Below are 71,602 nucleotides of genomic sequence, written 5' to 3'. Positions count from 1 at the left end.
CGAAATTACATAGAGAAGCCTTGAAAATTAAAATGAGTCCGTTCACCAAAAGTATGACACTTTTGTCATTTTTGGTGTCTATCAAAAATATACTCCTTAAAACTTTTCTTTTTAAAACATGACTCCATATTTTTTCCTTAACTTTTATCCTTATAAATACTTCTTATTAACAAAAAAACTACATCAAATTCAATCTCAACCACACATCTTAGACTATCCCCATCAGTGACTTTCTCTCAACCCAACCTTTAATTAAAATATTCATTTCTCTCTCTTCCACATACACAACTCAACCTTTATCTTAAATCTACTCCCATTAGTGACACTCACATGACCTAAATATCTTTATTATTTTGTTTTATTTTTATTCTTATATTAGTCACAATATTTTTTAAATATATTTTTAAAAATTAAAATAATAGAAAAAAAATATAAATAAAATAAAATCATGCAACAAAAATTACAAGAGTTAAACAAAATTAAAAATACATAAAATAAATTACAAATAGATATAGGAAATTTAAATTACAAGTACAATAGACGCAAATTACATATTCAATTAGTCGTGCCGAATTTTGCCCATATATGCTCAATTAAGTCCTTCTGAAGAGCTTTGTGAGCTTCGCGATTGTGAAGTCGATCCCTGTTGATCATGTAATTAGACAAACTTGCAATTCTGTCAGTTGAGTAGTGAATAGATGCATCTTCATCTGAAGGTAAATCCATCAAAAACTCTGTGGGATCATAATAGTTTTGGTATGTGTCTCGTTCATCTTCCACTATCATATTGTGCATGATGATACAAGCTATCACAATTTTTCCCATCAAAATCCTATCCCAAATGAGACAAGGACATCGAATAAATGCAAATCGAGCTTGTAGAACTCTGAAGGCTCTCTCGACATCTTTTCTTATAGCCTTTTGGTGTTGAGCGAACAACTTGTGGTTTCAGAGCACTGAACTTGAAATTGTCTTGACAAATGCAGCCCAAGAGAGATATATGCCATCAGTGAGATAATAAGTTCTATCAGTTTGACGACCATTGACCACATAACTTATCTTCGGTGCTCTACCTTCTAAAATATCAATAAAAACTGGAGATCGATGAAGTACATTAATATCTTTGCACGAACATGGAGTTCCAAAGAACGCATGTCATATCCATAAATCATATGATGCAACGGCTTCCAAAATGATTGTTGGTTTTCCACTTTTTCCTGCATATTGACCAGCCCAAGCAGTAGGACAGTTCTTCCATTACCAATGCATGCAATCAATACTTCCAGTCATGCCAAGGAAACCATGTTGTTCCCCAACATAGAGTACTCTTTGCAAATTTTGTTGATTAGGCCTTCTAAGGTATGTGTCACCAAAGCAAGAAATGATACCTTCTACGAAATGAATGACAGCATCCCTCGTGTCTGTTGAACTCATTCGTAAGTATAAATCAACGGCATCAGTTGCGGTTCCATAAGCCAACACCCTCATAGCTCCAATGCATTTTTGCAGTGGTGAAAGGCCTTACCTACCCGTGCAATCGGGTCTCTGTTGAAAATATTCGTCATTAGCAGTAACAACATCTACTATACGAAGGAACAATGATTTCTGCATGCGAAATCTATGCCGGAAGAGCTCCGAAGTATACGTTGGATTAGGGATAAATTATTAATCATCATCAAACGTTGCTCACCAACTTCACGTTCCCTATCACAATACCTTTTTTTAGTGGTGGAAGAAGAAGTTTCTAAAATAAGATTGAGATTGTTTATGAGCATATCGTCAATAATGCGATCAATTTGACGATTTTATTGATACCGTCGTTCTTCCCATTCATCTGAAGATGAAGAGGACATTTTGGCTTTAGAATGGGTTAGGTACTGGATATGAGGTATGTTATATAGAAAAACAAATGCAGTGATAAAATTTAATTTTAAGTTATCTGACATGTGCATGTGAACCATTCATTTATCGTTGTTGAGACATTTGGATGCATGTGAAATCTTTGAGAATCTTATGGGTCATAAAGTTTCATGTGAAATGGCAGAGTAAAATAAGTGTGCATGTAAAATGTCAGAAAATGTGTGATAGACATTTGCATGTTAAAAGGAGGAAAAGTGTGATGGACATCGAGATGTGAAATGGCAGGACAATTATGATGGACTACCACGTGAAGAGTGTCAGAGACACTTGCATGTTCAACAGTTATATTGAAAATTCAAACAAATTACATAGAGCAATACAGAATTGAAATAACATAAATTAAAATTACAAAATTGAAACATAAATTAAAATTACATAATTGCAAAACTACTTCAGAAATAAAATTGCAATGAGGTGGCTTTTCATCTCTTCCTCTTCTGCAAATAAATGGTCTTTCGCCAACAATGCGACCAACATTTTCTTTTCCATCTTGAGAGAATTATTTTAAGTTGTTCACATTCCAATTCAATTTTAGCAGTCATTAACTCATTTTCATGATCTAAGTCTTAATGCACGAATTTCTTCATACATTTCATTAGATTCATATGTCATTGTCGTACGTTTTCATTTCCTTTTAGCTTTGTCTCTACCTGTAGGACGAGACATAGTAGATCCGCCAGTAGTTGGAGTTTCTGGATTGGACGTGATAAAGTAATCACCATCTTCAGAAGTCTTAGATCTTTTTGTGATGCCACCACTTTCCTGATCATCACCCACTTCATTGATTGCTAAGTTCCACTTCGAATGTTTACTCATAACATCATTGAAAACAACCAAGTCTTGGAATTTACTGCCACCTGCTTCATAAATTGAGTGATCTTTCATCTCTATATCTTTCTGGCTCATTCCACTCCTTCTTCTAGCATTTGCTTCTTCGCAAGCAGCAATCCACTTGTTTGCATTTTCATTAAGTCGTTTAAAATGACCTTTCATTGATTCGATATTCCTTGAGCTGATCTCATCTGGACTTTCTTTTTGAGCTTCATGATACATATTCTGCACACGTTCCCACATCGTCGCCCCTCTTTGATTTTTTTCTTTTTCCTTATCTTCGCTAACGCAGATCCAAGAAGACATAAGCGCTACATCTTCTTTCACGCACCAAGCTATATTTTTTGCAGCTTTCTGATTTTTCTTTGGGTGTTCGACATCTTTAAATAAATTCCGAGAGATATTTTGTGAAATGAGATGTTCGTGAGAGGTAGAAAGTTGGTTGAGGTGTGGAGAAAATTGAGAATTCTCGTAGTACTGAGAATTTTGAACATCTTCTGGATTTGAAAATTTTTTAGGGTGAAAAAAAGATTCAAAAGTTTAATAATTGGGGTCATTTGGATCCATGGTTTCAAAATGAAGAAGAAATGAAGATAGATCATAAGGCTATTGAAAAGATTGCTGGGAAAATAAGGATATTGAAATGGTGGTGATGAAAAAAAAAATTGAAGTCTATATATAGAATTTTTTTCCTAATTTTTAGTTTTTTTATATTACAAATAACTATTAAAAATTAATATTTAAAATTATATATAAAATTAAGTGGCACTCAATGAAAGGGTGCCACATGGCATTTGACACTCTGCTGCCTCAAGGGCGGTCAGCCGCCCAATGTCATGGGAATTGGCTCAATTTTCATTTATTTTGTAAATTTTGTCTTTTGTCTTCTTATGATGACTTTCACTAAAAGGTCACCGATGACAATGGTCTCATAAAATGGTGGGACATTTTCTTCATTACATAAAAATTATCACCAATTTTATTAATTCTTTCAATAAATATATTAAATTAAAGTATTAGGGTTTACATACATTTTATATGAGTATGTCAGAAAGGGAAATAAGTACCTTTCTTCATCTAATAGTAATACACCTATCTTTCTTTTTCATCATCTTTCAATAGTTTTATCATACAATCATCATAAAATTAAAATTGAGAAGAATCAAGGGAAACAAGTTTTACGTAGTGTTGGAAGAATTACGAATTGGAGTATACTCTAGTTGGGAGATGTGGGTCCACTCGTCCTCGGTTATAGAAAAAGCATGTGCAAGTCTGATATTATAAAATATTTAGGAAGATGAATTCGAAAATCAATTAAAGATAAATGATTACACGAAAAACATTTTAAACCTCGCTTGAGGGTGGAATCTAGAACAATCATAAGGATCATTGGAATTGCCTTCGCCACGCCAGCATCATATCCACAAACAAATCATCAACTTAAGCGGCGGGTTCTGCCCAAATATCAAATCTCTAATGTATTGATTCCCACATGCCAACATTAAACGATAATAGAACTCTTGTATTTGGATCTTCAATTGAATGTTTTCTTCCCGTAAATGATGATCATGATCGCCAAATTCTTTGGTGATGGAGGAACCTTGCGTTTGCTCCGATTCTTAGATTTGTCATGATCCGTCCCATATCGGTTAAGTATGGGCTGATGCGTGTAATTTATAACACTTTAGGCACCCTCTCCTTGATAGCCTGACTTTTAAGGATGAGTTCTATCTAAGGCGTCGTAACAAATATGACACGATTGGTGTCAACTTTTTGTTTCTTGGCCTGAGAACTTTTGGGGCAATGTGAAGCTCTTTGGCTGGCTAGGGCGTTTTTAGAGCTTTTGTTATTCATCATTGGACAAAGATCAAGATGATCATAAACAAAACGGACAAGATGAACGCATAGTTTCCATATAAATAATGAGGTCATGGGTTTCCAATTAATGAATGAGATGATCGTTGAGATTCCTTATATTAATAACCACATTCATTTTGTTTCATCGAAAAATGTATTCTAAATTGGAGTTAATTAGAAAATATATTTTGATTTTAATATACCTTTATATACTGCGAATATACTGGGGAAAAAAATAAAACATTGCTAAAGTTATGCAATTTTTTTTTTGTCAAAATTACTATTGGGTAAGGTGTTCTCCCTTCGTCTACTAAGAGTTTAACACAATTATCAGATTGAGAGTCCACAAAAAGTGTAACACTTTTCTTTTTGAGACATGACCATATTTTCTCATTTCAATTACATCCACATATTTCTTTATGACCTCACATTCAATTCAACTGCAACCACTCATTTTTACTTAACACATACACTATTGATGAACGGAGGGAGTACTTTTTTTATTTTCTATAATTATAGATATTTCTATTTGTTTTATACTTTTTTATTTTGGCTTCATTAATTTAGTCTTGGAGTATATTATTTTCACCATGATGAGGAGTAAATTAAAATACATACCAGCATTGTGCATAAGTGGGTGATATATTTATCTTAATTCTTGTTATTATTATCGGTTAACTCGGGTCTCACTCGTGCATGCAAGCTCAGAAACAGCTATGTCAGTGTACTTGTAAAAATAGTTGATGTTGCTTCGAATAAAACATTTACTTATATTAAAAGGATGGGAATATAGAGACTTATTTCAAAACATCGAGGGTGAAATCATAATTTTGCCCTAAAGTGGAACGTAAGGTGGCACACCATGAAGCTCCAACCACCGTTCATCTCACGCCAACGGCCAACCAACTTCCCATCATCATGCCTAATTCACGAATCACGGTCAGCATCGTAATCGTAAAAAAAATAATTAAATACAATAAAAAGAATGAAAAAAATAAAAAAATAATAAAACAACAAATAAACAATTTTGTATTTAAAAAAAAATCTAAGTAAACTAATTAAGACAAAATTCTATGGGCAAGTGAATTTTAAAATCATAATTTATGGATTTTGTGATTAAAATGTTCAGTTTATATAATTATGTAATAACATGAATAATCATTCAATTTGAGTTTGAATTTTGGAGGGGGACAAAAATTTCATCACATGAACTGAATATGATCATTTGTGCATTATAAGTACCGTATTCGTAATATTTATATTGGGGTAAATATCATATTAAAAATCTCAAACTATTAATTAGGTTTGTATCAAAAATGTTCCGCGTTTATTTTTTGATCCTCAGAATTATGACGTAGCTCGCTGGATGCCATAGTGAAAATTAAAATTTAAAATTATCTCTCCTCTCTCATCTTTTTTTTAATAAATCTATTTTTTAATCCTTTTTCATTTATTTATTTATTTTTATCTTTTTTGCCTTTTCATAATAGCAATTTTTATTATTGTGAATTCTTCTATATTTTTTTTATTTTTTTAATATTCAGTTAAAAAATATTCAATTAAAATCATTTTTTTATAATGTTTATAAATATGATAATTGAGATGTTATCAATTTATATAAATATAACTATAAAAACGTTTCATGTTCATTGCACGTGGTGCAAATGCTAGTATATAAATATAGAGTTAAGTACCAAATTTCCCTCTATCGATGGCGTCTTTATCGCGTACAGGACCCTATAGTCAGGGTCAAAGCTGTTTACTACCTCAACGTGGAAAAATCACACCTAATTAATACCCCCCGACGTTTTAACATCGTTAAAACGCCGTTAGATTTTTTTTTCTTTTTAATTATGCTCTCTCCTTTAACCCAGGCGCCTATCGTCCCCCCTCATTTCCCATGGGTATCTGGAGGCGAGGCAGAGCGGTGGCGGTGGCGGTGGCTTGTCGCTGCGGCTGCCGACTTTTTGACGGTGCGAGGGAGCTTTCGCAGGAGTGGAGCGACGTCGATGTCCAGATCTGAGAGGACAGGGGCCGAGGGAGGTTAGGCTGCAGCGGATGGCATCTGCGCATGTCCTTTCAGGGGTAGAGTCAAGGGAGACGGAGGTAGGGTGACCGACGGCGCCGCCACTTGACCTACGAACGACGACTGGTTGCTAGTGTGTTGCTGGAGTCCAGTGAGAATCGAGAGAGATGGCAGAGGCAGTGGTTCTCGCCACTGCTTCGCTGCCGGATTGGGTGTGATTTTGTTGAGTCGGAGTGAGGGAGATGAAGGCCGGCTGACGGTCCTTCGCCGGAGGAGGTGCTGCGGCGGCAAAGCTTGAGAGACAGCTGGGTGTTGGTGTACGTGGCCGGAAACGACGTGTTGAGGTTCAGGGGGGCGGTACTACGCGGTGGCGGTGGGGGGAGCGGGTGGAAGGGGAGGTCAAAGTGGTGGAGGTTCAAGGAAAGAGCATAATTAAAAAAATAAAAATAAAATTCTAACGGCGTTTTAACGGTACTGTAGTTAAAACGCAGGGGGATATTTGGTGTGATTTTGTCACGTTGAGGTAGTAAACAGTTTTGACCCTGACTATAGGGTCATGTACTCGATAAGGACGTCATCGATAGGGGAAATTTGGTACTTAACCTATAAATATACCCACATAAAATGTGACGCCCGGGAACAAAGTGCGGAGTGATCGCCGGTGCAAAGAGGCACGGACAAGGAGCGGCTTCGATTAAGACTTCCAAGCGGAGGGGCACAGGGATGAACTAGAACACACCCGAACGAGAGGGATTCCGAGAATATGTTGGAATGGGACAACATATTCAAGGAGAGCTTAAAGGATTTGATTGTGCTACTCCTACTCATATCAACAGGATGCATCTTCTTTTCTGGTGCCCATATGAGAAGTTTCTCAGGGAGCGTGCGAGTGAGGACAAAACACGCTAGAAAAGACTCGTGTTGATCTGTGGGGACAGCCGTCAATTTTGGGGCCGGGCTGTTACATAAAAATAGAAAAACTATTCACACGCAAATGAAATTGAATCAAAGACCTCTCACAAAAGAGAGTATTTGAGTGCTTCAATTTTGCCATTTGAGCTGGACCTCATTAACGGTAAAGTCGCTTTCTTAGAAGAATTAATCCATGTCCACTTATCCATAAACGATATTTGAAACATTTAAACGAGTCATCGCTTATAGTAGTTAACAAAGTATCATCCTTGTCATAACTCCGCTAAAGCCTGAAGTAGATCTAGCCCAACATAAAATTAGAACCAAATTACATAATTATAACTTTCACATGGGCTCAAGGAATTGTTTTTAACAGACTTACTCACATATATAATTTATATACGGGGATTATTGTCGAAAAATACTTATAATTTATTAATTTTTTGGTTTATAATATGATCTTATAATTTGACTAAAACATACATCAATTTTTAATTTAATCGCAATTATAACATGACTTTATAACTTGACCAGAAAATACACAAATTTTCAATTTAATCGCAATTATAACATGAGCTTATAATTTAGTATAATAATATCAAAATTTAACATTAAATATTTTTAATTTTCTTTTCATCTCACAATATACTAATTATTTATTGGTCCTAATATTTTATAATTTCATAATTTAAATAGATAAATACTTATCATGTAAGTAATATATTAATAGAATATTAAAATTTAATTATATATATGCATTTGTGTTTTGAAAACGTAGATATATATATATATATATATATTAAAACAATATTAATATAAAATAACTAATTATCTAACTTAATCTTTATAAAAATAAATCAATCAATTAACAATAATTTATACACAACAATTTAATATGAAATTACAATAAATATCAATACATCTATGATGAACAATGATCTAAATAAAGTCTTGTTATAATTGGGATTAAATTGAAATTTGGTGTATTTTTTGGCCAGATTATAAGGTCATGTTATAATTACGATTAAATTGAAAATTGATGTATATTTTGGTCAAATTATAAAGTCGTATTATAAATTAAAAAATTGACAAACTATGAGTATTTTCCAGCAATAACCCATTATATATATATATATGCGCGTTTAAATTTGAAATGCATGAAATGGTTCCACCCTTTGTGTCGAAGTATTACCAAATGCTAGTATCATCTATATATATATACATATTTTAAAATAGATGACGCGATATCACAAGAAAAGGCTGGATGTCTGAAGTTCGAATATCCAACATTTTATTAATCTTTTATACTCCCTTCGTCCCATTATAAACGACTCAAAAATTTTCAGCACGAAAAATAAGGAAGAGATGTAAATTTGTTAAAAGTGGTAGGACTCATTTTTATTTATGAAAGCAAGCCACTTATAGTGAACAACCCAAAATGTAATACATACCACTTTTAGTGAGACAGAAAGAGTATATTTTACAAAAAAAAAAAAAGTTTACTTTTTTGAAACTCTCAATTATTTTACAAAAAAAAAATGATCTTGTAATAAATAAGGTACATGCGATGCTAAATCCTTCTATATTTATAAGAAATTAAAAAGTTGCAAGTTGGCAGAATTTGGAGTAGTGCTGTTTTGGGGCAGCTGTGTAGTGGTCCAAACTACGTCGTTTTCTCCTGTGACAACATAAACTGTTGCAGTAACAAAACCACATACTTTTGGATAAGCAGATATGCTAATCTGTCTCTTCAACCAAACAAACATAATAAAAAAGAAGAAAATATTAAAAGGAGAAAAGGTGACAGTTGTAGTCCCTAATGCAGAAAATAAGTACTTTTTTTTTTTTTATCGGACAAAGTCATGTTAGTAATTAGTTCCCTCATCCACTCCAAGAACCACCTTATCTCTCCATTCACCAAATCCACCTTATATCTCCAATCTCCAATTCGCTACCAAGAGGGATCGAACCCGGGTCACTTCACTTAAGTGAGGACCCGGTGGCCAGTGGGCTAAGCCCCTGGTTAGAAAATAATACCTGTTAGTCATGCACTTTAATTATATTGATATATAGTATATGAGTTGCAAAGTATACCCCCAGTACCTATTTGTTCCTTAAAAAGTGAAACCCCACGAATTCCTAAAATGAAAACCTTAATGAATGAAAGAAAATTAAATTGTAATAACTTCAAGTCGATGCCTCCCTCTCACTAAATTTTAACAGCATTCATCTCAGCCCATGCTCGTGTTTTATTTATACAAAAAAAAAACAAATGAAATGTATATGTGAGTGGATCAGTAGGGCCTCTCTCCGACGTAATTCCCCGGCGGATCATAGTTGCAGATCATGAAAACGCCGCGGCCGCCGTAGCACACGACCCTGGCGCAGCCGACCCGCCGCGTGCCGCGCCACACAATCTGGGTGTAATGCCCGCAGTCCTGGCCGTAGACGCAGGAGTTGGACCAGTAGTTATAACCCCGCCGCTCCGACACCCAGGCCGCCGCCGCCTGGCCCGCCGTCCATCGGTTGCCGCTTCCCCAGAAGATGTTCTCCCCGTACGGTCCGTTCGAGTGAAGCAGCTCACAGTCCGCTCGCCGCTGGGCCGCGTACCCAGCCGCGTACCGTTCGATCCTGGCGTCCCACACCAGCGGTGGCAGCCGCAGCGCCGACCGCGCTGCGTTCTGCACGCCCAGGAACTGCTTCACTTCGCTGTTCCCGGCCACCGCGGCGGTTGGAGTGAGGAAGCTGGAGATGAGAATTAGGATGATTGCATAGTGCAAGGGGAAGGGGTTGAGCATTTGGAGGAGTAGCATTGCATTGAAATTATTATTTTTTGGTCATGGAATTTTTTTCCTTCCAACTATGTACGATAGTTTATGTAGCATTGTAATAATATTTATAAGAATGGAGGCATAAAGTAGTTGAAATTAAGGAGTTTTTTTTTAATAAAAAAAATTAAGGAGTTTAAAGCGTCAAATATGGGGTGGCACCCATGTTCGATAATGATTGCCACATCTGTGAGAGGTCAAAATATTCAGCAGAGGGGAACTATTTAATTTATTTATTTATTTACGTATTATAATGTATGCATTATTAATTCGATACTATTCTATATGTGACATGAGTTTTTAAATTTGAGTGAAATCGGGGCTGCTGAAAATTGGACAAATGAAGTAGTGTGTATCTAGATGAAACATCTACATATTATATATATGCCCTAGAAGTCAAAATATATTATAGTACTAATATTTTAGAGATTATTCCCACGGATGATAATCTTAAACTAGCATTTGCATCCCGTGCAATATACGGGAAATATTTTTATATTTTAATATTTATATAAAATTGATATAATTCAATTATTATATTTATAAATATAATAAAATTTTAATTTTAACATAATATATTTGAGTTGGATATTGAAAAAAATAAAAAGAAATGGAGAAGAACCACTATAAAAATATGGATATTATGAAAAATAAAAAAAAAGTTTAAAAAATGAAAATCAAAATATGAATAAAATAGAATTGATAAATAGATTCATTCAAAAAAAGATGAGAGATGAGAGATAATTTTTTAAAATTTTAGTATTTAATTAAATATAATTTTTACATTTTAAATCAAATATTTATATAACATATATTAAATTAAAGCTTTTTATCGTGATCTTTAATTTGATATGCATTAATCGTGTTATGTATGAACTATAAGAGACTGCTCATAAACTATGGCTCTATGAGTATTTTTTGCAAATATATATTTTCATTAAGTATAAACTATTAATAATAATTTAAAACTTATTAGATACATATTTATCAATCTCAAATATGACATTTGTGTTAAACGCAAATTTATTTATACTAAACTATATTAATATATTTTAATATAACGTAATATATATATATATATATATATTATGTTGAAATTTGAATTCATATATTGAAAATATAAATCTAATAAATTATGTGAATTAAAATGAGTAGCATGATTATTCTTAAGAAAAAAGCACTACACATAATTTGAGTGAAAATATATACCATACTAATTAATTCATTTAATATTAATGGATAAGATAGTGGGGATGTGATTTATTTTTAACCACCATATTATACATATATTTTTAAAATTGCCACTCAAATCAATTTCAAATTAATTTGAAATCAATTTAAAATTGAAAACTGCCCTTTTAATATAGTATAGATGTTTAGGTCGGAATCAATTTATGAAATGAGAAGGCAGGCACCATTAATTAATGATTAATATAGTCATCTAATCGTATTAAATTGACAGAAAGAAATTGGAATTTAAAAGGTTAGCTTAATGAATTTATATCTAATTATTATTATGATTAAAAAGTATGGATGTTTCTTGGAATTTTAATGTGAAGACAAAACTAAACCTTGGACCGATCGACCTTGTTTTTTTTTTTTTTTTTTTGGCAATACCTTGTTTTTTATTTCACATTATAAATAATATAGAATTTTTATTCATAAACTAATTATCAATACAAAGAATAATATAAAAGACAAATTACAATAATTATATTGAATACTATATTTAAAAATATATATATCTAAAATACTATATAGCTAAGTGGAATTATGAATCTGAATTTCTTCATCAAAGACAAATTTATGGGGAGAGGTTCAGGAAAGAACCATAAATAAAAAAAGAACGGAGAACCATTTTCAGCCATTCGATCATCAAGATCTACGGTGGATACATCATCTTGTTGGATGAATGCAGATCCTGGGTTCGAATCCTGAAGGTAGCAATTTTTTTTATTTTTTTGAGTGCATTAATTTTAACAGCAAATGCATTAATTTTTACAGTGAATGCATTAGATTTGATGGTTCTCCCGTTCTCACAAATAATGTAGTTCTCTCTATAACCACACCCTATATATATATATATATATATATATAGAGAGAGAGAGAGAGAGAGAGAGAGAGAGAGAGAGAAAAGTTAAACAGAGAATGCTAAATATTTAGAGAATAAAGAATTCGTGAAATAAAAACGAACAGATCTACAATTTTTACGAACAAATCAATATACCGCATGAACAACAATTTGCCCCGGGTTCGAATCCTGCTTGTGGCGAGTTTTTCTCTTTTTTTACTAAATACTTATGTTCGTTAGTTATGTTGATCTGTTCGTAAAATGTATAGACTTGTTCAAAATGAAATATATAATAATTCTCTATTTAACTTGACCCTATATATATATATTTTTATATATGTGTGTGTGTGTGTGTGAAAAGGTTCAATTGAGAAGCACAAATATGTGAGAGGTGAGAAGCAATCTAAATAGGCGTGAACAAGTAGTACATTTTGATAAATATGTCAATTAATTTTTATGAACGCGCGTTTGGTTTGGGGTTCAATCCCTGGCGATGGAGTGTTTTTTAACAAATTAAATAGATTCGTATGTTCATTAGTTATATTGGTATATTCAAAGAATTTATTGATATGTTTATTAATCTCATTTCTTACGGGACGATGAAGCGCAGTCTGTTGGTAAGACGCTTCCCCTCCAACCAATAGGTCGGGGGTTCGAGTCACCTTAGGAGCTAGAGTGTGAGTGGGTTTTTTCCTTTCTTTGGTTGTAACAATTTTTTAAAAAAAAAAAAAATCTCATTTCTTACGAAAATCAACTTCTCAATAGAACCTATATGTATATATATATATATATATATATATATACAGTAATTTAATCAAGCAGTATAAATAAACAATCGTATAATCTAATTGAGTCATACTATTGAACGATCGATCAAGATGTTACTACTATATTTCATCAATCATAATTATTGTAATGGACAAAATTCGTATAGCCCATTTAAATAAATATTCGCAGTCCAAATACTCAGCTCAGTCCAGAAATCGAATTAATTGGAATTAATTCGGCCCATACGCTAAGTCGTCAAGGCCCAATAGCACCAAACCCTAAAAAGAGCAGCGACTTGAGTAAGAAGGCAGGTCAGAGATACGGATTCCGGGAATATCGGAACAACTAGGGTTGAAAGACGTTCCAGTAGAACCCTAGCCGTCAAGATACCATAGTATATAAGGAAACCAACTAGGTCAATCAGGAATCCAATCATTCACGCTTTAACACATTCTCTCCGCCTTATCTCCTCACGCGCACTACTCCGCCTCCACGCTCTCAATCTAGGAGATCCCAGCAACCAGTTGATCCAGGACGCCCCGGCGACCCCGGCTGATCGCTGAACGACTCTCTGATCCACCAACCCGATCGATCCGATCTAGTCGTTCTTCTTAATATATTTCAATTCTTTTCAATACGATTTCTTGTACTATTACTGACTTGAGCGTCGGAGGCCCTTCCATCGACACCCCCACCGGTGTTGCTAGAAGGGCTCTAACGTGTCTGTGGTTTCAGGTTGCTAGTGCCCGCCGTCCAGGACGACCCCGACGTCCTTATCCGTAGTTGTTGGACGTACCCTCAACAATTATTATAAATAAAAAGGAATAATACAACTTATATAGATAGTTATATACAAAATTAATTGTGAATTATAGTTTCACAATATTTTTATTATTTATTTTAATAGAAAAAAAATACTCATAAGGGGCCCCCTAAAAATTTTTACTTATAAGATGACATCTAAGCAGTAAAGACTATCTTAGTTAATTAAGAGGTTTGTGGTTCAATATCCACCGTTCCCCTTCTTCATCATTATTTTTTTTTTACAAAATTCTCGTGTACTACTGTACAAATATCATTCTACTAAATTCACTCATTTAATATCACTTGCGTGGATTATTTTAGATGAATTTACATATTTTTTTTATATTTCGAGAATAATATTTTATTCTTGTATAAAAAATAAAATAATTCAACATAATGAATATAAAATAAATATTTTATTTTTATACCCAAATTTGTAAAATAACTACCAATTTAATATTACAAGGCTCGTTGCATTGATTATACTAAACATAATAAATATACTTTCTTATAGATATCATAATATAAAACGGAAAAAAAATGAAAAGTAAATATTGCTTGCAATTAGTAACTAAATTTATACAACTTCATCGTTAAAAATATAACTTTGTACCAATGTGTTATACAATATGAATATTTTATAGAAATTCTTATGTGTAATAGAATATTCATATGATATGTCCATCAAATAATTATAGGAACCAAAAATATTTTTTAAATATAAAAATATTGTAAATATAAATTATGACTATTTTATGCTTTTATTTTCTTTCAAATGAACTTTTTTTAGAGAGAAAATCAAGTGAACTTATTATAAATCAACAATAGAGTTCACAAAAGAGGGTAAAGAATTCGTAAAAACTGAATTACATCGAGAAGTAAAAGCAAATTTAACAATCTTATCAGCAATGACATTTCCTTGGAGCCCAGCAATACTCCACATGTTCCAACCCATTTATGAGTCGCCGAGTATCATCCAAAAGACTTCTAAGGTAGGTAAAATTCGGAACACCATTCTTTAATTTTGATGATGGGTCGATGCCCATTTTATTTAACAATTGAACTCATCACTAAATGATAAAGTGATTTTACAAATATTTTTATTTATTTATTAGGAAAGTACGCGATGGATAACAATCATAACATATATATTAACCAATAGTTAAACCTATTATCCATCAAATAAATCAATGATAGTTTTGGAGGAAATTTTTTGCAAGAGCGCTCCAATGAGACCCCCTATTTTTAGTGAGATCTGAGACACGATCTCGTACGTTTATTTTATCAATCATATGGCTGATATTGTATTCAGAGGGAGATTTTTTTTCTCAGGGTTGAAATCTTGGAGGGAGCGAAATATTTTAAATTTCGTTATTCATTAGTATATACTGCCTTGTTCATTAGTTTATATGTCTTATTCATTACCATTTTTTTAAATTTTGTTATTCATCAGTATATATTGTCTTGTGGCCCTTGTTCATCAATATATATGTCTTATTCATTGTCCTCAATGTCTCACAAAAAATAAGGGGTCTCACTGGAGCGCGCCCCCTATATATATATATATATATATATATATATATATATATATATATATATAGGGGAAGGCTAAAATAAGAACGTTTCTTAAAATATAAATTAGGAACCATTTTCAGCCCTTAGATCATCAAGATCTACGGTTGATTCATCACCTTGTTGGATAAATTCATGGTCCTGAGTTCGAATCCCAAAGGTAGCAAAAAATTATTTTTCGCAATTCATGCCTTTATACAGTTTATTCATGCGTGTTATACATAAAATTCATGCATTTTTGCTGAATATATATATATATATTATTTCATCCTCCACATCTTCTTCTTCTTATTCCTCTTTGATGAGGAGCAGATCGCAGAGGTCCTGTGATCGCGACACGTGTATTGTCACAGGGCTGGAGAGCAGAGAAATGTTCCTCGGAGATAATGCCCGTTAGACGATTCTACAAGTAACAGAGTTGTATTTCACTGAAGGAGCTTGGAGCATCCACGGCTGACAACACTGCTCCTTGACGCACATGCACTACATCGTCGCTGTTAGCCAGTATAAGGGGAGCGCATGCCTTGCATAGGAAAAGATTAAAATACCCTCGATTTAGCTCGCTATGTATAGTTCATTCATTTGTATTCACCGGTGACGTGATCTCATTAATACAACAATTACCTCTTTTCATATTGTGCTCCGTGTCTCGATTTCCAGCAAACAGGTGATTATTACAAATATTATGACTCTTTCACTTAATATAATTATTACAAATATTTTAAATTGAAACTATGAACTACATATAGTGTATTCATAATATCCATCTGCCCCAAATAAATATCCTATTTTAAAAATGAATTTTGTTATCGAATAAAAATGTTTCAATTCATAGTTTCATAGTACAATATTGTGAAACTTTTCATTCTACTTATGGCTTTCAATGAAAATTCTTTATCTTTTTCAGTATTTAATGCAATAATTAGAAGTGATAAGAGCAAAATTATATAGTTGACATATTGAGTTTGATAACTGAAAAGACTTATTCTGAAACGAAAGAAATAATTGGCTATCGATAATCGTCAAATTCATATACACGGTAGCCGGTAGGTTGATCATGTAATTCTCGATGTAATAGTACTAATTATTACGATGTACTTCAATTTGTGTTGTAGTTTTAGGTACATGTAGCTAGACGCTACTCCCAAAATATTGTTTCAATTTAATTATATTATTAAAGTTCAATTCTCACTTATGTATCTACTCCCTACGTTCCCAAAATAATTTTTTAGAAAAGAAGGACACGAGTTTAAGATAAAATTATTGATTGTATTGAAATTGATAAAAAAAAATATTATAATAAATATTGAAAGTGGTAAAAAAAATATTATACTCCCTCCATCCCACAAATAAATTCTTATTTATTTTGGGATATTATCCCACCACTAATAATATTTAATTTATTCTTACTTCTCATATTTACACCATTTTTAATATTAATTATAGCACTTTTTCACCATTTTCGATATTAATTATAATATTTTTTCACCACTTTTAATATATATCTTCGATAACTTTGTGCCCCTCTCTCTTAGGAAATTATTTGAGGGACGAATTGAATAATTAGTATTGAAAATTATAAAAATATGAAAAAGTAAGAATAAATGTAGCATTATTAGTGATGAGTAATAATCGAAAATGAATAAGAAGTTATTTAAGAGGTGATTCAAAAAAAAAATTGATAAAAAATTATTTGGGCACGGAGGAAGTATATAGTTATATTAGTAAAGACGTGCATAGGAGTAACGAAAGTTGCCTTTTTAAAATGATACTCGAAGCATTAGTCTATTTATGTGTATGAATGAAGGTCTCATAAGTCATAAGTCATATGTCACAACTGAAAAAAAGTGTCGTGTTCTAATTTACAACTTACAAAAATATATTCTCACATCCCCACCAAAAAAGAGAGTTCACTGTCGCCTAAATTAGCGGAGATGATTATCACCCTCCCCTTTCACACTCACACACATGCCACAATTGTTTACTTGCACAATTATTTTCAAACCCAAAAATCAGTAGCTGTAATAATTTTAAATGTGTTGACGTGCGATTACTCAATTGACAAGAACATATTATACTCGATATATCTCCTACCAAACTCCTTTGTACTTTAAGAATGTACCTAACTTTTTATGACACAAATTTTAATAAATATAAATAAGTATGTTGTGAATACAGAGACTCATTTTATTAAAGTTTTATATAATGAGGTGGTATTTAAAAACAAAAAATATACATTTATGAAGAACATATCGAAATAATAAAAAGTGAGCATTTTTATAGGACGAAATGAGTATATATGAATGAGTATTCCATTTTACTTTCTATATATACATATATATGCCATCTCAAGATATGGGTAAATATCACTTTAAACCCCAAACTATTTTCGCACTATCAATTATATGTTGAATTATCGAAAATAATTTTTTGAACCTTGAACTATCAATTTTGTATCAATTGTACAATTCGTTCATTTTTTTAGCTTGAAATTTTTGACGTGGCTCACCGGATACCATAATGTATTTAGAATTATTCTTTTTTTTTTACCTATATTATATAAAACGACATGATTATATGCATTTCTCATTAAAAATTCAAATGATGAAAAATGGATAAAGGGTACAATTGATATAAAATTGATAGTTTAAGGTTTAAATAATTATTTTCAATAATTCAGGGTATAACTGATAGTGCAAAAATAGTTTGGGGTTTAAAGTGATATTTACCCTAAAGATATTTTATATGAATGATTATTCCATTTTACTTCCGAAACTGCTGCACACGCTTTAGATTAGTACATTATGTTTTAATTAACTTACGATTTTCTGAAATTTTATTAAAAGTCGTGCAATTCCATAAGAAGACAATCATGCAATGTATACTTTTTTTTTTAGACCCAAACCAAGAAATGCATTAGAATGAAGGAACATAGTTCACATCAAAAGGTAACCCCAAAGAAGAAGACAGGGGCGAAAAAGAGCTCAAAGCAACAGAAGCTAGTCTATCAGCAATGGCGTTTCCCTCCCTCGGAGTCCAGCTGAACGCAAGGCTTTGAAAATTCCGTTTCATCTCGGAAATCTCACGCAAAGTATCACCCAAATAGGAGAGGTCAGTTTCTTGACGTTGAAGCAGCCAATATAATTGTTGACAGTCCGTTTCAGCAATGATATTAATCGAGCCACGCTCATGGCAAAGTTTGAGACCTTCAACCATGGCCAACGCTTCACCCTCCACAACAGTAAACATTCCTTGTTTAAAACCGTATCTGCACGCCACCACCAGTCCATCCCCATCAACAAGAACCGCTCCAATTCCAATCCCCTTGTTCTGATCAACAGCAACGTCCGAAGAGATTTTGAACATATCTGTTCCAGTACACTCCAAATGAGTTGCCTGCTGCTGCTGCGTTTGAACACTAACTGAACTCGAACAAAGCGCCCTATTTGCGATGGCTAGACAGTCCATATGAGAGAGCTCCTTTTGTTGAAAAACTAATAAGTTCCGAGCATACCAAGTCGACCAAGCGAGCGTTGCGAATAAGGCATGAACCTCTCATTGAGGAACACTTCTAATTTTCTCAAACCAATCCAAAATCGAGCAAGACTCTCCCTGACTCAAAGGTTGAAGTCGAATAGGAGAGATAGCCCACAGAGTACTAACCCAGCTACAATCCCGCAAAGCATGCTCTAACGATTCTTCTCCAACTCCACATCGCAGAGGCATTGATGCAATGTATACTTTAGTTTGTAGCCATTAAAATTTAAAACGGCTCGTCAACTTGCTCGTTTTTTGTTTAATATTTCGAATGTAATAATTTGAAAATCAAGATTTTCATCCTTGCTTTTTAATATTGCTCTTTCAAATTTAAGTCAATTAAGTTTTTTTTTCCTTCTGAAAAAAACCATCACTTTTTCTCAAGTCAAAACAAAGTTAAAGGTATTGAATGGAATTGCAACAAATACGTAATTATGAGGGCTGTAAGCGAGCCGAGCCAAATACTAGTAGCCTCGAGCTCGACTCATTTAAATATTCGGGTGTTTGAGTCGAGTTCAATTCGAACTTTTATCTTGTTGTTCGAGCTCGACTGGTGTGACACTCGATAATGTTGAATTCGAGCTCAACTCGTTAGATGTTCGTATATATACATGATGTTCGAGTTCAAATTCGTAAAAAATTAAAAAAAAATATATGTTACTCGAGCTCGAGCTCATCTCATTTAAGTCTCGTGTACTAATTTGATTGAAGGTTCGTGAATAGGCTCGCAAATATTTTCATGAATAATCAAATCCGAACATATTAGCAAGCTTAATGAACCGAATGATGTCAAGCTCGACTCGATAAATTATCAAATTTCGAATATCTTGCGAGTAACTCTGTTTATTTACAGTTCTAATAGTTCTCAATGGTACAAAAAAAAAAAAACATATTGCTAAATTATAGAAGTAACTTAAGATTTTAAATTTTCTCATAATTAACCTTGTAGAATGTTATAGGAATTTTATCACATTTATATGCAGCATATCTTTACGCAATTGGGTGTTATTCAAGGGGGCTGGACCACCTGGACCATTAGTTAAGCCTTAGTGCCTTACTAATTCTAGGAGTCATTGTCAGGATGGAAATCAACCATCCCATTTGTGAGCAATAAATTTAATTTATACTTCAATGTTATTGGTGGAAAAATAATGAGTCTAAAAAAGCATTTTACCCGCCAATTAGACTTTTAGCTCAAGTAATAAATTGAGGTACTCAAAGACCCTCTTTCATAAGAGATTTTAAGTTCAATCTCATTTACACGCAGTGTACTATATATATATATATATATATATATATATATGAAGAGGTTCTAATAAAAACCTCTGTTAAAATGAGAACTAGGAACCTAATCTTGACATTTTAAATATTAGATCTAATGGTTAGGATTTAGTCAACAAAAGAAACTGTGCATCTATTATATTTTACTGTGCAATTAAAAAATATGCAATTTATGCAATTGAAACCAACAATGCAAAATACTCAAGCAAATCGAAATTGTGCATCTATGCAATTGAAACTGTGCATCTATGCAATCGAAATTGTGCATCTGTAGTTTAATCTCAGCCCTCTATTTTATTTAAATCAATGGTTTTAAATTGGTTCCTAGTTTTCATCTTAAGAGGGGTTTTTATATTAACCCTACCATATATATATATATATATATATATATATATATATATATATAGGGTGTGGTTCTAGAGAGAACTATATTATTTGTGAGAACGTGAGAGCCATCAAATCTAATGCATTCACTGTAAAAATTAATGCATTCGCTGTTAAAATTAATGCACTAAAAAAATAAAAAAAAAATTGCTCTCTTCAGGATTCGAACCCAGGATCTGCATTCATCCAATAAGATGATACATCCACCGTAGATCTTGATAATCGAATGGCTGAAAATGGTTCTCCGTTCTTTTTTTATTTATGGCTCTTTCTTGAACCTCTCCCTATATATATATATATATATATATATATATAGGGGGCCGCTCCAATGAGACCCCCTAATTTTAGTGAGATCTAGGGCACGATCTGATGCGTTTATTTTATCAATCCTATGGCTGATATTGTATCTGGAGGGTGATTTTTTTTCGCAGGGTTCGAATCCTGGAGGGAGCAGAATATTTTAAATTTTGTTATTCATCAGTATATACTGCATTGTTCATCAGTATATACGGCCCTGTTCATCAGTATATATGTCTTATTCATTACGAATTTTTTAAATTTTATTTTTCATCAGTATATACATCTTGTTCGTTAGATATACGTTTTGTTCATTAGTATTATATGTCTTATTCATTGTCCTAGTGTTTCACGAAAAATATGGGGTCTCACTGGAGCGCGCCCCTATATATATATATATATATATATATATATATATTTGTGTGGTATAGAAGTTCCGCTTGTGTGCAGTGTTATATAGTATTGAATAACGATATTCAAAAAATTGATAAATTTTTTGCTCTTTCTATAATTCGAATCCAGATATTTTTTCATATTTGTGTGGTACAGAAGTTTCACCTCGTGTAACAGTATATAATATTGAATAACAATATTAAAAAAATTGGTAAAATTTTTATTTCCTTCATGATTCGAACCCATGTAAAATATCGCTCTCTCCAGATAAATATCAGTCATAGGATACATCAAATCAACACCAACAAATCAATCTAAGATCTCATCATATATAAGGGATCTCATTGGAACCGTTCCATATATATATATATATATATATATATATATATATATATATATATATATATATATAGAGAGAGAGAGAGAGAGAGAGAGATAAAGAGAAAGGTTTAATTGAAAATGCTAAATGTATTGAGAATTGAGAATTCGTCCAAACTATTGTGAACAAGTCATTTCATTTAGATGAACATATCAATAATTTTTTAAGAATGAGCATTTTGGTCTGTGATTCAAATTCTGTCAATGACAAGATTTTTACCAAATTAAATAAATACGTATGTTCACCAGTTAGAGCATCCACAGTGGAATGACTTGATAGAAGGGGGGACCACAATGAGTAAGGAGGCCATAGTGGGATGACTTGATAGCTTACTTGATTTTTTTAGTTTTGATTTTTGTATTTTTCATTTAAATTTAATTGCACAAATTTAAATAACACAATTTACTTCAAATTTAAATTGCATTAATTTTAAAATCCTAAAAATTACATAAAAAAATTACACAAATCTTAAATTTTTTAAAACATATCCTAAAATAACTATTCCGGCGCTAGAGATCCGAAATGTGCCCAAACGTGCTCGATCAAATAATTTTGGAGCTGAGCTTGTATCTGCATATCTCGGAGAAGTGAATCTCTTTGCACATATTGCTCAAAACAAACCGGGGTTGCTTGAGCACTCTCCGTCGAGTCACTGCTAGACACCCCGTGTCCTGCATCGTCATCTCTCCAATTGGTAGCTCTTTCACCTTCGTCCTCCACAATCATGTTGTGGAGAGTGATGCAACACATCATGATGTCCTTGAGATGCTCGACGTACCAACCCCGCGTCGGACTTGGAATGATTCCCCAGCAAGCTTGAAACACTCCAAAGGCACGTTCGACATCATTCCGTATCGATTCTTGCATCTTCTTAAACCTCGCCTCATTTGGATTGGTCGATGGACTCTTGACGAAGCAACTCCACTTCGAATATATGCCGTCGCACAAGTAGTATCCCATCTGGTAGTAGTGCTGGTTGGCCTCAAAGATCACCGGCGCTGCCGTTCCATCCAACACGTCGGAGAATAGAGGCGACTGGTTCAGAACGTTGATGTTGTTGTTCGAACCGGCGACACCGAAGAAGGCATGTCAAATTCACAAATCGTGGGATGCAATGGCCTCCAAGATCAAGGTGGGCTCCCATTGATCACCGCGTGTATAAGCGCCATGCTACGCCTTTGGGTAATTCTTTCACACCCAATGCATACAATCAAGACTCCCGAGCGTTCCGAGAAATCTGTGTCGTGCCTCGTGCATCTGAAGAAGGAGTTGGACGTCCTCCGGCATTGGACGGCGAAGATAATTGGCTCTGTAAGCCCGAATGTCAGCCTTGCATAATTTCTAGAGGCATAGACATTCCGTCGTGTCGGCGAGCTTGAGAGATACTCATTGAAAGTATCCGCATTGACGCCGATGGCTAATTGGCATATAGTCACCGTGCATTTCTGCAAAGGCATGAAAGAGTTCCAACCTCGTGCACCATGGCTCATCTGGAAGTAACTATCTTCACCTTGCACAACATCGACGATGAGCAAGAACAACGGTAGACATAAATGGGTAGCCTCACGATCACGGTAGACGTAAGACCGGTGATGAACAACACGTTCCAGCTCCGATTGGGAGTACATTTGAGCAATCAATTGTTTCTACAACTGGATCTCATCGATGATCTCTTGCGCTACCCCATCGGACGAAGACGACGAAGTATTCTCTAACCATTCGGCCATTTTTAGATGAAGAGAATATGGAAATGTAGTAGATAAAGAAAGGAAGATTGAAGAAGAAAATTATTTGTGTGTGTGAATGAAGAAATGAGGGAGGTATTTATAGAAAGGGAAAAAAAAGTAGAAAAACGGCTAGAAAGCCGTTGGAACAAAAAAAAGGAAAATTCGGCTATATAGCCGTTAGATTCAAATTTAAAGAATTAACTTTTCTTTTAATAAGCGCGTGTCCACACTCGCCTTGAATAAAGAAGATCAGGCATTACCCGATAAATCGGGTAAGCTTCAAGTCCATGGCTGCTGCAGTGGGGGACACGATCTGTGGGTGACTCTAGTGGCGCCGACCGAGTCACCTACTATGGGTGCTCTTGTATTGGTATGTTCAAAGAATTTATTGATTTGTTCATTATTCTCATTTTTTTACGAAAATCAAATTCTCAATAGAACTTATATATATATATATATATATATATATATATATATATATATATATAGGAATGGGATCATATAGATCTCAATGCTTATAATAGATCCGTAAATCCAAATCTAGACCACACATTTATGACATGTGGCACATCAAGATGCATAAAGGCATTTCAAGGCAAAATCTGGAGAGGGGTAAAATTGGAATGTAATTTTCGAATTTAATAATTAAAAAAAATATACTCCCTCCGTCCACGAAATGAGTACCCATTTGTGGATGGCACGGGTTTTAAGAAATGTATTGAGTGTAGTGTGAATAGAATATGGGTCCCACATTTTTGAGTGTATTGATTAAAGTATTGTGTGGGGTACACTTGCCAAAAAGGGAAATGGGTACTCATTTCGTGGACGGACAAAAAAGAAAATATGGGTACTCATTTCGTGGACGGAGGGAGTATATTTTTTTTAGATTTTCTCAAAATAGATATATTTTAGATGCATATAGTTTCCCACGAAGATGCATAAAGTTTTCACATGAAATGCATAACTTTGAACAGAAAAATGCATTTGATTTTTACAGTTTTGATAATTTTTTTATGCATGTAAAAATCAGTTTTTCAAAAAAAAAATTAAATTGGGGGGTCGGGGGGGTGGGTGGGTGGGGGGGTCAGTGGTCAGAAAATAAGTTTTTGAGAAAATAAAAAAATTTGGTGGGGGGGTGGGGGTGGGGTTATGGGGTGGGGTGGGGTTCGGGGTGGGGGGGTAGGGGGTGGGGTGGGGGTGGGGTGGGGTGGGGGTGGGGTTCTGGGGTGGGGTGGGGTTCAGGGGTGTGGGGGGTGTGGTGAAATCTTATGCATTTTTATATGAAACTTTATGCATTTTTATATGAAAGTTCATGCATTCTCGTATGAAACTTTATGCATCTAAAATATACCTATTTTGAGAAAATCTAATTTTTTTTAAAAATTTCGAAAATTACATTCCAATTTTACCCCTCTCCAGATTTTGTCTTGAAATGCCTTTATGCATCTTGATGCGCCACATGTCATAAATGTGTGGTCTAGATTTGGATCTACGGATCTATTATAAGCATAGGGATCCACATGAACCCAACCCTATATATATATATATATATATATATATATATATATATATATATATATATATATAGGGAGAGGTTCAAAAAAGAACCATAAATAAAAAAAGAACGGAGAACCATTTTCAGCCATTCGATCATCAAGATCTACGGTGGATGCATCATCTTGTTGGATGAATATAGAACCTGGGTTCGAATCCTGAAGGGAGCATTTTTTTAAAAAAAATTTAGTGCATTAATTTTAACAGCGAATGCATTAATTTTTACAGTGAATGCATTAGATTTGATAGTTCTCCCGTTCTCACAAATAATGTAGTTCTCTCTAGAACCACACCATATATATATATATATATATATATATATATATATATTGGAGTGAGTAAGTTAAAATAAAATATATTCTAAAATATAAAATAAAAATACTTTTTAATGTATAAAATAAGAACAAATCTTATCCATTGGATATTCAAGATTTTAATTATGGCCTGAAATTATCCTAAATTAAAGACATGCAACTCACGTCTGTAATAGTGAGCTAGCTAACATAAAAACACATTTTAAAGATAAAATAAAAATCATTTTTAGTCCTTAGATCATCAAGATCTACGATTAATTCATCACTTTATTGCATGAATTCATGATCTTGAGTTCAAATATCATAGGCAACAAAAAATTAATTTTCGTAATTCATACATTTATACTAAGAATTCATACGTGTTTTAAATAGAATTCAGACATATATATACGACTTTTCAAAGATTAAATATTGACCATTAGATTATGAGTAGATGAATGATGTAAATTTATTCCTATTATATACACTACAGGTTGTGTTTCACCATAGCCCTCCGAAGGGCTAAAATAAGAGCATTTGTTAAGATATAAAATAAGAATCATTTTCAGCCCTTAGATCATCAAGATCTACAGTTGATTCGTAATCCTGTTGGATGGATTTATGGTCCTGAGTTCGAATCCCAAAGGTAGCAAAAATTTATTTTCACAATTCATACATTTATACAGCGAATTCATACGTGTTCTACATAAAATTCATACATTAAAAATTGCTCTTATTTCTTATTTTAAGATGTGCTCTCACGGTAGCCCACCCCTATATATATATAATATATATATGCTAAAATAAAAACACCTCTTAAAATATAAAATAGGAATCATTGTCAACCCTTAGATCATCAAGATCTACGGTTGATTCATCACCTTACTGGATGAATTCATGGTTCTGAGTTCGAATCCCATAGGTAGAAAAATTTTTATTTTTCGCAATTCGTATATTTGTACAACAAATTCATACGTGTTCTACATAGAAATCATACAGTTTAGCTTTGTTCATATAGAGACCAAATCAGAGCCATTGATCTCACCAAAATCAATGAATTAGAATAATCTGAATTCTTCAAGTTTAGAAAATCCCGTAAATTCCTCATTTTTCAATTATGGGAACCAACGAACATTATTATGAACTTACGAACATACTAATGTTCGTCGATGTGTTCGTATAAAAAATAAATGAACATATTAATTTTCGTCGATATGTTCATATAAAAACAAATGAACATACAAATAAACATACTTATGTTCGTAAGTTCATAATCATGTTCGTTGGTTCCCACAACAAAATTGGAAAATGAGAATTTACGGGATTTCCTAAACTTGAAAAATTCGGATTAATCTGATTCATTGATTTTGGTGAGATCAATGGCTCTGATTTGGTCTTCATTCTCTATATAGGGGAGTGGTCTCCATTGAACTCTTCCATATATATATATATATATATATATATATATATATATATATATATAAGGCCGCTCCAATGAGACCCCCTAATTTTAGCGAGATCTAGGGCACGATCTGGTGCGTTTATTTTATCAATCCTATGACTGATATTATTTATGGAGGGAGAATTTTTTTCGCAGGGTTCTAATTCTGGAGGGAGCAGAATAATTTAAATTTTGTTATTCATCAGTATATACTGATGATTAGTATATACTGCCATGTTCATCAGTATATATGCTTTATTCATTACCATTTTTTTAAATTTTGTTTTTCATCAATATATACATCTTGTTCGTTAGATATACGTCTTGTTCATTAGTATGTCTTATTCATTATCCTCAGTGTTTCACGAAAAATAGGGGGTCTCACTGGAGCGCGCCCATGTATATAGTGAGATTACTATTTTTCGTGAGACATGAGAATTATGAATAAGTCGGTATATAATGTTGAATAACACAAATAATAAGCCGATTTAGCCCCCTGCTTACTCGAGCCTTACTTATCCGGATGAGTAAGGCTCATCCGCCTTTATTTCAGGCACGTGCAATACACGCACCATATTAAAAAATATTTTGAATTTCAATAGTTATTTTCGGCCAATTTTTTTAATTTTTTATTTATTTCCTTTTCCCTCCTACATAAATCATTTATTTCTTCTTCATTTCATCCATCCCTTTCACTCTTTCTCTTTCATTTACTTCATCTCTATCAAAAAATGGCTTCATGGTTCGATGATACTTCGTCTTCGTCCGAGGGGAAGACGCAAGAAATCATGTATATCATCATCCAGTCGCAAAATACGATTGCTCAATTTTTCACTCCCTAGTGACTTGTTATTTTCAATAGAGGGTTCGTTTATCGTGATCGTGAGGTTGCCCATCAACGACTTCTTCGAGATTACTTCAACGACAATCCGACGTACGGCCCAACATTTTTTCGACGTCGTTTTTTGATGCAGAAGGAGCTATTCTTACGCATCATCGATGGTGTGCAAGGTGTTGATAGTTACTTCCAGATAGGGGTGGATGCTACGGGCCGAGACTCTCTCATGCCGTTGCAGAAATGCACGGTGGCTATCCGACAAGTAGCCATCGGTATTTTTGCGGATACTTTTGACGAGTATCTGAAAATTGCTGACACGACTGGACGATCATGCCTGAAGAAGTTTTGCAAAGCTGTCATCCGGGCATACGGTGCCGAGTATCTTCGGCGTCCTACACTGGTGGACGTCCAACGACTGCTTCAGATGCACGAGGCGCGACTTGAATTTCCCGGGATGCTCAGGAGTTTTGATTGTATGCACCCACCTTGATCTTGGAGGCCGTTGCATCCCACGATTTGTGGAGTTGGCATGCTTTCTTTGGTATCGCCAACTCAAATAACGAAATCAACATTCTGAACCAGTCGCCTCTGTTCGCCGACATCTTGGGAGGAACGTCTTCGCCGGTGATCTTTGAGGTCAACCAGCACTACTACCAGATGGGCTACTACTTGTGCGATGACATTTGTCCTGAGTGGCCAACGTTCGTTAAGAGCCCACCGTTGGCGACCAATCCGAAAGAAGCGAGGTTCAAGAAGATGCAAGAACCGGCACGAAAAGATGTCGAACGTGCCTTTCGAGTGCTTGAAGCTAGATGGGAAATCATTAGAAATCTGGTCCGAAATTGGTGCATTGACCATCTCAAAGACATCATGTTGACTTGTATTATTTCTCACAACATGATTGTGGAGAACAAATGAGAATGAACTACCCACTGGAGAGATGACTACTTGGGACACATGGTGTCTAGTAGTGACTCGTCGGAGATGGCTCGATCGACCCCGTCTAACTTCGAGGAATACGTGCATAGAGATGCAATTCTCATAGATAGGCAGATGCATGCCAAGCTCCAAGCGGATTTTATCGAGCACATTTGGGCACGTTTCGGACCTCTAGGGCCGAAATAGTTATTTAGATGTTTATTTTAAGCTATGTTTTATTTTTTAAATTTTATGTAGTTTCAATTTTATGTAATTTAAATTAATGAAATTTTAATTTCAAGTAATTGTGTTATTTAAGTTGATGCAATGTAAATCAAATGAAAAATACAAAAATCAAATTTAATAAATATAAGTAAGTTGGATGAGTCTCTCCAATACAAACTACTTACTCATAAATAATCTTCTCCTTAATTGAGTAAGCAACTTACTCAACGAATATTGACGCTCTTATAAAGTTTGGTTATTAAACGTTTCAAAAGAGAAAGTTCGGTTACTAATACTCCCTCCGTCCTGCTTCAAATGATCCTAAATTTTTCGACACGGAGATTAAAAAATGTGTGATAAAGGCGTAAAATGGTGGTGAGACCATCTGAAAAATAATGTTAAATATTTTTATAAATTGAATGAGATCATTTGAAATAGGACAACTTAAAAATAGAAATAAGGTCATTTGAATCCGGACGAAGGGAGTAGTAGCTAAAGAAACAAGAGAAAGAATGATTATCACGGGCCGAAAACAAATGAAAATTTTGGTAATGATGAGCATACATAACTGTCATAGTCTTCTATTAGAACAAACCATTGCGCCAAAATACCTCTTCTAAATTCTCTTTTAATCAAAAAAATCTACTGCGCACAACAATTGAGAGTCAAAAATTCCAACATAAAATAGAAATCGAAAACTAAACCATAGAGCAATTCAATTCAAATGATAAAACGTGAAAAACATCACGTGCTAAATTTAAATGTCACCACGTTGGAAATACTTCTCGGAGTTTGGAAGAACTTCTAAATTTGAACAAGAAATCCCAAATCTTTCCAATTTCCCCACCAAAATCTGCCATCAGAGCCCATTATTATCTGGTTTTTACATCATCAGTGTATTGGGTAGAATCTCCGGGAACTTCTGTCACGCACTCGCACACACTCTCTCTCTCACTTCCTTTCTCTCTCTACAGTCTACACTTTTCCCCCCAGATTCTGTCCTTTAAGTCCTTCAACTTTCCATGATCGCCACCGCCAAGTTCCCTCTGCAACCCACTGTTCCAAACCCAAAACCCACTTCAAATTCTCAATTTTCAGCGGTTGTGCTGAACTTCAGCTTCGGATTTGCGAGAAGATCGAGAATTGGAGGGGGCAGTGAATTGTGGTTGGTGGATGAGCGTGGTGAAATGGGATTTCTGCAGAAATTGAGTAGGGGTTGCTTCAAGGGGTGTTGCTCCAAGAAGGAGAGAGAGGTGGAAGTCGAGGCCGCCAACGGCGGCGAGGATCTTTTCGATGCGGCGGTGGCCGACTCTAAAGTGCAGCCTGACCATCTTGTTATCATGGTTAATGGTATCATTGGGAGGTAAATAATTGATCTTGACATAATTTTGTTATTATTGATATTCTGTTTGCATACTCTGTTTTGCTATAATCTTTATTTTTTTTATTATCGTCTACCATTATGCAATAGGATTGTTGCTTTGTTGGAAAATTGAGTAATGGTGTACTGATCTAGCCGTTAGCGTTTACTTCCTTCACTAATTCCATTGCCGATAGGCCAAAAATTTCTTCATAAAGTTTTACTAGATTCTTTTACTTATATTTATTGGTATTGAAATGAAAGCCATAGGGTTGGTCTACTCTTGAAGTAATATTGATAAGGCAGAAATTTAATGGTCCAGAAGCTTATTTATTGGGGACGAACTCATCCAATTCATAGATATCAGTGTTTGTATGGATGATCAATATGTAAAACAAGATTTAGGTTTGTTCATAATGGAGCTTCCTTCCTATAGATCTGGCAGTTTATGTACAAAATGGCTGAGCTAATGATAATAAGTTCCAGATAGAGCAATTGAGTGGTTTTGAACCTTCCTCATGATTAGCTGTTGTTCAATTAATGATTGTACGATGGAGTAATTCTTGGCACATTCTAATATAGTTGAACTTATACATCTTTTGCATAAGATGAGCAAAGCCAAAACAAATCACCCTGAAGCCTTTGCCTAAAAATATACACCCCCCCCCCCCACCTCCCACCCTGCCCCCCAAAATGTCATGCTTCTTTCTTCTTGTGGAGCCAACATTTGATATGGTCAACTTTACATATTGTAGAAAGTATTGCCTTTTCACTGTGTCGTAGAACTGGCATATAGAAAAATTAATGTCAGGTTGTCTTTAAAATATAAGTTGCAGAGTGAAAATGAGATCATTGCTTAGGCATGTAATGCATGATAGAAACCCCTAAGAACTCTTTCTTAGGTTTGAAATATTGCCTGATGCACCTAAATTTTCGAGTGGGATTGTGATGCAACTGCCATGTAGTCATCTGGATCTGTTATTATCAAGTTTTGCTTAGATTTCGCCGTCTCCAGTGCTGCAGATTGGAGATATGCTGCTGATCAATTTGTGAAGAACCTTCCCGACAAAGTCATTGTTCACCGTGAGTGATTTGTTTGCTGGTTCTCACCCTACAGTGTATAATATCACGTAGAGAACTCTTCTTCTCATGTTTCACTTTTTTTTCCATTAATTGCTTTATGAAGATGTTCTTTTCTTTTTTTCCTCGAAAAAAATGTTATGAACTGCTCTATGTACGTAATATGTAATTTTCAATTCAACTGCCCTAGATGCAAAAATATATATATCTTTAATGTATGCTTGTGAATAGGTAGCGAGTGTAATCCTTCCAGGTTGACTTTTGATGGTGTTGATAGAATGGGCGAAAGGCTCGCTGAAGAGGTACTTTGGTAGTAACAGCATATTATTCTTGTTTCCCAGTGTTGGAAGAAACCTGGAAAATCAGATCTATCAATTTGTGATCACATAGAGCAGTCGTGCAGGTGATGGATGTCATCAGGCGCTGGCATGGAGTTCGCAAAATTTCATTCGTTGCTCATTCCTTAGGCGGACTCGTAGCACGTTATGCCATAGGCAGGTTATACAGACTTTCCGCCAAAACCAGTTCTGCAAGTATTCCTGGGTATTGCTCAAATGGTGAAGCCAACGTTTCCACCTCACTAAACGACGAATTTTATGAAGAAAATATAGGTGGCCTGGAACCCGTGAACTTTGTGACGTTTGCAACACCGCATTTGGGTTCAAGAGGACATAAACAGGTGAGTGTATTATTTTACTTCACCAGAAATTGTTTGTAGGCGTGGAATTACTTTTAGGTTTTGTTTCTGTAGTTGTATTATCTTTTACTTTCTTACTTTCTCGTTTTTTTCATTTGGGCTCAATGGACATAAACAGGTGGGGGCCTTGATGGCTAATTATATTTCACTTAGCCTTTTTACTGTATCTCTTGATATATTGATTGTTTTACTTCAGCAAAGCATGAAGCATCCTGTAGTGCCTTTTCTTTTCATGTCATTTTTCACTATTTTTCAGCTTCCCCTTCTCTGCGGGCTTCCTTTTCTGGAAAAGAGTGCCTCACAAACTGCACACTGGATTGCTGGAAGATCAGGGAAGCATCTTTTCCTTACGGATAATGATGGTGGGAAACTTCCACTCCTGCTTCAGATGGTCAAGGACTCTGCTGACCTTCATTTCATGTTAGTATGCGATTTTTGGCAGCACGATCACTCTGTATATCACTTGTTAGCAAATGAAGTCTCTTTTGTTATCTTCTGACAACTCTGACCCTATATGCAGATCAGCATTACGATCTTTCAAGCGTCGTGTGGTATATGCCAACGCAAACTATGACCGTATCCTTTAAATAGTTTATGATCCTTTTTCTTGTAGCAGAAAAGTTCTTGCCTTCCTTCTTGATAAACTTACATTTGCCTTCACTGATGTCTAAGATGTGGTGGGATGGAGAACTTCATCAATCCGCCGTCAAAACGAACTACCAAAGGTTAGGTTTATGTTTTCCCAATTCGAACACTCTCTTCTTATTTCATGAAATGTTGAAGTGATAGTCATTTTTCCTCTGATTCTTCTACAGGAAAGTCTTCTTGTGAATGATATGAAGTATCCTCACATCGTCCATGTAGAACAGGGAATAACTGAAGATGTAAACAGTAAAGTATCCTCTGCTGTTGGAACACAGGTTATTGACTTGGAAGGTTGGCTACACTCTACTGTGTGTTGTGTTTGCGTAAGATAAAGTCTTCATGTGTTTAAGTGCTAACAGGAACTTCAAAATTCTGTGTGTAGAGGAGATGATTAGAGGTCTTAATCAAGTATCTTGGGAGCGTATTGATGTTAGCTTTCACAAAAGCAGACAGCGATACGTTGCACATAATACCATACAGGTAAGCATTGTATTCAGAGCTGAATTTTAAAAAGCATTTGGTGTACCTCTCGTTAACTTCATGCGCTCAGACGAAGAATGATGAGTTAATCAGGGTTCTTTGGTTCCTTAGTTTTTCATAAATTGTGATTTGTCATTTTGTAGTTGCACTTGTCGTGACGCTCATCTGATTAAGAACCCCTGAAAATTCTCATCTATTTCTCTTCATTTATGGCAAAATGGAATTAATCAGAGTCAGCAAGATGTAGTTATAGTAGTAGTGTAGTATCGGGACTCTGAATTTCGTGGATCTGGAATTGTAGTGAGGAATAATTAAGAGTTCGTGAGAAAACTCCAAGAAATGAAGACAACATATGCAAGTTAGTCTACTCACTAACTGATAAGGTCTGAACGAAAAACTGAAAACACGTTTATTGCAAGACCTAGGAGTCCCTTTGTTATAGTGAGTCGTAATAAACCCTCCACGCACAGTTCTGGAATCAGGAAACGTAGATAAGCAGGAGTAGGATGCTGAAAAATGTATATTCAGATACCTTCATCATAGATACTGTCACCCTTTTTGCAGTTTCTGTTCATGTTAAGATCAAGAAGAATATATGGAATATATCAAGACGAATAGTGTTTGTCTCGATTCATTCTTTAGCATTTTTCTTCTTCTGCTAGTAATTATTTTATGCAAACGTTGATTCAGGTTAAGAGCTACTGGTTAAATTCAGATGGTGCTGATGTGGTGCAACATATGATAGATAACTTTGTTATGTAGCTGTGTATCAAGCTTATAGTTAGCAAGTGGTATTGTAGTTTTTTGTCCCCATTCCATATTTGTATGTATTTTGTCTTTCATTTTACACCCTGTAAGATTGGACTTCATTTTTACATTTAGATGTCAAAATTATAACACTAGCAGCCTAGCTTTCTTCATCTTCTGCTCGGAAAGAAGAGATTTTCACATTAAAAAATAATTAGACTCGACTCTGTGCAATGTTATTGAAAAGTTCTTATTTATTGGATCTATTATTTCAGCCATAACTTCTATTACCTGGTAAGGAGTCATATACATCAAATATTTCAATATAACAGATATAAGATAGATGTATCAGTTTTTGGTTTTATAAAAATAAATTTAGAGGCTGATGACACCATCTTTATTTTAGAGGCTGATGAGCGTAATGTGGAATCACTGAAAAGTCTGTTGCTTCTCTTTCATTTTGTCTCGGGTCTTGCTGTCAACTTCGCGAAGAGCAGCCTGATGACGGTGGGAGTGAATGTGTCAGTCGAGAGGACATGGGCTTCGTTTCTCCATTGCAAGATTGGTTACTTCCCGTGTCTTTACTTGGGAACCAAAATTGGAGGCCGAAGCAATGGTGTTAACGAGTGGAAGTTCTTGGTGGATAAAGTCTCAAACAAAATTGCAAGCTGGAGAAAAAGACCTCTCTCGTTGGCAGGGAGGATCACTCTTGTCAAAGCGGTGCTTCAATCTATTCCGGTATATCAACTGGCCTACGCTTTCATTCCCAAGACTGTGCTCAAGAACCTCAATTCCTTGTTCTCCAGATTTCTGTGGGGTGGAGACTCTCAGTCGAGAAGAATCACCTGGTTTAAATGGAGCTCCTTGTGTTCCAATAAGAAAACAGGAGGTCTTGGGTTTCGGGATGTGGAATTGTTTAATCATGTTCTGTTAATTAAATGGCTTTGGAGATTTTTGGTGGATGGGGGAGCTTTGTGGGCGAGAGTGATCAAATCGATTTATGGGGAACTTGTCTGGGGCGAAGAGGGGGATTGCTCGATGGTGGGAAGAAGTGGGCAGTTGGGGTGGTGGGGCGAAAATTGTGGAGAAAGGGGGAGGAAGCGACGATAGATGGTTCATTGATCACCTTCAACACAGTCTCGGGGATGGGATGAATACAATATTCTGGGAGGACGTGTGGGCTGTTAACAAACCTCTCAAGTTCTCTTTCCCGAGATTGTATAACTTGTGCTCGAATAAGAAAGCCCTCGTCGGAGAGAGTGGGTTTTGGGAAGGAGAAGAGTGGGTGTGGTCGGTGAATTGGAGGAGGGATTTGAGGGAAAGAGAGAATGGACAGGTGGAGGAACTTTTGAGACTTGTTGCTGCTTTTGTCCCTTCTACAGGTTTAACTGATGGATGGAGTTGGAGGACAACTACGGACGGTAAATTCTCAACAAAGTCGGCTTATGACTTGGTGGCGGCTTCCAGTGAGGCGCAACAAACTCAACCGGCTGAGATGGCTATGGTTTGGGAGGCTCCAACATCGCACAAAGCCAAGGTGACAGCGTGGAGATGTCTTAGAAATCGTTTGGCTACCTGTGACAACTTAAGAAGACGACAAATTCAAATTAGCTGGGAAGAGAGAGGATGCAACGCCTGCGTCGCTGGAGAGGAGACGACGGAACATCTGTTTCTTCATTGCCCGAAAGCTGCGGCGGTGTGGGACCAAATCTTCCAATGGTTACACATCAAAACGGCAAATCCTAGAGGTACTCTCCATCATTACACTTCCTTCATCTCTGCTGCCAAAAAGAAGAAAGGAAGAAGATTGCTAAATGCGTTATGGGTGGGAACGGTTTGGACACTATGGGAAAAAAGAAACGAGAATCGTTTTCAAGGAAAGATTTGGGATATTGAGAGACTTGTTTTACAGATCAAGGGTAGACTTTGGAGTTGGAATGAGGTCTATAAAGTTTTGGAGTTGAGAATCCCTTTCACCATGTGGTGCTCAAAGGGTTTCAATCTTTCCTTCTTGTTTTGATTGGCATCCCTGGTGCCTTGCTTTTTATCTTAATAAAATTTTAATTTTACCGATCAAAAAAAAAATAAAAATAAATTTAGAATTGAGACTTGTAAGATTGACTTCGGATTATTATTCTAATCATGTACTCCCTCCCATCCACCAAGATTGTGTGGTGCAATAAAGGCCACAAATTTTAATAGTTTCCAAAAAAATGAAAGCATACAATCTTTGTGAATAAACAAAAATTATAATAAGCATACAATCTTATACTCCCTCCGTCCACGAAAGAACTTCATGTCTTTTCTTTTTGGGACGTCCACAAAAGAACTTCCTACCTATTTTTAGACTATACCCCACCACTTATATAATCCTCTTACTTTTCACTTTTCACAACTCTCAATATTAATTATAACACTTTTTCACCACTCCCAATACACTCAACTACCTTTTATCCACTCTCAATATACTCAACAATATTTTTTCTTAAAATTCGTGCCACTCCCTCTTAGGAAGTTCTTTCATGGACGGAGGGAGTACAATCTTTGTGAAATGAGGGAATATATCATAAACACAAAACTTATGTTGTCTTGCGGATTGACCACAACTTTTCTTTTTCTTCAAAACTTTTTGAAAGTGTTGTTGCTCTCTATATATATTAAAGCAAAATAAATCATATCCTATGTGGCATTCTATAATCACTCCATTCTAATTTTCTTTAATTCTGATTCATTCTTATTTTTTTAAAAATTTTAATCAATTTCTATATTTAAAAACCATTAAAAATCTAAAAATCATTATATAAATATTCTAAAAAAAATCTATCCTACGTGGCATCGTACAATCATTCCATTCTAATTTTCCTCAATATATATATATATATATATATTAAAGCAAAATAAATCCTACCCTACGTGGCATCCTATAATCACTCAATTCTAATTTTTCTCAATTCTCATTGATTCTTATTTTTTTCTAAATTTTAATCAATTTCTATATCTAAAAACCATTAAAAATCTAAAAATCATGGTATACTTAAAAACTAAATATCTAAAAATCATTATATAAATATTCCAACAAAATAAATTCTATCCTATGTGGCGTCGTATAATCACTCTTTTCTAATTTTCATCAATTCTTATTCATTTTTATTTTTTATTTTTTAATCATTTCCATATCCAAAAACTATTAAATATCTAAAAATCATTATATATCTAAAAACTATTAAATATCTAAAAATCTTTATATTAGTATTCCACTGATCAATGAAATTTTGTTTATATCCATACACGAAAAATAGAAAATACATATATTTGAAATTTTAAGGTTGTAATGATTATTGTAATATTATACTTCATGATATCCAACTCTCCAATTTCAATTTAAAAACGTACTTGATTTACATTCTTTTTTTCTCTCTCTAGATTTTAATCAGTTTCCATGTACACCATTAAATATCTAAAAATCAGTATATATCTAAAAACTATGAAATATCTAAAAATCATTATACTAATATTTCACAAATCAAGAAAAAAATATTTATATCCATAACGTAATTATTAATGCATTTGATACAGAAATGTTTAAGAATATAACTATCTTAGTCCCTAATGAGATGGTTGATATGATAAATGATTACGTCATGTCTCTAATGTCTACCAAAGAAAGGGTTTACCTAAGTTCAGACAACATTTGCAAAGTAGATGGACAAATTGACCTCAATGAATAGGTATTCTCAGTTGAATATTTCGACACGATCAAGTGTTCAGGATTGTCGAGTTATGAGATTAAATTGAATTCGAAAGAAAAATGCATAATCATGCTTCTCCAAAATATGATAATCTAATGAGCTATGCAGTGGCACCAAACTGATAGTAACTCAACTTGGGGAACACGTAAGTGAAGGCTAACTCATTTCAGGAAAAAAAAAATGCGTGCAAGAAGTTTTGTATAGCTAGAATGATTATAATTTCATCGCAACTCACTAAATTTCCAATTCGGTTCCAGAGAAGGCAATTCTCTATGAGTGTTTGTCTTGCTATGTCGACAATAAATAAAAGGCATGGATAATCTCTTTCAAATGTAGGATTATACATGTCGAAACCTATTTTTAGTTATGGACAACTCTACGCGACAATCTCAAAAGTCACTAAAAAATAGGTCATACGCAAGACGCAACAACTAATATGGTGTATGATGAAATTTTCGATAGATTATGAGGTAATTGCAAATTTTATAATTTATTCAAACTTTTAAAGTTAAGTCATTAGTGATATTATCTAATTTATTTTTTTAATTACTAATTCATACTACAGACATATAATATATTTACGTTTCAAATAATTGTTTCAATTTCTCTTTTAATATTTTTTGAATCGAAACTTTGCTTACATATAAATTTCATAAGATATTTAAATTAGGTCGTTCAATTTTAAATAAATATTATAATCTTTTACTTTAAAATAATTTCATTTAATTCTTTATTTTAGTGCAAAAAAATCATGAAATAAAAAATACATTAATAATTTCATAAATTTATATTTTAATAGACCCCGTCGAATTTCAATGGGTCACTTACTAGTTTATACTATATTAAAAAGTCTTGAATATATGACAATTTTATAAATAAAGATAAAATTAAAGAATTATTTGCATGATAGCAATTTTGTAATTAGCATAAAATTAAAAGATTATTTGTATTTTCACCTTCTCTCTCTCTCTCTCTCTCTCTCTCTATTTTCCCTATAATTTCATTATTTGTATTCATGAAAATATATTCAATAATTTTTTATGAAATTAAATTAAATATATCATTGAAACAAAATAAGCATATTACGTGGTTTTTTTGGGCCGAAAATAAAATTTTTAATTACAATTGTTCTAAACGATATCACAACATTAAAATGTGTTTTCTTTCTCAAAACAAAAACTCACGAATCACACAATACAGAAATGAAGAACCCTAGCTCTGCGAGACCTAGCTGAACCTTCTCCTCAAAGCATCGATTTACTCAGCTGCTTGTGCCTATGCAACATCACATACTCCATGAGAAACAACCTTAGAAGATCACATGCTTCATGAATGCAATATTTCCTTCACTGTGGCACATCGAATCCTCACTAAAAGAAGATGTGTTCGACATTCTTATTAGGCAGCGTAAGAAGAAGGTTCAACGATTGTGTAGGCACAAGCAGCTCGGGGTGAATCGATGCTTTGGGAATAAGGTTCAATTGGGTCTCGCAGAGTTAAGAGTTCTTCATTTCTGTGTGTATTGTGTGATTTGGGAGTTCTTGTTTTGAGAAAGAAAACACATTTTAATGTTGCGGCGTCGTTTAAAATAGTTGTATGTCGATTTTTTTTTCCAAAAGATAAATAACAAAAATTTGATACAATAGATACTTGGGTTAATTACGCCAAAAATCACGTCAGATTTGCCACCGCCAAACCACCCACACAGATCCACCGCTCAACCGCCCTCTCCCTCTCTCCACTGCCCTCCACCATCATCATCACCAGATCCGTCGCCGCCAACCACACACGCAGATCTCTCTCTCCACCGCCCTCCGCCATCATCATCACCAGATCCACCACCATCATTAACAAGGAAAAATTCAGAAGAAACATAAGCTTTAGAAAATTGTAACAAATCCACATTTGCTTGTGGAAAAGTGGAGTGTAATGGAAATTGGTGATTAAATCGAAACCCTATTTTAGGTGATTTCAGGTGATTAAATCGAAACCCTGTTTTAGCATTGGATATAAAGAAAAGTGGAGTGGAAATTGGTTCAAACCCTCATTTGCTTGTGGAAAAAAATGTCGTCATTTTTCTCTTCTCTGTGATTTATGGTTTCTTGTGAGTTGTGAGCCCAGACCCAGCTCTCTCCACCACCCTCCACCATCATCATCACCAGATCCACCACCTCCCAGATCCGCCGCCACCAGCCATGGCACGGTTGAGCTCAAAACGACGTTGTTTTAATCCCAACAAATGACGTCGTTTTTGTTCACCGCCGGCTATGCCATGTCACGTCTCAGATTACTAAAACGGTGTCAAGTCAGCATTCAATTTGGGGATTCTTAAAAGTCATGGAAAAATTATTCAACTCCTTAAATTTAGGGAATTTTTGATAAAAAAAAGAGAAAGTTCATGGCAAGTTTAAAAATTAACCCAAAATTTATGATTTTTGGTGTAATTAACCCTAGATACTTCTATATATTTATTCGAATTATAGAACATATTCGCTAAAATGTTAAATACGTTTCGGTATAGTAATGTTTACCTGAAAAGAAACGTCATACTGAGTTTGATAATGGTAATTATTCCGCGTCATCCATGGCCTACTCATTTCTCAAACGAAAATTCGAACGGATAAGGGCAATGATTAGATAATTAGTCATGATTCACCTGAATGATCTTTTTAAATTTTAATGCAGCGCAATTACTAGTATACCCTCGCAATTATCAATCAAAATGCCTCGAAATCCGTCATAAAGATTAGGGGTAAAATAGGGAAGTCAATAGCTGCCACGAGACGTGTACGAAAACAATACTTTTTCCTCCAAAAATTATAGTACTATCAATATTAATGGCTCACCAACGTAAACATTGTAAGTATTTGGGAAAAAGATCTATTTTATCCAATTATATCAAGATTTTGCAGTGAATTACTAAACTAGCCCAGAGAATTCATTCTCGGTAGTATAAAATCTCTCTGTTGCTCCACCTTGGCTACTCAAACTCAACAACCCAATTTCATCGGTAAGTTTTTTATCACTTTTTTCTGTTATCGGTGATTTCTGGTCAAAGGCCTTGTGTCTCTTCTGTGTGTGTGGAATCTGCAAAGGTTTTGAAGAAAGCTGAGGTTTAAAGTCGGTTTTGATGAGAAGCTGAAAAGGGTGTTGGCTTGATGTGATGTGGAAAAATATAATCTAAACAATCAAGAACTCATTTTTGTGTGTGACGACTGATGATGGGTTACTAAAGGAATTGCATGTTTGTTTGCTCTGAAATTTTTCTTTCAGACTTTATTGGTTCGCTTACGAATTCCTAAATCTGGTTGCAGTCATTCTATTTCATGAGAAATTAAAATGAAGAGCCCCAAGTTCTTGTTGTTGCTATTGTCTCTAAGTGTGGTCTCTTATATAGCGGTAAAGATTCTATCTTTTTCAGCTCGTATTATTTTCCCAATTTTGTTGCAATCCTTTGTGCATGTTCATGTGGTTTTTTTTGTTAATTTTACGATTAATTACGAACTGAATGAATACGAGCGCAGACTGCTGCGCCGCCACCGACGTGCCCTGCTGATGTTTCAAGTGGTTGTGATTCTGGTTCTGGTGAATGGGAAGGGGAATTTTTCCCAGGCATTTCAAAAATTAAGTACGAGGTGAAATTTGTGATCAGCTTTTTCTTTTTCTTAATAATAGTCAGTGAAGAATATGCTTATTTCAATTTCCTTAGCTGGAATTTGTTAAATAGTCATGTGATGAATATGGTGATTTTGATTATGCTTGGCTAATACAGGGTCCTACCAGTAAGAATCCTCTCTCCTACAAATGGTATAATGCCGAAGAGGAAATTCTTGGTAAAAAGATGAAGGTGAGGGTTTTATTGTGGTAATGCTGTATGCTTTTCAGCAATCTAGATTCTAGAGGATTATATGGGTTGAGTTATGGAACCTAAAATTCCTAATTTGACATAGGATTGGTTGAGGTTCAGCATTGCATTTTGGCATACATTTCGTGGAACAGGCGGTGATCCGTTTGGTGCACCGACAAAGATGTGGCCTTGGGAAGATGGCACTAATTCCTTGGCAATAGCAAAGAGAAGAAGTATGGTTATGCTGCAAATATTAAGTTCTCAATTAAATAGGGTTAAATGAATTTGTTAATCTAAAGTTTTTGGACCTTGGTTATTCAGTGAGGGCAAATTTCGAGTTCATTGATAAGCTTGGAGTTGACAGATGGTGCTTCCACGACAGGGATATTGCCCCAGAGGGTAAAACAATTGAGGTTAGTTGTTAGTGCATGAATGCAGTGAATATGCTTGCCTGGTATCTCTTTCCCTTTTGAAGACAATAAAATAGAAAAGGAAATCATAGTCCTTTGGATATCAGGGAGCTCTACTGTTTGAAAGTTATCTCATTAATCTGTTGTGAATTTAAATTTCAAATATTGGATTTTTTAATTGTTTGTGAATTCGTAGGAATCTAATGCTAACTTGGATGAAGTGGTAGCTCTTGCCAAAGAACTTCAGGTAACTTTACATGGTTGAATTATGTATTGGCTTTTAAATGATAACAAAGATATAACGTAACAATCTCCCTTTTTATTCGATTCATGCATGTGGAAGTTGAGATCATTGCAATTCTCTCTGTAAACACTTTGGAGCTTTTATCGAGAAAAATGCAGAAACTTTAATTTGGATGCTCATAGATACTTTCTTCCAATATTGTTCTCTGTGAACAACTAGGGTACAAGGATTCGTCCTTTATGGGGTACAGCTCAGTTGTTCTTCCATCCAAGATACATGCATGGAGCTGCAACTAGGTACATGACGCTATATGTTTGGCTTGATTTGATGACTTATTGAATGTTCCGCTGGTCTGACATTCTGACCTTTTCGTTATGCAGTCCTGAACTAGGAGTTTATGTATACTCGGCAGCACAGGTCAAGAAGGCAATTGAGGTTGGTGGTCGACTCCCCTGGTCATGTTCAAGTTATACAAAATATAAATGCACGTTTGACATTCCATTTTGTGCTGATAGGTTACACATCACCTAGGCGGAGAAAATTATGTCTTCTGGGGTGGTCGTGAAGGCTATCAGTCTCTTTTGAACACAGATATGGAAAGAGAGCTGAATCACATGGTATGATTATTATGTTATGCTATCTTTTCATGCCTTGTAGATTTATAATTTTGTGCCTTTTGTGTTTGCTTCTTCTGACATTATGTTTTATTTGCCAAAATTTGGAATTACATGATTGTCATATGCTTGCAGGCACGTTTTTTTGAAGCAGCTGTTGCCTACAAGAAGAAAATTGGATTCAATGGTATTTCTATCTTCAACTTTGTGTAGGAACTGATGTATATTTCTCTGAGTTGTAACAGTAATGTGAATGGTAGCTCAAACTTGTCCTAATGCTTGACTAGCACTTTGCCAGAAAATTTAATGCATTCCTAACTCTTTGATTCATTTGATGTTGCCAACGGTTAAACTAATAAAGGAAACAATGTTTTTCTCTCTAATAGCTGACATTGAAAATTGTTTTCAGGAACACTGCTCATCGAACCTAAGCCCCAGGAGCCTACTAAACACCAGTATGTTTTTGTCAACCTTTACATTCTATGCATAATACTGTTCAGCTTACACGACATATTCTCAATCTTGCCAGGTATGATTGGGATGCTGCAACATCAGCTAATTTCCTCCGGAAATACGGATTGATAGGTATTAATTATGGCATTCTGGAATTTTTGCATAGTAACAAGAAAATTTCTGTTTGACAGCGGAATATTTGAGTTTAATTGGTGTTGGTGTTGCATATTCAGGCTTTGCCTTTTGCGACGATATGTCTACAGTCTACTCTTACCTGATGAATTATCTGTGAAAACTAACTTCATTGTTGATGGAATGAGGTGTATACATGAGAGTTTGATTGTTATAGGAGTAGTTTTTTTTTAGAAATATTATATGATAAATGAAATCACGTCAGTTCTTCATTTTCTATTCAGTTTATAGTTTCACAATTTTTTTTTTTAAAAAAGGTTATATTTAACAACTATCAACGTCAAGAAAGCAAAGTTGTTAGTTAAGTGGAGAAAACCCCTACCTCTTTCGTCTTCATTTTTGAGAGGCAGACTATGCTGCTGATTCAGTAAAGAATGTCTTTTGCATTTATTATTTTCCTCATCTTCTGTGCAGATGAATTTAAGCTGAACATTGAGTGCAACCACGCAACTCTCTCGGGTCACAGGTATGCTGTTTTCTGTTTGTTTCCCACCATCCATACATAAGTGAATTTAGCATTCCTGACACCCTCTCGTACAATGCAGCTGCCATCATGAGCTTGAGACTGCTAGAATTAATGGCATATTGGGGAATATTGATGCAAACTCTGGAGACCCTCAAGTTGGTATGCTCGATAGATTCTTCTGCTGAGCTCTATTTTACTAATGTTAAACGCATCGTATTCGTTTTGTGTCAGCAAGTTATAATACGAGTGTTGGCCTGTTGCAGGTTGGGATACAGACCAGTTTATGATGGATGTAGGAGAAGCAACTCTAGTTATGCTCTCTGTTATTAAAAATGTATGTGGGTTTTGTAGTTTTTCATTCACAATGAAAGAAGTATCAGAAGCTCATATAAGCTAATAAACAAGGTTTTCTTGTTTATCTATGCACCACAGGGAGGATTGGCACCTGGAGGATTTAATTTTGATGCAAAACTGTAAGCTTTCTCATTCGCTACTTACATTTGGTTTCCGATTTAAGATCTAGTATCCTTAATAAAAAAAGTTATATGGATCTATCTTGAATACATAAAATGTAATCAATGGTTCATGGTATCCTTAAAATTGTTGATGTTAATGTTTAATAGGCGGAGAGAAAGCACAGATGTTGAGGACCTTTTCATAGCTCATATCGCGGGTATGGATACTATTGCACGAGGCCTCCGAAATGCTGCCAAGCTAATTGAGGTGATGGTGTCTTGATTCTATATATCTTTCTTTTTAAAGACCTTCCATGTTTTATGCCTTACTTAAATTATGTGTCCACGTACTCGAGCAGGGCGGTTTGTTGGATGAGCTAGTTCGCAAGAGGTATCAAAGTTTTGACACAGAATTGGGAGCCCAAATCGAGGCAAGTTTAATTTTGATGGTACCTACTCCTTTGTTGTGTATTGCTTGAGTCTTGACCGTGGAATGATGCAACAGGCTGGAAAGGCTGATTTCGATCTACTGGAGAAGAAGGCTATAAAATGGGGGGAATCCAAAGTTGGTTCTGCTAAGCAGGTAACAACAATTGTAGATTGTAGAGTTGCTTGAGTTTTAAACATTTCATTCATTCAAATCGTGATTGCAGGAGTTGGCGGAGATGATATTCCAGTCTGCAATATAGAGTGGACCTTTTTCCCTTTATTTGCTTCAATAAACTAGGCTACATTCACTTTTCTTTCATTAAGAGATCGTATAGTTGCACAACTTTCACTCTATGCATATTTCTTTCCCCTTAATTTTTCTGAGAAGAATCTAATTATATACTCTTTTAGCTTTAAATAAGTCTATTAAAGATTAGTTTATACAAGGATCACTTTAAATATATATATATATATATATATATATATATATTTTTCACTTCATCTCATGGCTTGTTAAGTTTACTTGATTGTTTAATTATAACTATTTTAAATTTTAATATTTTTAAATTATACTCCCTCTGTTTCATTGATAATGGTTCATTTTCATTTTTTTGCTTGTTCCATTGATAATGGTCTATTTCATAAAAAGAAACCACCTACCCTCACAAAAAGTTGTGGAGCTCTGCAACTTTCTATCACTTTTATTCTTTAATCATTCTTCTTCTTAATAACACACAATAATGAGAAGGAGTGAATAGTAGTATTTTCTATGCAATTAAGGAGATGAAATCTATATTAATATTAATACAGATTTGTGAATTTGAAAATTAGTGGAACAACCTACAAAATCATGTCGTTGGGGCTTCCAGTTTTTTCGGCGGTGCTTGTTTTCCATTATCTTAATAATCAAACGCCTTCACTCCGGCGGGTCTTGAGGGGGATAAACTAGAACAAAAAAATTGTTTTAAGACAATGAAATCACCGAGATACCTGTCATGCCGTAGTCAATTAAGCAACACGACGGCTACACTCTACGGAGACGGAACTCATATGTACCTTGTAGATCGAGGCGACGCTAAACATCGTCAAGAGAGCTGATCAAAAGGCTCTCGTCTATTGGAGGGAAATCACAAGGAAATACATCGAGCAACGACCTCCTAATACTAGAGCTATAAACGAGTCGAGGCGAGTTGAATACTAGCGGGCTCAAGCTCGACTTGTTTGAATATTCGGGTGTTCAAGCTCAATTCGAGCTTTTGGCTTGCTGTTCGAGCTCGGCTCGTCCCCCAGTTACCGAGCTTTAGCTTGAGCTTGGTTTGAGCTCAGCTCGTGTGATACTCGATAATGTCGAATTCGAGCTTGAGCTCAACTCGTTAGATGTTCGTATACATGGTGTTTGAGCTCGAATTCGTTAAAAATTTAGGAAAAATTTCTTAACTAATATGTTACTCGAGCTCGACTCGTTTAAGGATTGTGTACTAACTTGATTGAAGGTTCTTGAATAAGCTCACAAACATGTTTGCAAACAATCAAATTCAAATATGTTCACTAGCTTAACGAGCCAAGTGCTGTCAGAATCAAGCTCGAGTTCAAAAGGACGTAAATGTTTGAAAGTCCATTTACGAAAAATGTCGAGCCAATTAGCGAGCGCCATGAGTGATGACCAAATCACTACGGCGGCACAACAAATGTATCAATTCTAACTCAGGGATTTATTCAAATATCCCCACAATCCCGTCTATGTGCGGGTAGTTTTTTCATATTTGTGTGGGTAATTTTTTCACTCTTGTGAGGATAAAAAAAGCTCAAATTACTATTATTATTATGATTAATTACATATAAATTACTGAACTTTTAATAAATTCTCATTTTGCATATGAACTTTAAAATCTTTATTAAAATTACTCAACTATTAATTTCTTCTCATTTTACATATTTGTTCATTTTTCATCGTGGTAACATGGTATAAATAATACTCGTTTGGCATGAATATGCTTGCGTAGCATAAATATGACCGTGTGAAAAAATAGAATTGACATTGTAATATATAGTTGGATGGAAACGACGTTATTTCAAACTCAAAATTTGATCGGAAAATAAACAAATATGTAAAATGAAAAGAAATTAATAATTGAGTAATTTTAATAAAGATTTTAATATTCATGTGCAAAATGAGAATTTGTTCAAAGTTCAATAATTTATATGCAATTAATTCTTATTATTATTATTATTATTATAAAATTAGTGCATGGCTCATCTAAAGTCTGAACCGTTAACTTTTCATTTTTTTTTTTTTTTGAGGGGCATTTTCTTCTAAACTTAAGCGAATTTATCACACAAAAAAGAAAAGAAAAAGACAAACAAAGCGAATTAAAAAGAAGAAAACAACAATCAACGCAAAAAAGAAAAAGAAAAGAAAAGCCACGTTTACTTATGTAGAAACCAAGTTTGGTCCCATGTGTCCCGAATCTCTGTTAAAATAGCAAATTCGCCACCATTACTTCTGATATTCACAATTCAACCCACCCAAATCGCATTCATTCTCTCCGGTAGATCCTCCCATTTGCGTCCTCTACTGCAAACTTTAGCTACGCTACGTAATAGTGGCTACAATTTCATTGTTGCGAAACTCCTTTGAAGGATGATAAAGTGCTGATATTTTGCTCGAACCAATCTGGAGTTTTCGAATTCTTTTTCCTCGTGAGATCGAATTTGAAGGTGAAGAGAGAGTGATGGGAATTGTTTTTACGCGGTTGTTTTCGTCGCTGTTTGGGAATAAGGAAGCTCGGATCCTTGTCCTGGGGCTCGACAATGCGGGAAAAACTACCATTCTTTGTATGGATTTGTGCTTTCGCGCTTGCATATTGTTGACTCGCGTCTTTGTGGGTTTTTGATCTTATTTTTTTTTAATATCTGTTCTTGCAGATCGGCTTCAGATGGGCGAAGTTGTCTCCACTATTCCAAGTGAGTGTCACATTTTCAGCTTCGGCTTTCTTTTATGAATCTATGATGAATTGATGATATTCGAATCGCATTATTGTATTCAGTCTTATTTTTTTAACTTGGTATGTAGAAGAAAAATGTATAAATGTAGAGTGTGGATGATTTAAGTTATTTCTAAGTAATTGTTATTCAAGCTGGTTCTCTGCTCCTAAGCTTGTATTTCGTATTTTTTTAGCTGTGTGTCAATGCTTCGTAGTTAAGCCGTATTGATGCACAAACTTTGTATATCTATATCCAGTGAAGAGAAAACAAAATTTTATTTTTCTTGGCTCACGTGTCATTCTTTATTTTCTACAGCAATTGGGTTCAATGTGGAAACCGTTCAATATAACAACATAAAGTTTCAAGTTTGGGACCTAGGTATGTTGATTCAAACTTCCTTTCTAGAATGATTTGCTTGCATGTAGCTTTATGTTATTTGACTCAGAATTGTAGCATTTTATTTTGTTCAAGTTATGGTATAAGCTTCTCATTTTTCACGCACATTGGATCTCTGGAATTGTGATTAATGAAAACGTGACAATTCATTACTGCCAACCGTTGAAATTTGTCAGTACTACATGGGGGGGATCTAAAGGACTTGTAAGTTTTATGTAAAAGGTCTTATCAGATTCCTAAAATATGAAAGGAAAAGAAATGGCATAGTTGAGTTGTTTGCGTTGTAATTCAGTGGAAGGTGCTAATCATCACACTAAAGACTGTTGCTCAATGGGAATATTGTCAAATATATCGAAGATTGTTGTACTGACCTAGGTTATTGGTTCTTTATGTGATGTCCCAGATAGATTTTTGGAGGAAGTTACATTTACTTTGAAGTGGATGCAATCGCCTCTCTTTATTTGAATCATTAATTTTCTTTAATATTTAATACTCCCTCCGTCCACCAATTAAAGGCCTAGGGAAAAAAACACGGGTTTTAAGAAAAAGTGTATTTTTATTAGAGTGGAGAAAGGGTCCCACTTTTTAAGAAGAAGTGTATTTTTATTAGTTGAGTGGAGAAAGGGTCCCACTTTTTTGTAAAGAATGTTTGACTTTTTTGATTAAATAATGAATAAAAACTTACCAAAAATAGGTAGGCCTTGTTTTTGTGGACGTCCCAAAAAGGCAAGTAGGCCTTGAATTGGTGGACGGAGGGAGTAACATATACAAAAGAGTTTATAAGAACCCACCTTGTGGCAGGAGGCCTCATGCTTTGTGTTAGTGTTGATTGCAACAATAATTTTTTGGTTCAGAAGATCTAACTTGATGTGTGTCAAGCATACTTTTGGAGTGTAGAATATAATCCTATATTCAGTCAAAAGGATTTGATTGAGATGCAACCTTTGGATTCTGAAAAATGTCTGCACTGAATTATAAGTAGGGTTGTCCCAGGAGGGGTAGTTCAGGTCCCACACCTAAGCTATGTTTTCTTATTAATTGTTTCTAAGCAAGAAACAGACGCAAAGCAGCTTCCACCTTTTTTTTTATTTAAATTCTTGGAGAGTGGTGGCTTAGGCATATGCTATACCATTTCCAGCGAAAATAGATTAGATAGAAAATGAAAATTCGCTGAAGGAATTCAATTAGTGCGTGTAATTATGTAAAGCTAATGAAGGGAACTTTGATTTGTTTGGAGAGTCATGATCAATATTCTAACATAGAGGTTTTTTTTGGCTAATGGCAGGTGGACAAACTAGTATCAGGTAACTGCTTTTCATTCTATGATTCTGTAATTTGTAGCACATAATCTATTCGCTTATTATACCATACAAATTTATCTATTTTGAGAAGCATAGTCATTAGAGAACACAGGCAGGCCTGTTTCTTTATAAATATCTTGACGGAAAAAAGATATAATGGATTTCCTTACAATGGGAATACTTTCCTATGCTTTTAGACAGAGAATATTGTGTAATTTTGTCATATATCTTTATCGGGAGTTATGTCTTCTCTGATAAATTATCTGGAAAAATAAGTTATGTTTACTCTAATATGCTCACTCAGTTTTGGGTGACATGGCTTTGAGAATATATTTCTGAAGCTTTCTGGAGCTGTCACTCATTGTACACTTCAATTCTTCTTGTTTAGGCCATACTGGAGGTGTTATTTTCCTAACACGCAAGCTATAATATATGTTGTTGATTCAAGTGATACTGATAGGCTGATGATAGCCAAAGAAGAATTTCATGCAATATTGGAGGTGCTCTTGTTTTTGATTCTATTTATTTATTTGTTTATTTTCTTTAATGTCCTTCAAAAACCACATTCGTAGGGAAAATAGGGGAAATGTTTTCCAATTTTGCCAAATTAGTAGCTACAATATATCCCAGTTTAGGCATCTTAGTAGGTGTCATCTGGCCAAATATTTTTAGTTCTTCGAACTTGTTAATATATTTTGTTCATCGTTATTATTGTATTGAACATGAAGTCAAATATTTGGTACCAAATACTAGTATTTCATGCTCTTGATTGAGCAGAAACGCTCTGTGTTGGATATTTTAGATAATATGCTGCAGTAAACTGAATTGCCTCTTTGATATTATCCAAAAAAATTAGGGGTAATTGCTTGTAAATCTATAATGTTTACACGGAATTGGTTTTTGCTCCTATTTTAAAAACTCTGCTTTTAAATACGTAACCTTTTATTTTTATCTCAAATTTGTCAAGTGACCGATTTTTTCTTACGCCGGCGCCGGAAATTACACAGTGGCACATTTATGACATGTGATTTTTTTTTTTTAAAAAAAACAAAAAAATAATCCAAATCATCATCTTCCCCAACATCCTCACTCCCAAACCCTAATTTCCCCTCCCCCACCCGCCGCCGCCGCCTGCCGCCACCACATGCCGGCACCCGCCGCCCCCCTCCCCCTCCGCCACCACACATTTGCCGCCATTTTTGTCACAAGTAGTCTGCACAAATAGCTACTTCACCCTTCCTCCACCTCTCGTCGTCCTCTTGCCCTCGATTACGCTCAAATCGACTGCAATTTCTTCGATATTTTCTTCCTTTCTTGAGCTCCTAGTACTCCTAGTGCTTAATACTCTCGATCCTTTGATTCCACTAGGCCCCAAATTCTTCAAACCCTTCGCCAAATTCTCATTTTTCGCCGAATTTCTAGTCTTTCTAGTGTTCGCATTCCTCCCATGCTTCGCCTCAACTTCGATTTTCTCCTTATTCTATAACCCTAGCTCGGCAAACTCATCGATTACCCCCAAATCGGCGGCTCCTCCCTCACGCGCCGTCGTGGGTTCCTCCTCATCCCAGAGCCGACTTCGTTATCCGCCCCGTTCCTCCGCAACTTCCGCGGCTGCTTGGTTTTAGATCCAAATCATATCTTCCGTGGCTTGGTTTTAGATCTGGAGGGAGAGGGTGGTGGCGGCGGCAGGGGGCGTCACCGGGTGGTGGCGCCGGCGGGTGGGGGGAGGTGAAATATGGTCAGCCGGCTGGGGGAAGGGGGAAGAAGAAGGGGGGAGGTGAATTAGGTTGGGGAAGATATGATTTGGATTTTTTTTTTGTTTTTTATTTTATTTTATTTTTTTTCCACATGTCATAAATGTGCCAAGTGGAGAATTCCGGCTGCCACAGTGTCAATTCCGGCGCCGGCGTGAGAAAAAACCAATCACCGGATAAATTCGAGACAAAAATGAAAGGTTATGTATTTAAAAGTAGAAAAATAAAATTAGGTGCAAAAACCAATTCCGTGTATACGTTATGGATTTACAGGCAATTACCCCAAAAATTTATAAGTTGCTTTTCTGCCTTTCTTGATCCATTGTTCCCTTTTATCTCAAGGATCTATATAATTAGACAGAAGATCATGTTCTGCATCCCAAAGCTCTCCAATATTGCACTAGATAGCCACTCACATCCTAGCCACGCTACGTGTACAGAAAATAGGTTTTGCATAATTCGTAAGTTTAGAAATCTCTATTATAATATCTTTCAAATTCTTTGTATTTAGGAACTGCAATGTATAAGGTTAGGTTAGAAGATATAAATCAAATTTTTGGCTAGTCGACTGGAACTTCTATAGCAGTAATGGCACTGAGGATTTGTGTTGTTGCGACACACTTAATATTTCTAGTTCATGCTCTATTTAGTGATTACAAGCTTTTACATGCTCGCTTGTGCTTTTCTCTGCTCTTAATATTTATTTATAAATCATTGTTCTTTCAGGAGGAAGAGCTAAAAGGTTCTGTTGTCCTCTTATTTGCAAACAAACAGGTATTTTCTTTGCTGTGAAGTTTGAATTGACTTTTTATGTAATTACCACGCATAACTTCACCTTTGCTGTGAAGTTTGAATTGACTTTTCGTGTAATTACCATGCATAAATTCTGTTTTATTATGCTGATGGTTAACAGGATCTTCCTGGGGCACTTGATGATGCTGCCATAACAGAAGCGTTAGAGTTGCACAAGATCAAGAACCGCCAGTGGGCCATTTTTAAAACTTCTGCCATAAAAGGAGAAGGCCTTTTCGAGGGCTTGGACTGGTAAGCATAATTGCATATCTATTTTTCATTTATATATGATGTTTGGATACTCCTGTATGTTTCAATACTCCCCGGCAAAGGTGATTGGAAGTTACTCTACTTGATTGGCAACCATGTCTTCTTATCATTTTTCTCCCTTGAATTACGCAACCAATTTTACTCCCAACAGGATCAATAAGCAACACCATGCACCTCCGTTATATTTCGTATTCATGCAGCATCCCGATTCCTATTCTATGATATGCAGTTAATCTTAATCCAACTATGTGGTTATGTTTTTACCATTCCTTTTACAAGGTTAAATTTGGTGATCATTTTTTCCTTATTGCCTCAATACTATGATCTTACCTTGTTTTTGTCCCTATTTCCAATTGAGTAGGTTAAGTAATACGCTGAAATCTGGAGGTAGTTGAATTCTGGACGAGAGTTGGATGATTTTTGTGATTGTGCCAGTGCTGATCTGTGACGATCTGACAGTTAACGGTATGGTCTGTATTGAGATTCCATGTGTTGTTATCTTCTTTACCTGGGATCCTGAACAGACCGTTGATATGAAATTATATCTTGAAGTGAAATTATCTCCTTTCCCCATTCCATTATTCTGAACTCGTGTTCCAAAATTGTCTATTGTCTAGATAATTTCTTTTTCGATATAAAAGAAATTACATCTTCCATTCATTTTGTTACCGGCCAAATTGTGTTGGAGAAAGCATTAAATAATTTACATTGAGCATTGCTGGTTTGTTGAAGATGTGAAAGATGAAGTTGATATAGCCAACACAAGGCAATTTTGTGTTGCGTCTATGATGTGAGTGGACATGCGTACTTGTCCAATTTGATTTAATGACAATTTCACAAAGGAATAGGTTTGAATTGAATCTGTTCCATTTTTATTTTACCGAAAAATAATACTATCAGAGTTCAAATTGTGTTTCCTTGAAACTGGGATTGTGGATGGACGACTAAATTTGTTTGAGTGGTTGATATTTAGTATGAAAATGTCTGGTATGTTAGGTTTCATTATTATCCCTACTTAAATAAGCAGCCAGTTTGTTGCAATAGAACAACTAGAATTTAGATATAAAATACTTGCTCCGTCCACTAATTTGTATCCTAGGAGAAGGGGGCACAGATTTTAAGAAAAAATATATTGTTTATTCGTTGAGTGGAGAAGGGGATCCACAATTAGTAAAGGTCAATACATTAATTAGGGCATTAGGATACAAATTGGTGGACGGACCAAAATGACAAATTAAGACATGAATTGGTGGACGGAGGGAGTAGTATATCATAGTGACAGAATTCTTATATATAAAAATTTATATGTTGGATTAAAGGAGATAGGCCTGAAAATGAATGGGGATTGAGGTGTTGTGATGAAATTGTAGGCCTATCTCCTTTAGAGCGTAGAGTGGCTTTAAGCTACTGTTTGGTTGTTGCAAACTTGCAATTAAGGCAGATAGAATAGTTTTTGTGTCCTCGGTGATTTAAGACAGATTATTAGGTCTTGATGAGTGCCAATATTGTTACAAATCGTGTTAAACGTGCACGGCCCAAAATATTTTGGAAAAGAAATACTATCTCCATCCCAAAAGAGTACGCTCACTTTTCTTTTCTATCCCATGAAAATATGTGCAATCCATTTTTAATATCCATTTTTAAAAATGATCCAATTATTAATTCTTTATTTTTTATTTTCATTTACAATATTTATTTACAATTTTACTAATATGATTACCATTATTTCTTTGCTCAAATCGCAAAAATGTACCTATTTTTTCACTCATAACACTTAACTAATACTCTCTCCGTCCCACTCTAATAGGCTTATTTTTCTTTTTGGGTAAAAAAGTTGTACTTAATTGGTGTGAACCACACCACTTTACTACTACTTTCATACTAAAAAGTAAAATTTCGTAATCTCCGCCGTCCAAAAGAAGTGAGCCTATTAGAATGAGACGGAGGGAGTATTTATTAAAATTTGTGCTGAACAAATTAGGCATATTTTTATACCCTTGATTTTATCGTTCTTGGAGATTGGGTCGAACTAAATTATTAGAAAGTTTATTTTTAACTAGTCTAATTTACCAAACATATTTAAGATTCACAAAAATATTAAACTCGGCCAATTCTAAAAGAACCTTGAAATAGAGTTAAATTAAAATATATTCGCCATTTTGTTTAAAATATATCACGTTATTAAACCTTATATATTTGTTAATATTCATTAGATAATTATATAGGTATTTATTGCTAATAAGAGCATCCGCAACGCTCTACTCGATGGCTTACTCGAGTAGAGCGTTGCCATCGTGTAGGGGCGTTGCGGGGGGGGGGGGGGGGTGTACTCGAGCATTACTCGAGTGCTCGTGTAGCACTTGAGCGGCGCGTGCTGTGCACGCGCCTCAAATAAAAAAAATCCAACGGCTTTTTTAACGTTAATTTTGATTTTTTTTTTCTTTTCCAACGGCTCTTTTAGCCGTTTGGCCCCCTTTTTTTTCTCTTCTTTTCTCTCTATAAATAATACTTCTCCCTCCCTCATTCATCACAACTCACTCTTTCTTCCTCCTTCAATTTTTCTTGCAAAATATCATCTTTGTTCTTCCAAAAATGTCGTCACCCGAACATGATTCTTCGCCCGATTCCGACGAAGTAGCTGAAAGGTTCATGGAGTTGGTAGAGTTGGAGAAACAAGTGCTTCAATCATACTGCTCCCAACCGGCGCCAGAGCCGGCGCGTGTCAAACATAAAAATGATAGAATTCTCCGAGATAGACATCTACATGCTCAGCTCCGAAATGATTTGATGGAGCACGTTTGGGCACGTTTCGGACCTCTACGACCAGAGTAGTTAATTTTTAGAATTTGTTTTTATTTTTTAAAAGTTTTATGTAATATTTAGAATTTTAAAATTAATGCAATTTAAATTTGAAATAAATTGTGTTATTTAAATTTGAGCAATTAAATTTAAATGAAAAATATAAAAATCAAAACTAATGTTATCAAGTAACCCCAATGCAGCACTACTTACTCAATGTGGTCCCCCACTATCAAGTAGACTATCAAGTAGGCTATCAAGTAAGCCTATTGCGGATGCTCTAAAGTATACAAACATAACATGTTCCTTGTATTATTCCACCTTCAAACAAAAAAAATAACGTAGTTACTCCTATCAAGAGAAAAAGAAGTTACTAGTACTAAACTATCGAGTAAACGGAGAGATTTCGAATTCAAGTTCCTAATTTTAAATAAAATAATACCCTATCTGGCCAATTAATAATGATTCATTATTTTTCGATACAGTTATTAAGAAGAAAAGTGATTAAATGATAAAAGAGATAAAAATTAGTGAAGACCCACATTTTTCTGTGAGAGAAGGCGATTTTCTTTTTTGGGAAAGAAAAATAAACCATTATCATGGGACAAATGGAGTACTGTGTTTATATACATTAAACCACGAATTGAGGACAGCAACAATGCCTCAGAGCAGATATGGAAAATTCCAAATCAATTTTTTTTTTAAAGTTAAAATTACAAGAGGTATCTGAATATAATCAAATAAGTTACCCGCACGCAAGCGAGACCTCTACACTACATTGCATGCATGCGGAATTGACTACACCATATAAAGGTGGAAAAACTACACGGCACGTCGGCGCACATGCGAAATAACTACATAAAGGTGGGAATACTATATCTCACGCAGGCGGGATTGAACAAAAGATCTACGGTTGATTCGTAACCCTGTTGAATGGATTTATGGTCCTGAGTTCGAATCTCAAAGGTAGCAAAAATTTATTTTTCACAATTCATATCTTTATACAGCGAATTCATACGTGTTCTACATAAAATTCATACATGAAAAATTGCTCTTATTTCTTATTTTAAGATGTGCTCTCACAGTAGCCCACCCCTATATATATAGGGGGAACGCTCCAACGAGACCCCCTATTTTTAGTGAGACCTAGGACACGATCTCGTGCGTTTATTTCATCAATCGCATGGCTGATATTGTATCTAAAGGGAGAATTTTTTTTCTCAGGGTTCGAATCCTGGAGGGAGCGAAATATTTTAAATTTCGTTATTCATCAATAAATACTGCATTGTCCATCTGTATATATTGTTTTGTTCATCATTTTATATGTCTTATTCATTACCAATTTTTTAAATTTCGTTATTCATCAGTATATACTGCCTTGTGACCCTTGTTCATCAGTATATATGTATTATTCATTGTACTCAGTGTCTCACAAAAAATAGGGGGTCTCACTGGAGCGTGCCCCTATATTTTAGTGAGACCTAAGACACGATCTCATGCGTTTATTTCACCAATCCTATGACCGATATTGTATCTAGAGGGAGAATTTTTTTTCCCAGGGTTCGAATCCCGGAGGGAGCGAAATATTTTAAATTTCATTATTCATCAATATATACTGCACTATTCATTGGTATATACTGTCTTGTTCATCAGTTTATATGTCTTATTCATTACCAATTTTTTTAAATTTCATTATTCATCAGTATATACTGTCTTGTGGCCCTTGTTCATCAGTATATATGTCTTATTCATTGTACTCAGTGTCTCACGAAAAATAGGGGGTCTCACTGGAGCGCACCCCTATATATATATATATATATATATATATATATATATATATATATATATATGGAGAGGTTCAAGAAAGAACCACTAAATAAAAGAAGAACGGAAAACCATTTTCAGTCATTCGATCATCAAGATCTATGTGAATGCATCATCTTATTGGATGAATGCAAATCCTGGGTTTGAATCCTGAAGGAAGCAATTTTTTTTATTTTTTTTAGTGCATTAATTTTAACAGCGAATGTATTAATTTTTACAGTGGATGCATTAGATTTGATGGTTCTCACGTTCTCACAAATAATGTAGTTCTCTCTAGAACCACACCATATATATATATGGGTGAGCTACCATAAAAACACTTTTAAGTGTATAAAATAGGAACAAATCGTGTTCATTAGATCATAGTGAATTTAATAGTCAAAATCAAATTATATAGAGATCTGAAATTCGTAATTGTTTCCCTTGCAATTCATACATTTTTCTTATTACGAATTGAAAGTACTTTGTTACGAATTATATATTATCCACGAATCTGAAGTTCTTTTGTTACGAATTATGTTATGATTAGAAAAAAATCAAGTCACAAGATCAACCAAGATCTAATGGATATGATTTGTTCATATTTTATACACTTAAAAGTGTTTTTATTTTAGTCCATTACCACCCCACCCCCACCCCCCAAGCCAAAAAAAAGTTTATTTATTTTTATTTTTTCAGATTTGTGAAAGAAAAAAAAAAATAGCTTGGAGGGGTGGGGGATTGGGGGCGATAGGGGGAAAGAGGGGGAAAGAGGGGGGGGGGGGGGGGGGGGCAGGGGTCAAAAAATCGAACTTGTAAAAAAAAATTAGCTTGTTGGGTGGGGGGTGGAGGGGAGCAGCAGTAAAAAAATCAGATTTGTGAAAAGATAATTTTTTTTTGGGCAAATTGCATGAAAATACCCCACTTTATACCAAAATCTGATTTTTTGACAATCTTTTTAACTGTGGCAAAAATTTCAACGAGCTTTCAATTGATAGCAATGTCCGTCCGGAGTAATTTTCCGGCCAATTCAAATCTGAATTGGCAGCAGGAATGCAAACGTGGATCAGAAATGTCAAATCACACCCCCTCCCCCTCCCACGTCACTCTCTCTCTTCCCTCATCCCCCATCCTCCTTCCCTCTCTCCCCGTCGGCTCTCACCCTCTCTCTCACTTCCTCCACCGCCGCTACAACCGCCCAGAATCTCGAGTCTGCCGGCTTGAGGGCCGACGTTTTCTAGGACCTCCGCAGCAACGGCCGCCAGACTTTCTCCCTCCACCGCCCCAGATACCCAACAACCCCGCCGCTCCCAAATCAGAAATTGAAGATTGAAGAAAAAGTTCCAATTCTAGAAAAAACTTCAAAAAAACGCTCCTAAATCAAGTAAAATCGAGGATTTCAGGAGTGGTCTCAGAGATGTTATCATCATCGACCTTTTTCCCAGCGAGGATTTCAAGGAAAATCGAGGTTGCAGGGGTGGTTCGCGGCGAGTAGGGTTTTTCCCGTCGCCGCTTCCCCCACCGCTCAAATACATCATGGCAGCGGAGGGGTGGCATGGGAGAATACTACCGCCGCCCGAAGGAGCCGGAATAGGGGGCGGCGCTTGGTTAGGGTTCGCAGAGGGGCGGCGCTTGTTTAGGGTTTGCTGAGGGGTGACGCTGCTTGGTTAGGGTTTGCAGAGGGGCGGCGGTGCCCCAAATACCCTACAACCCCGTCGCGGCGGTCCCAGGAAGTCCGCCACAATCGCCCACAACCACCATTGTGGTGGCAGATCTGGGGTGGCTCATCGGTGGATCTTGCCGTTGGATGTCGCCCCATGCTGCTTTCTCTATCTTCCAACGATGGGTTCGCCGGCCGGAGAAGACGCGGCGGCGCCGGGGTGGAGGAGGGGAAGGGGTCTCCGCAGGGGGAAGAGGATCGATGTTTTCTGGGAGGAAGAGAAAGAGAGAGTCGACGGGGGGAGGGGGATAGGGGAAGAGAGAGAGAGAAAGGGTGACGTGGGAGGGGGAGGAGGGTGTGATTTGGCATTTCTGATGCCACGTTGGCATTCCAGCAGCCAATTCAAATTTAAATTGGCCGGAAAATTACTCTGGACGGACATTGCTATCAATTGAAAGCTCGTTAAAATTTTTGCCACAGTTAAAAAGATTGTCAAAAAACCAGATTTTGATTAAAGTGAGGTATTTCCATGCAACATGCCCTTTTTTTGGCTTGGGGGGTGGTGGGGTTGGGGGTGGGGTTGCGAAAATATCTTATCTAATCTAACGGTCAGCATTCGTTCGTTTAACGTTCAACGTGAATTGTGTTGAACTTATATAAGATTCAAACCCCTAAACCCCCAAACGTTCAACAAAATTATTGGTATGTTCAACCGCTTCTACTGACATGTTCAATGTTTCTTCATTCTCTACTTATATATCCTTCTCCATGGAACTTAACCCTATTATTAAATAGAAGTTTTATAAAGAAGCAAAGAAAAACCTAAAACCCTTGAGAGCACAGAGGAGCAAACTAAGGGCCGAGACTCGTTAAAACCCTTTTAAGGCAAACCCGAGAGGGGAAATCCTTAAAAGGAAAAAAGAGTACTCATCTAAAACCGAACTTGCGAGGGAGCGGGAGAGGCAGTTTCAGAAACTCCGGCCTAACCATCACCTTTAAACCGCTCGGCTCTCAACGCAGAGAAAGAAACAAGACCGAACCAACCAAGAAACCAAAACAAACGTCAAAAGAGCTTCCAAAGAAATCATCTGCCGAACAAAACGAGGCATAGGACGACTCCAACCAACCGAACATAAATGAGATAGCACTCCAAAAATCAGCTCATCAATGACGGGAGCAGCTGATCTCAAAACACAAACCACGCGAGACAGCTTCATGCTGCTTGTAGATAACCAACGGGACCCAACCAGCCACACCTCAACGCCGAGCGCACCCGAACGTTGGAAAAAAGGTGCTACTGATGCCAAACCCTACCCCAGACCGTGTCACAAAAAACCACAGACCACCGCATCAAGCGCAAAAAACCAACGCCAAAACCTACAAAAAAAGCTAGAATAAAAGAAGGCCGCCAGCCGTTCGAAGAAATGTTAAAGAGAGCCAAACCAGCGAAAACCCACAACAAGAAGAAAAATGAGAAACCACGCCCAGAGCGGGCGTAGACCAGCCCGTTCCACGCCCAGCCACTCTAGCGATCCCGCACCTCAGAAGCCATGAAACTTATTTAACCATACAGACATAGCTATGAGTGGCCATATCCTTGCGCACCGCAATTTTAATCTCCTCTATTCCATGAGGCCACCACCCCTCCACACGTTGGTTGGCCATGATATCCTCAACCGCATTGCCTTCACGGTATATGTGCATCACATGAAGCCTGAAGCTCGGGAGGCATTTGAGAATAGAATTCCAAACCGCCGTAAAACGCCACGGAACATCTGACGCCCGTTTCTGCAGCAAATTAACCACAAAACTGGAATCAGCCTCAATCCAAAGATCGTGCCAGCCATGAGCATCGGCAATTTGAATAGCGCTAATGACGGTAAGAAGCTTCGCCTCAAACGCAAAGCCAACGCCGCCCTTGTAGTGAAAGCACCCACGAACCAAGTTCATACTGTCTCTGAAACATCCCCCGCAGCAATAGGACCCAGCGCACCAGCTGCCGATCCATCAGTATTCACTTTTATCCAAGGCGGAGAAGGCGACAACCAATAAACTTCCACAAAATCTAGAGGAGAGGAAGCTCTCACTCTAACACCAATTTGTCGGAGAATACGGTAATCTTTCCAATTGTTATCCATATGTCCAAGCTTTCGAAAGTTAGTATCCATATGGAACTTAACCACATATATATATATATATATATATATATATATATATATATATATATATATATATATATAGAGAGAGAGAGAGAGAGAGAGATGCACTCCAGTGAGATTGCTATTTTTCGTGAGATCATGAGTACAATGAATAAGACAGTATATAGTGCTGACTGCTGAATAAGGCAGTATATATTGATGAATAACAATATTTAAAAAATTGGTAAAATTTTCGCTCCCTCCAGGATTCGAACCCATATATATGCGCGTGTGTGTGTTCAAATGAGAACCCTTTATATTGTGAGAACATAGAACCATTTTTAGTTATTTGACCGATAAGATTTATGATGGATGCATCTTAATTCCCTATATATATAGAGAGAAGTGTTCAACTGACAATCCTTAACTATTCTGAGAACGAAAAATTATTTTCAATTCTTCGATTATTAAAATTTATGATGAATGCATCTTCTTAATAAATGAATATAGTACTTGGATTTGAATCATATGAGAGACGAAAATTTCTTTTTTTACGTATAATAATTAACTAGCATTTGCGCTCGTGCAACGCACGAAAAATATTTTTATATTTTATTATATATAAAATTGATATTAATTTGATTATTATATAAAAATTCTAAATTTAATTAAAAATACTATAATTTAAGATATATATTTTAGTTTAATATAAAAATAATTAAGAATAATTCATATTAATAAAAATTGATATTGTAAAAAAAGAAAATAATATAAGTTAAAGGATAATTGAAAAAAAATATATTTATTCAAAAAAAAAGAGGAGAGAGGAGAGAGAATTTTCTTAAGTTTTAATCTTTAAATAAATATAAATTTTATATTTTAACTACAATATCTACATAACATATACCAAATTAAAGCTCTTGTCATGATCTTTAATTTGATATACATATCAAATATTTTATAATTAGCCAAATTTCACAATTTTAAAAAATAAATAAAATAGAAAAATAAGAAGTTAAAGGAAAAAAAAAAGATGTATAGCTTATAAATAAACCTTCAATTTTATTCTAACTACAAAATTGCTACTCAATTTTGAAATTGATTTGAAATTGAAAACTCCCTTTTTAATATAGTATAGATTAAACGACGAAATAATTTTATCATTTTAGCACTTTGTTCTCATAAAAATAGTTCTCATGATAACGGAGGAAATTCGTTTACGTACAATTGATTTATATCAGCATATAAATCATGCATCAAATATTAACTCCAAGCTTCATTATGTTTATGTACACTAGTCCTCTCAGACTCTCAGTGAAGCAAGAGTTTCTTGCACTATATTTTTGGATGCCACTTATACCATCGTTTAAATAAAATTTTACTTCTCCGTCCAAAAAGATTATAAATATAAATTCAAATATTAGGAAGAGGATAAATCTAAATTCACCATTTAATATTTTATCAACTACTATATATTGTATATATATGGGCAAGACCGCCGCGCAAAGGTTAGGCGAATTCAACGTTCTTTAACGACCGGCATTTAATTAAATTGCACAAAATTGTGAAAAGTCGAGATTGCCCATACCCTTTATGCTATGGCCGTAATCTATGAGTAATTAAAGTACAGCACGCACATTAAACTATTTGTTTTTTGAAGCAATTGGTCAAAATAAAATTCAATATTCAAAACGAAAATATGATAGTATTTGGAAGAATAAACCTATGTAGCCACATCGTAGTCACCCACACTCTAGTATAATAAGGAAAATCTTGATTTATTTAAGTTATTTTTTAAAATAAAAATAAGATTTATTTATTTTACTATATTCTCTATATTGTACTTTTTTTGCATTTTTTTTAAATTTGTTTTATAATAAAAATTACCAAAAAATTTAAAAAAAAATTACAATGTAGAGAATATGATAAAATAACTAAATCTTATTTTTATTTTAAAAAATAAATTAAATTATTTTTTATTTAAGTAAATTGTGGTGGGCACAATGTGGTTGTTTAGCATTACTCCATTTGGAATCATTAATTTTTGTTGTGCCGGCGAGACTGCTATTTTGGAGGAACAAATAACGTTATTGCATAGGAAAAGTTACCGATATGAAATATACTCCCTTCGTTTTGTTTTTGACTAAGGGGGGTGTATTAGTTCAAGACTTTAATAGATTTCTGCAGATTTTTAAAGTCTGAGTGTATTAGTTCAAGACTTTTAAAAGTCTATGAAAATCTTGGTGTATTCGTTCAAGACTTTTAAAAGTCTGTAAAAATCTGGGTGTATTCGTTCAAGACTTTTAAAAGTCTGAAAATCTGGGTGTATTTAAAAATCTACGGATTTTAACATTGGACTGATTTCCATGGATTTCATTCAAAAAATACACATGAACAAATCCGAGCTCGGACCACGAGAATTCGAAAGATTTCATATTTCAGCTCCGGCTGGGCTCCAGCGGTCGTGGCTGGAAGAAGCCAGCGGCCGCTGGAAGAAGCCAGCGATCGCTGGGTCAGTTAAAAAGGATTGGAGCGTGGTTGAAATGGTTGAACTGCAGCCTTATAAAAGCTTTTAAAATAAAAAGGAAATAACACACCTATCTACGCCTTTACATCATCTAACTTTCTCGAAATTTACCCATGCCAAAATCACTTTTCTTTATTTTTTATCACTATTTATTTGATCCCAATTATTTTAATTGCTCTACATTCACTCATATTCCACATATTCTTTACCTGCACATCCCACCTATTCCTCTAATGCTAGGTAATTAATCGCTGGGTATCAAACTTTTATGAAGCCAGCGATCGCTGGCACCCAGCGATCGCTGGGAGCTATATCCCAAAGCTCAGTTAATTTCAACGAGCGTTGGGATGATAGATTTCAACTCCGTAAAAATCACGTCAAATTCTTGTTAAAATCCATATTAAATTCGTTCAAAATCTGTTTAGAATTCCAAAATACATGAAAGAATCTGTGTGAAATCTATAAACTTTTAAAATCCAGAGATTTTAAAAATCTACAGAATTTCTGAACGAATACACCCCCCTAAGTGTCCCCCACCATCAAATTACACATACCGATAAATAAAAAAATTATATTTATAATCTTATTAATTATCATAATAAATATATATATATATATATATATATAACTAATTATTATATTCTAATAAATATTAAATAAAGATAAAATAGAAAAAAATATTATAATTATACTCTCAAATTTTGAAATGGGACAGTTATTAGGGAACAAGAAAAATATTAAAATAGGACACTTAATAAAAATGGGGGAGTACTTATTTGATTTTTTATCAAAATAATCAGTTATGAGGGGTAGCAGGAACGAATTTAGAAATTGTTATTGTTTTATATATATATATATAATTAGAATTTTTTTAATGTCTAACAGAAATTGTTGTTAAGAGGGCTGAATTTGTGAATGTATAATGTTTGAAAGTATTTGTATGGAGGTTCAGTGGTAGAGCTCATGAGCTAATTTCTTTTAGCATTCCGTCCCGTTTATTTTTATGTCAAAGTAGAATTTTAATGAACCTCAAATTAAAACTTAAGTCACTTACTATATTGTTCATATTCCATTAGTTGAACAATAAGTACATTGAAAGCATATAATGTCATACTTCTATGGCTTTTTCAAAAAAAAAAAAGTTTCATCTTTTAAAAAATAAACTAATTTTCATTATTAATAGTTAATAACTTTACTTTAACTTGAAAATTGACTCAAATTCAACATTAAAAATTAACTAAGAAAGAGAAATAAGACAGAAATAACACAAATTTGACAAACTAATATTTAACAAATCACTGTAAAATATTAAAATTTTACGTGGATATACTACTATTATTAAAATAATGTATTATATTCTCTTATATTTCTTTTATATATGAAATAAATAAATATTTAAAATAAAAATAAAAATAAACTCAAAATTTTGCCGGGGCTTGAGCCCCACTAGCGCCCCTCCCCCCCTCCACCCAGTGGAAGTCTATTTGCCTATCAAAATAAGTATTAACCTAAACAAATTGTAGGTAAACATACAAAATTAGGAAATTTTTCAAAATTGCACGTAATATTTTTTTAATTATAAATGTTCAACCTTTCAATTTTCTCTAAATCGATGTTAAGTTGACAATAAAAAAATTTCAATATGGTCAAATCGACGATAAGAAAAATGATACAGTATTGAAACACACCATTAAAAAAAAAATCAAATCCCTAAATCAATCAATTGAGCATAATTAGGAAAAATTGAGGAAAATTCACGAAGAGCTAAAAAATTATTCACGACCAAATTGAGGGGTGGATTTCAAGAGCATAATCGAGAAATGATTCATATAGAGACAACAAATTTATGGGAGAGAATAGGGATGTTGCAATTTTCAAGATTATCATCAAGCTTGTCGATGGCAAATGAAGTCGGTTTTTGGATGTGAAATATATATTTATACATTGCGGCATTTTAGTGTGTTCTAATTAATATTGCCGTTTTTCTTTATTGTCGTTTGATCATGTTGAATTTTTTTACTGCCATCTCGGCTTTGATTTGGGGCAAATTTTAAAGGTCGAGTATTTGTGTTCAGAAAAAAAATAAAAAAAGATTGTGTGCAATTTTAGAAACCTTTAAAATTTGTGTATTGATAGGCTAAGATCTCCAAATGAAAATAGTATAGACTAATCTATATTTTACTAAGATGCAGTAGAACTTTTGAATATCCCGATATTCTTGATAATTCCTATCATTTAAACTAATATTATTATTTGATTAATATCTTATTGAGAAATCCTAGCAATGAGTATATAAAACTCAATTATATATCTTATTAAAAAAATAAATATGGGCCTATGAGTGATATGATGTATCTATTGAAGAAAAGTATTCCAATATATATAAAGTGATGCATGTTATAAAATCGATATAAAACTACATATCACGTGCATGTATATTTTTGCGTGCTCTTTAGAAAAATATTGTTGTCACTATATAAGTCTATAATCCTGGGTAATTAAAAACTGCTGCATTTTAATTGTCAATATTGTTAACGGTAGGATATCACACCTTCAGATGTGCTCTTGATTGTTACTTTTTTGACAAAATCAGATTTTTATTATTTTTTGAGGAAAAATCTGATAATTAGGATGTTAGTCAAACTACGTAATATATATCTACCGCATGGTTCACTTTCAAGTGGTCTCGCCCTCAAGAAAAAAATAAAAATAAATAAAATAAAATGAAAATATTTAAAGTTGTTATCGTCGTTACTCACGGGGGATTCAAGACCTTAATTACGAACATAAATGTGGCTATATAAATTATATACGAAATATTTAATTGGATCTGTACATGTGTCCCACTTGAGTAGGGTGCATACTACACGAGTTTCTTTCCATTAGAATAATATATAAGTATAATACTATTAAATGTGCGTTTACTTTGATGGATAAATTTATCCATGAAAAAAGATAATAATATAAATTTATGTATTTGAATGTCACATTTCTTTTTCCACATTATACATAAAAGAGAAGTTCACAATTTTTCCTTCTTTATTTTCACTTCAAAGATGGATAATATTATCCATCCATTTTTGGATGGATAATATTATCCATACTTGAAGTGAAAATAATGAAGGAAAAATGGTAAACATCTCTTTTGTGTCAAATGTTGGAAAAGAAATTTGACATTTTAAGGTATAAATTTTTGTTATCCATCTTTTTCCATGGATAAATTTATCCATCAAAGTAAACGCAGCCTTATTGAAAAAGGATGGATAAGAAAAAATGAGAAAATATTATCTTTTTTCTCATTTTTTTATCCTGTGTTTACTATAGATGAAAAGATGAAAAATGTTGGAAAATATTTTCACACCCCTACCCTAGAATAATAAAATGAGTGAAAATGAGTTGTCCGGGAAAATATTTCACTATGCTTGGAGAAAATTTTTCATCATAGTAAACATGTGAAAATGATGGAAAATAAGTGAAAATAAACTTTTTCTCTTATTTTCTATCAAAATAAACACACCCTAAATCCTAATTAAATTAGTCTACACATTATTAATTAAGTATATTTTTTAGGTAACTTTATTTAAGAAGTTAAATTAATTGTATATTCGAGGTTTTCTTGGCGACTATTAATCGTGGTAGCTAAATATTAGGCGAGATTTTTTTTTTTTTTTTTTTTTTTGGGAGGTTTCAATTAGAAGGTTACTAACTTACTATGACAAAATAATTAGTACATGGCAAATCTCCGAGCGATTTATTTGAGGCTGAGCCAAAGGGCATTGCAGATTTGCATACACATAGATCAATAAATTAAGAGGAAAATCTTATTATAGCCATCTTTCATAAAAACATAAGATTTATAGCTCTAGTTTATAATAGATAAGTTATATAGCCATTTTAAGTTTAAAAGACTATAACACCCTTTGACTTTTTTGTATTCGATGGTATACACGATGGCACCACCGTGTATACCATCGAGTACTCGATGATGTACACGATGGTGTCATTGTGTAATAGAATATTTTCAGTTTTTTCATTACTCGATGGTGTACTCGATGGCACCATCATGTACACCATCGAGTACTTCGAGTACTCGATGGTATACTCGATGGTGCCATCGAGTACACCATCGAGTACAAAAAAGTCAAAGGGTTTTATAGTCTTTTAAGTCTAAAATGACTATATAACTTATCTATTATAAACTAGGGCTATAAAACTTATGTTTTTATGAAAGATGGCTATATGTGATAATTCCCACATAAATTATTATCAAATGGAGTATCATCTTTAATTTTACTTGAGAGTTATTAGTTATACTCTTCATGAAACCATTTTTAATAGTCACCTTGCCAAACCCCCTTAAGTTAGTAAACCAGTTGGCAAGATCAGGACGACTAGTCTATGACTGAAACATCATGCATATACATATATATATATATATATAGGGTGTGGTTCTAAAGAGAACTACATTATTTGTGAGAACGGGAGAACCATCAAATCAATGCATTCACTATAAAAATTAATGCATCCGCTGTTAAAATTAATGCACTCAAAAAAATAAAAAAAATGCTCCCTTCAGGATTCGAACCCAGGATCTGCATTCATCCAACAAGATGATGCATCCACCGTAGATCTTGATGATCGAATGGCTGAAAATGGTTCTCCGGTCTTCTTTTATTTATGGTTCTTTCCTGAACCTCTCCCTATATATATATATATATATATATATATATATATATATATATATATTCGAATTCAATTATTGTATTTAGATTAATTGTTCTGAACAAGTACATGTAAAAGTACTCTTGTTAAATTCTGCAGAGTTTATTCATTTGGAAGATGACACTAAGTATGCCGATAAAAACGTGTAATAATAAAATCACGTATAACTGCTACGTACATACATGGTTTCACTTGGAAATAGTTAAATTTTATCCCTATATACCGGCCTCTATTTCGTAGCAACTTAATTATAAGGGCATGTTTGTTTGCCAGGAAAGTAATGTGAATTGGGATTGTTATTCCCAGGAAAATGATTCCGTGGAAAATGAATACTAATAGATTCATTTTCTAGTGTTTGGAAATACCAAAAATATTTATTAGTATTCTGGATTTGTATCATTAAATAAATATAAAGTTGATACATAGTTACGAGAATTACATTATAATTTGCTTAAAATAAATTATGAACTAATTAAATAATAATAATAATAATAATAATAATAATAATAATAATAATAATAGTAATAATAATAATAATATAAAGTTGATACATAGTTACGATAATTACATTATAATTTGCTTAAAATAAATTATGAACTAATTAAATAATAATAATAATAATAATAATAATAATAATAATAATAATAATAATAATAATAATAGAAACATTAAATTCCAACTAAATAAAAATTATAATTTACATTTTATTATAAAATAATACAAATAAATAAGAATCCTGAGAATGAGGAAAAAGAATACCTAAGAAAAGTTAGGGAATAAGAATCCTGGAAAATTGCACTACTTTCCTTGTTTTCAGGATTCTTATTACTTTCCTTGACTCATAAAAATTTAACCAAACACAGGAATTTAATATTTTAGAATCAGATTACTTTCCCATGCCAGAATCCGTGCCAAACAAACACGCCCTAAGGGTTAATTGCACCAAATATCACCAACTTTATTCGAATTTTATTTTTCCCATAATTTTAAAAAATTCCATTTTTTTTATCACAAATTAAATTAGTTGTTCATTTTTCCCACAATTTTTTGTTCCGGTGACTGGAAAGTTGACGTGGCGCTGATGTGAATTTAAATTTACACATAATATTGATGTGAAATATATATATATATATATATATATATATATATATATATATTAATTTAAAATTAATCAAATAGCAAAATCACACAAAAAAAGCCCTAATATCACTTGAATTAGAAAAAAATTGTTGTCTTCTTCTTCACCAAAAAAAGGCACCCCTCTTCTCCATGCACGCCACCCCTCTTCTCCATGCCACCGCTCATCTCCGCCGGTCCCCTTGCGAACTCCGCCACCTGAGACCTCCAGGCCGCCGTCGCCAGAGCGCTGCCACCCCATAGTGACGGAGCTGTAACTGTCGTCGAGCACCCCCATAGTGATTGATTCTGCTAACTTTTTCTGTTTAGTATGTGGTTATTGACTGTTTGTAGCTATTTAGTTTTGCTTGATTTTAATGGATAAAAGTTAGAATTTTGATTTCGACAGAGGCTTATTCAGCTTTTTGATTTTAACTGTTTGTAGTTGTTTGTAAACGCCTCTTTTTTCAACTTCTTGTAATGAGGGCTGCACTAACCGAAAATCTTGTAATGCCTTTACAAATTTTTGACTTGAAACTAAGGTAGTTGCGAAATATCTTGAAACATATGGAATGTTGAACATTTACGTATGTTAAGTATGTACCAAGAGTCTTGGTGGTTAATATTGGAAAATTGTATGGCTTCTTTTTGGTTCTCTGAGTAGTAGCAACACTAGTTTCCCGAATTCAGATGTCGGCTATGCTATTGCGCATATATACGTATTGTTTCTGCATATATTCTAGTGTATGATTTCAGTCCCAGACATTGCTCCTCTATAATTTTACTTTGAAAAGTGGATTTATGGGATTCTGGGTGCGTGGATGGGTGAAGAATGAAGAAAAACACTTAGTAAGGCAGAGAGGAACTCTGGGAAGAATGAAAAAAAAATATGAGAAAAATGAAATTCGGTCAAAGTTCGTGATATTTGGTGTAATAAAAAAATGCAATTTTTTTAATCGCCGGAGTGATACGTATGTGGCGTGTGCTGGCTAGCCATGTCAGCGCCACGTCATCTCCGATCTGAGGGGAGTAAAAAATCGTGGGAAAAATGAACAACTAATTCAATCTGTGATAGAAAATGATTTTTTTTTAAATTATGGGAAAAATGGAATTCGGGCAAAGTTGGTGATATTTGGCGCAATTAACCCTAATTATAACTTTCAAACAATTTTCAAAACGTATTAAACTACATAAGTTATTCTACTTCAAAAAAAGAAAAGAAAAAGATTACCATATAACTAGGTTTCTTCGAGAACTTTGCTCACAATGAAATATATATAATGGTGGGAGATTATATATATAATTATTCTATAGCTGCAAGGTTTTTGTATTTATGTGTTGTTCAATATCAGGTGATCTTATTTAACTAATTAAGCTTAATCATAATAAATGCATGCACATTGGAATTACTGTTAAGTATCATGTATTTCTACATTTGTACTCATCACATATAATGCAAGCGAATTTTTGTTTAAGCAAAAAATGGAGCTGTCTGTCATAATGATAAGCTTTATCAAATACTCATATATGTTTCCGAAATCTAACCCTTACAACTAATTAGCCATAATCAACTTTCGTCATTATCTGCCGTAATTAATCCCATGAGCCGGTCCTTTACTTCTGTTCGAAAGTCAAGCTTCGAAGAATAGAAAGTCTCATTGGACTCAAATTGCTTCAGCGTCCAATGCAACACATTAAATAATATATATTCCTTCAATTCCATCTCATTACAACAAGTGACGCAAAATTTTTGGGTATTCAAATTAAGAAGAACATGTAAATTGGTTAAAAGTAGTAGGACCTATATTTTTTCAAGAGAGTTAATTTTTACTAATTAGGACATGTTTCTCTTTGGTTGTAAATTTATTATGGGAAAAGAAGGGAAAATATAGTATGAAAATATTATGAAAAGAGAGAAAAAATAGAGAGAAGGAGAAATATAGAAAGATGAGTTAAATTGTATATAAATTTTGATGGTAAATTGAAAGATCATAAAACTATATAATATGAAAAAATATTATCATACCTATAACTTGTGACAATATTATCATGAATTGGAGTGAAAAGGTGAGAAAGGCTGCTAGAGAAAATTTTTCCAACAAAAAGAACGCGTGAAAAGAGTGGAAAATGGGGAAAATATATGTATTCCACCCTTTTCTATCGAAGAAATCGCACCATTATAAAAGAGATCATTTATAGCGGGACAATCCAAAATAGAATACATACTATTTTTAATGGGATGGGGAGAATAGTATTGTCTATCGATGCAAATAACAATATCAAGACAAAAATGTTATATATATGCCAAACGTAGCTGAAATCAATACCAAGCAATCGTACTTTTGGGGCTAAACCATCTTTATTTAATTAAACTAGCTAGCATTCACGTAAGATGATGCACATAAAATAATTTAAATTTAAATATTAATATATATTCTAAAATTTGTAAGAATACGTACTATTATAATCCTATACTAGTACTATATATTAAATCTTTTGTTTATGCTGGAGGCAAAATTTGGAATCTTATCTTCTTTTTCTTTTTCTGGAGCGTAGGATTGAAAAATAAGGATCGAACATTAAGCCGTACTATAAATAAATAAATATATTATTAC

The 71,602-nt window shown here is 34.4% G+C and overlaps 8 protein-coding genes across 9 annotated transcripts; 4 read left to right on the top strand and 4 right to left on the bottom strand.

The window, feature by feature from the left end:
* Positions 1-9,703: 9,703 nt before the first annotated feature.
* LOC131003930 (pathogenesis-related protein PR-1-like) lies at positions 9,704-10,494 on the bottom strand. The gene has a single exon (XM_057930499.1). It carries the CDS (start codon positions 10,357-10,359, stop codon positions 9,841-9,843), a length of 519 nt encoding a protein of 172 aa, XP_057786482.1. The 5' UTR covers positions 10,360-10,494; the 3' UTR covers positions 9,704-9,840.
* An 8,011-nt stretch (positions 10,495-18,505) lies between these two features.
* On the bottom strand, positions 18,506-19,057 carry LOC131003926 (uncharacterized). The gene has a single exon (XM_057930495.1). It carries the CDS (start codon positions 19,055-19,057, stop codon positions 18,506-18,508), a length of 552 nt encoding a protein of 183 aa, XP_057786478.1.
* Positions 19,058-22,358: 3,301 nt separating this feature from the next.
* LOC131003925 (uncharacterized) lies at positions 22,359-22,820 on the bottom strand. The gene has a single exon (XM_057930494.1). The coding sequence runs from the start codon at positions 22,818-22,820 to the stop codon at positions 22,359-22,361; it is 462 nt and encodes a 153-aa protein (XP_057786477.1).
* A 4,786-nt stretch (positions 22,821-27,606) lies between these two features.
* On the top strand, positions 27,607-28,203 carry LOC131003923 (uncharacterized). The gene is made up of 2 exons (XM_057930492.1): positions 27,607-27,665; positions 27,738-28,203. Exons 1-2 carry the CDS (start codon positions 27,607-27,609, stop codon positions 28,201-28,203), a joined length of 525 nt encoding a protein of 174 aa, XP_057786475.1.
* A 1,200-nt stretch (positions 28,204-29,403) lies between these two features.
* On the top strand, positions 29,404-34,129 carry LOC131003915 (putative lipase ROG1). Of its 2 annotated transcripts, XM_057930484.1 has the most exons (10): positions 29,404-30,219; positions 31,232-31,299; positions 31,528-31,598; positions 31,700-31,975; positions 32,250-32,413; positions 32,514-32,569; positions 32,666-32,718; positions 32,809-32,929; positions 33,021-33,118; positions 33,809-34,129. In XM_057930484.1, the coding sequence occupies exons 1-10, from the start codon at positions 29,879-29,881 to the stop codon at positions 33,878-33,880; spliced, it is 1,320 nt and encodes a 439-aa protein (XP_057786467.1). In that variant the 5' UTR covers positions 29,404-29,878; the 3' UTR covers positions 33,881-34,129. The 2 variants fall into 2 exon arrangements, with proteins under 2 accessions (XP_057786467.1, XP_057786469.1); XM_057930486.1 differs by lacking the exon at positions 33,809-34,129 and having other exon boundaries at positions 29,453-30,219; positions 32,998-33,118.
* Positions 34,130-40,440: 6,311 nt separating this feature from the next.
* On the top strand, positions 40,441-45,170 carry LOC131003913 (xylose isomerase-like). The gene is made up of 21 exons (XM_057930482.1): positions 40,441-40,624; positions 40,929-41,013; positions 41,139-41,249; positions 41,387-41,461; positions 41,565-41,694; positions 41,783-41,874; positions 42,068-42,118; positions 42,335-42,411; positions 42,496-42,550; positions 42,631-42,732; positions 42,865-42,916; positions 43,139-43,184; positions 43,259-43,314; positions 43,789-43,840; positions 43,920-43,999; positions 44,104-44,174; positions 44,273-44,313; positions 44,464-44,563; positions 44,655-44,726; positions 44,801-44,878; positions 44,949-45,170. Exons 2-21 carry the CDS (start codon positions 40,954-40,956, stop codon positions 44,982-44,984), a joined length of 1,437 nt encoding a protein of 478 aa, XP_057786465.1. The 5' UTR covers positions 40,441-40,624; positions 40,929-40,953; the 3' UTR covers positions 44,985-45,170.
* Positions 45,171-47,042: 1,872 nt separating this feature from the next.
* Positions 47,043-52,882, top strand: LOC131003914 (ADP-ribosylation factor 1-like). The gene is made up of 8 exons (XM_057930483.1): positions 47,043-47,559; positions 47,650-47,688; positions 48,025-48,087; positions 49,391-49,409; positions 49,795-49,906; positions 51,887-51,934; positions 52,074-52,204; positions 52,584-52,882. Exons 1-8 carry the CDS (start codon positions 47,457-47,459, stop codon positions 52,615-52,617), a joined length of 549 nt encoding a protein of 182 aa, XP_057786466.1. The 5' UTR covers positions 47,043-47,456; the 3' UTR covers positions 52,618-52,882.
* A 7,159-nt stretch (positions 52,883-60,041) lies between these two features.
* On the bottom strand, positions 60,042-60,434 carry LOC131003922 (uncharacterized). Its single transcript, XM_057930491.1, has one exon. It carries the CDS (start codon positions 60,432-60,434, stop codon positions 60,042-60,044), a length of 393 nt encoding a protein of 130 aa, XP_057786474.1.
* Positions 60,435-71,602: the final 11,168 nt, after the last annotated feature.

The sequence above is a fragment of the Salvia miltiorrhiza genome, unplaced genomic scaffold, assembly GCF_028751815.1.
Source record: "Salvia miltiorrhiza cultivar Shanhuang (shh) unplaced genomic scaffold, IMPLAD_Smil_shh original_scaffold_293, whole genome shotgun sequence".
NCBI lineage: Eukaryota > Viridiplantae > Streptophyta > Magnoliopsida > Lamiales > Lamiaceae > Salvia > Salvia miltiorrhiza.
Note: the sequence above shows the minus strand (reverse complement) of the source record. Positions and strands in the feature narration are given on the sequence as shown.

Excerpts from the sequence above, each read along its gene's own strand:
- LOC131003930 (XM_057930499.1), bottom strand. The coding sequence starts at position 10,359 with ATGCTACTCCTCCAAATGCTCAACCCCTTCCCCTTGCACTATGCAATC.
- LOC131003926 (XM_057930495.1), bottom strand. The coding sequence starts at position 19,057 with ATGGACTGTCTAGCCATCGCAAATAGGGCGCTTTGTTCGAGTTCAGTT.
- LOC131003925 (XM_057930494.1), bottom strand. The coding sequence starts at position 22,820 with ATGGGATACTACTTGTGCGACGGCATATATTCGAAGTGGAGTTGCTTC.
- LOC131003923 (XM_057930492.1), top strand. The coding sequence starts at position 27,607 with ATGGCTTCATGGTTCGATGATACTTCGTCTTCGTCCGAGGGGAAGACG. Across the intron at positions 27,666-27,737 it reads GGGAAGACGCAAGAAATCAT|AGGGTTCGTTTATCGTGATC; the intron begins GTATATCATCAT and ends TATTTTCAATAG.
- LOC131003915 (XM_057930484.1), top strand. The coding sequence starts at position 29,879 with ATGATCGCCACCGCCAAGTTCCCTCTGCAACCCACTGTTCCAAACCCA. Across the intron at positions 31,599-31,699 it reads GCGAAAGGCTCGCTGAAGAG|GTGATGGATGTCATCAGGCG; the intron begins GTACTTTGGTAG and ends GCAGTCGTGCAG. Across the intron at positions 33,119-33,808 it reads TTGCACATAATACCATACAG|GTTAAGAGCTACTGGTTAAA; the intron begins GTAAGCATTGTA and ends ACGTTGATTCAG.
- LOC131003913 (XM_057930482.1), top strand. The coding sequence starts at position 40,954 with ATGAAGAGCCCCAAGTTCTTGTTGTTGCTATTGTCTCTAAGTGTGGTC. Across the intron at positions 41,250-41,386 it reads TTTCAAAAATTAAGTACGAG|GGTCCTACCAGTAAGAATCC; the intron begins GTGAAATTTGTG and ends TGGCTAATACAG. Across the intron at positions 44,727-44,800 it reads AATTGGGAGCCCAAATCGAG|GCTGGAAAGGCTGATTTCGA; the intron begins GCAAGTTTAATT and ends ATGATGCAACAG.
- LOC131003914 (XM_057930483.1), top strand. The coding sequence starts at position 47,457 with ATGGGAATTGTTTTTACGCGGTTGTTTTCGTCGCTGTTTGGGAATAAG. Across the intron at positions 47,689-48,024 it reads AGTTGTCTCCACTATTCCAA|CAATTGGGTTCAATGTGGAA; the intron begins GTGAGTGTCACA and ends TATTTTCTACAG. Across the intron at positions 49,907-51,886 it reads AATTTCATGCAATATTGGAG|GAGGAAGAGCTAAAAGGTTC; the intron begins GTGCTCTTGTTT and ends TTGTTCTTTCAG.
- LOC131003922 (XM_057930491.1), bottom strand. The coding sequence starts at position 60,434 with ATGAACTTGGTTCGTGGGTGCTTTCACTACAAGGGCGGCGTTGGCTTT.